Source organism: Haliotis rubra, unplaced genomic scaffold (assembly GCF_003918875.1).
Source record: "Haliotis rubra isolate DU_JTF1 unplaced genomic scaffold, ASM391887v1 Scf151, whole genome shotgun sequence".
In the NCBI taxonomy this organism is placed as follows: Eukaryota; Metazoa; Mollusca; class Gastropoda; order Lepetellida; family Haliotidae; genus Haliotis; species Haliotis rubra.
The window spans coordinates 64,103-133,117 of NW_025765459.1; the positions used below are offsets into that span (position 1 = coordinate 64,103).

General features: G+C 41.9%; 3 protein-coding genes and 3 long non-coding RNA genes across 7 annotated transcripts; 4 read left to right on the forward strand and 2 right to left on the reverse strand.

Moving 5' to 3' along the window:
• Positions 1-2,442: 2,442 nt before the first annotated feature.
• LOC124270355 lies at positions 2,443-5,664 on the forward strand. Its single transcript, XR_006896737.1, has 3 exons — positions 2,443-2,695; positions 3,127-3,210; positions 5,622-5,664. It is a non-coding gene; the product is annotated as an uncharacterized LOC124270355 (long non-coding RNA).
• Positions 5,665-5,782: 118 nt separating this feature from the next.
• LOC124270331 (ankyrin repeat domain-containing protein 50-like) lies at positions 5,783-11,553 on the forward strand (the record flags this gene model as incomplete). Its single annotated transcript, XM_046705378.1, has 2 exons — positions 5,783-7,757; positions 10,436-11,553. Coding segments are annotated over exons 1-2 (3,093 nt in total), but the record flags the coding sequence as incomplete, so codon positions are not given.
• A 24-nt stretch (positions 11,554-11,577) lies between these two features.
• Positions 11,578-15,445, forward strand: LOC124270347 (histone-lysine N-methyltransferase EHMT2-like). Its single transcript, XM_046705397.1, has 3 exons — positions 11,578-11,842; positions 14,523-14,593; positions 14,795-15,445. Exons 1-3 carry the CDS (start codon positions 11,623-11,625, stop codon positions 15,035-15,037), a joined length of 534 nt encoding a protein of 177 aa, XP_046561353.1. The 5' UTR covers positions 11,578-11,622; the 3' UTR covers positions 15,038-15,445.
• Positions 15,446-46,687: 31,242 nt separating this feature from the next.
• Positions 46,688-49,389, forward strand: LOC124270344 (ankyrin repeat domain-containing protein 50-like). 2 transcript variants are annotated; one of them, XM_046705392.1, is made up of 4 exons: positions 46,688-47,164; positions 47,399-47,692; positions 47,894-48,081; positions 48,283-49,389. In XM_046705392.1, the coding sequence occupies exons 1-4, from the start codon at positions 46,744-46,746 to the stop codon at positions 48,373-48,375; spliced, it is 996 nt and encodes a 331-aa protein (XP_046561348.1). In that variant the 5' UTR covers positions 46,688-46,743; the 3' UTR covers positions 48,376-49,389. The 2 variants fall into 2 exon arrangements, with proteins under 2 accessions (XP_046561348.1, XP_046561349.1); XM_046705393.1 differs by lacking the exon at positions 47,399-47,692 and having other exon boundaries at positions 46,710-47,164; positions 47,834-48,081; positions 48,283-48,463.
• Positions 49,390-50,875: 1,486 nt separating this feature from the next.
• LOC124270353 lies at positions 50,876-53,727 on the reverse strand. The gene is made up of 3 exons (XR_006896735.1): positions 53,564-53,727; positions 52,275-52,276; positions 50,876-50,911 (listed from the first exon to the last, which is right to left on the reverse strand). It is a non-coding gene; the product is annotated as an uncharacterized LOC124270353 (long non-coding RNA).
• A 607-nt stretch (positions 53,728-54,334) lies between these two features.
• LOC124270351 lies at positions 54,335-60,073 on the reverse strand. Its single transcript, XR_006896733.1, has 2 exons — positions 59,976-60,073; positions 54,335-57,202 (listed from the first exon to the last, which is right to left on the reverse strand). It is a non-coding gene; the product is annotated as an uncharacterized LOC124270351 (long non-coding RNA).
• Positions 60,074-69,015: the final 8,942 nt, after the last annotated feature.

Consider the following 69,015-nt stretch of genomic DNA (forward strand, 5'->3'; position numbering starts at 1 on the left):
GCACGATATTGGTAGATAGACCTATCTTTTAGGGGATTAATTGGGGATCTACCCCGCACCGTTTTCGAGGGCGACAAGCTATGTGCCCTAGAATGGACGTTTTCGGACACGTCCATGTCCCTCAAGTGATCCGTATTTGTTAAACAATTTGATTTTATCATCTGCCCCTTTGGGGCTCTGCCACTTTGTTTCTTCAAAGCATCTGGCTTTGGTTTGCCTTTGTTTTTAACTATTTGTTGAACGTTTGACGTTAATTTTGACCTTTGATTCGACTGAGAAGATGTGTCACGGTCATAAGATGGTTCTGATTGGAGTTGGGGTGTGTCAGGAAGTGTATCTGCAGTTTGTGTAGATATTGCAGGTGACAAAATCTGAGGAGAATCTGTTTTTATCCAAGTCAAGTTCGTCTGACAGCTGACAGATGATGTAGTTACTGATGGGATTCTCTCTGAAGACGTTTTGGCTTTAGAAGCATAAGTTTCCTGAATTTCCGATCTCAAGACAAGCTTTTTTGGCATCAGCAAAACTGATATTTTGAGTAAACTTGATCTTATTTATCTCCATCTGCTGTTTCCAAATGGGACAATCTTTTGAGAACGATGAGTGATCACCTGCGCAATTGGTACACTTCTTAAAGGTACTGACACAATCTTCTGTTGTATGCGTCTTCTCACCACAGTGAGCACACACAACAGACAATGTGCAAGTATTAACACCGTGTCCGTATTTCTGACATTTGAAACACCGCAGAGGACTTGGGATGTACACATCAACTTTAACATTGCAGTAACCTGCCTTGACTGATGGTGGAGGATTCGGGGCAGAGAAAGAAAAGAGATATGTATTGGTTTGCACAGTTTCATTATTTTTACGGGTTGTAAACCTTTTCACGTAAAGGACTCCTTGATCTTTCATCTCCGTGACAATGTCAATTTCCGTCATATCAGCAAAGAGACGATCTCGGTCTCGTACAATACCCTTACTGGTGTTAAGTGTTCTGTGTGCAGAGACCATAACCGGAACTCCGACAAAAAGCTCTGTGGACAGCAGGTTAGTTGCTTGCTGCTTTCTGTGACACTCGAGCAATAGAGCTCCTGTACGCAAGCGTTTAACGTTTTTCATTTCACCTGCTATGCCGTGGATACCTTTTGATACCGCAAACGGATTGAGCTTCAATGGAGTTTTATCAAGAGTCTCAAGAACGAGGAAACGTGGCCAGTAATCAACGGATTTTGAGGGTCGCTGTTCGTCATCATCAGTATCGAGTGGACGCTTCGTTTTTTTTTGTTTGGGGTTTCGTAAGCCATGTTGAGTTTATTGTGATTCGTCATCCGAGCTCCCCACCCACCATGGAGTATCATAAAGACAATGCTGATCGCAAGTGGATTTCCAACTTGCAGCACCAAGGATACCCGGATGATATACTCAAGCAGAATAATCAACAAGTAATTATTCCACCAGATTGGCCCATGAGCCACTGCCTTCTGGACATAGGACTCTAGGCAACATATTAAATTGGAGTTGTACAGTCAAAATACAAATATAATATCATAGAGCCGAGACACCTGACAAAATGATTCTAAATAATTTTCAAAATTTGTACAGCAAAATTTACATGTACAGGGCTTAGCATGACCAGCCGATTGATAGAACCGGGCCAGTTCTACCACCCGTCTAGGTGAAGTAAGGGGCGAAGTGGGTGTTGGGCAAAGGAACACTGTTCCTGGAACCAGTGCCCTCAACCACCAGCCTCCCGTCCTCCACCGACACAGGGGCGCAACCCACGGCAAACGGGTTGGTGGACCAAATATCCCCCCGGGTCCACAACGGGGGGTTGAAAGGCGCTTAGCGTTACCCAGCACCCACCACGAGGAGGTGGCCTTTCATGGGTGCCTGTTAGGGTACAGTGACTCAGAGTAATCACAGTCACTGAGTCGGGTCACCTGATATTCATGTACTTTTATATTATATGACAAGGAGCAGATTCCTGAGAAACTATTCTAATGAAGTTCCGACTGGGATATATACCAATCAATATCAAACACATGTTTTGTCTGTTCCAGAAAATTGGATTGAACTCCAAATGACCAGTTGGAATATTAGTAACCTTTTCCTTGGAATTTGAAATGCTATACATGTATATGGAACAAACTAAAATATTTTGAAGGATGGAAACTTACACAGAGAGAAGTCAGCAGCAGGAGACAACCCACTACAACACCGACACCAGATGACGCTTTGGCTAGACCTTCCACAGATACTGTCGCTGCCACTGAGCGAAGACAGCAGCAGGAAGGACAACCCACCACAGCACTGGTACCAGATGGCGCTGTTGCTAGACCTTCCACAGACACTGTCACTGCCTCAGATGGTTGGTTGACTGGTTTGTTATTTAACCCCGCACTCTGCAATATTTCAGCTTTATGGCGGCGGTCTGTAAATAATGGAGCCTGGACCAAACAATCCAATGCTCAACAGCATGAGCCTCGATCTACACAATTGGGACATAATGACACGTGTCAACCAAGTCAGCTAGCCACAGAGGAAAGTCAACAGCAGGAGAGACAACCCACTACAACACTGACAATAGTTGGCGCTGTGGCTAGACCTTACACAGATACTCTCACTGCCACAGAGGGAAGTCACCAGCAGGGGATACAATCCTTTTCAACAACCACACACAACTACCTACCAGGTGAGGCTGTTTGCAAAAACCCCATTTGTATTTCTTTTTAGCAAAACGTTCCATGGTGCGGAATGTGTGTGTCTGAATCTGTGTCTGTGTCTGTGTCTGTGAAAGGAATCAAGCCACCACTGTTCACATCCCTTGGTTGTATAAGAATCCGGTGATCTTGTGTTCACATTGAATATTTACATTAATTAAGCTTTTTGGGGTTGCCAGAATCAGAACTGTGTTTTTTGGTTTTACCAAAGTGGTTCACATCTGAGTTTTTCATCATTTACCATTAATGTGGTAAACATGGAATTGGGCCATTTCTTGATGTATCTCACTCCCTTACACCCTTTCTCACACACATCAGCGGAGAGCATACAATATTAACAAAGTACAAGTCTGATAACAAGACATCTAATTTCAATGGATTTATTTTCCTTTCTTCAACCCAGGTTGTTCAGTTTCACATTACGACATGTCCAACTCCTCCAACATTGCAGTCGGAGACAGCGGACATCGAGGCTGTACATCACAAGGTGGGATCAATCGAGAAAAACTACCTGATGTTTTTGAATGACCTGCTGTTTAAATGACGACCTTGGGTATAGATGACCTGCTCTTTGTCATACCATACTTGGTCTGAAGTTGTTCGATCAAGGTCTCAGTAAAACGCTTTATGATAGAGATGAGGAGAAAAATTCAAATGTATTCAGCAAAAATGACCTGCTGTATAACTGACCTGCTGTATAATTGACCTGCTATATAATTGACCTACTGTATAATTGACCTGCTGTATAATTGACCTACTGTATAATTGACCTGCTGTATAATTGACTTGCTGTACAATTGACCTGGTTTACAATTGATCTACTGTATAATTGACCCGCTGTATAATTGACCTGCTGTATAATTGACCTACTGTATGATAGACCTGCTGTATAATTGACCTGCTGTATAATTGACCTACTGTATAATTGACCTACTGTATAATTGACCTACTGTATACTTGACCTGCTGTATAATTGACCTGCTGTATAATTGACCTGCTGTATAATTGACCTGCTGTATAATTGACCTACTGTATAATTGACCTGCTGTATAATTGACCTACTGTACAATTGACCTGGTGTACAATTGATCTACTGTGTAATTGACCTACTGTATAATTGACCTGCTGTATAATTGACCTACTGTATAATTGACCTGCTGTATAATTGACCTACTGTATATTTGACCTGCTGTATAATTGACCTACTGTATAATTGACCTGCTGTATAATTGACCTGCTGTATAATTGACCCGCTGTATAATTGACCTACTGTATAACTGACCTTTTGTATATATGACCTACTGTATAAATGACCCGCTGTAAAAATAACCTACTGTATAATTGACCTACTGTATAATGACCTGCTGTATGATTGACCTACTGTTTAAATGACCCGCTGTACAAATGACCCACTGTATAAATGACCTACTGTATAATTGACCTACTGTATAATTGTCCTACTGTATAAATAACCTGCTGTATAAATGACCTATTGTATAAATGACCTGCTGTATAAATGACCTACTGTATAATTCACCTACTGTATAACTCACCTGCTGCATAAATGACCTACTGTTTAATTGACCTACTGTATAAATGGCCTGGCTAGCTATTCTCGAAACGTTCGTAGCCCTACGAACTTCTTAGGTCCATTCTTAACACATTGGCTACGAACAAAATTAAGAATTCTTAGGGCTACGAACGTTTCGAGAATAAGGGCCCTGCTGTATAAAAGACCCGCTGTATAATTGACCTATTGTATAAATGACCTGCCGCATAAAAATGTTCCCCTTTAAATAAATAACCAGTTGTATAATGACCCACTGTATGTAAATGATCCGTGGAATAAATGACCTGTTGTATAAATGACCGGCTGCAAGAATAATGTATAAACGACTGGCTGTATAACTGACATGTTGTATAAATGACCCGCTGTATAAATGACCTATTGCATAATTGACATGGAGCCGTATCGATAAAGATTCTAAGAATTTTTTTAGAAACAATCTAAGAATCCTAAAAAATCACACTTAGATCAAAGTTATTCTTAGGAGTGTATAAAAAATATCTTAGAGTAACTTTTACCTAAGTGATTCTAAGAGTAAAATTACTTTATCAATGTGACTTGAGAAAAATCTTACATTTAAGATTAAAACTGGATATATTCTTAGAATTAACAGAGTTAAGAATTATTTTTCACTCTTAGAATCTTTATTGATACGGCTCCTGGAGTATATAAGTGACCCACCGTATAAATAGCAGGCTGTATAAATGACTTGCTGTACAAATGACCTGCTGTATATAAACGACCCGCTGTATAAATGGCCCACTGTATAATTGACCTGCTGTATATAAATGACACGCCATATAATTGACCTGATGTATAAGTTCACAACTGTATAAATGACGTGCTGTATAATTGACCTGCCGTATAAATGACCCGCTGTCTAACTGGGGTGCTGTATAAATGACCCGCTGTATTAATGACCTGATCATAAATGGCCCACTGTATAATTGATCAGCCGTATAAAACCACCCGCCATATAAATGACCCGCATAATAATTTAACTGCAGTATATTTACCTGTTGTATAAACGACCCGTCCTATAATTGACCCGCTGTATAATTGACTTGTCCTGTAAATGACCCACTGTATATAAATAGACCTGTTTAAATGACCCGCCATATAAGTGAACTGGTGTATATGAACGATCCGCTGTATAACTGACCCGCCATATGAATGACCCGCAGTTATAAATGACCGGTGCTTCTTCCATGTTGACCCAATGTTTAGTAATATTGATTTTCTGTAAAAATATCAGTTGTAAATATGGTATTCAGTGTTTCGCAAACTTTGAATTTCAGATTTAATTTTAAGTTTGTTTTCATTTTCTCCAGAGAGTCTCAGTATAAGGATCAACCAACTCAGTGACATGTTAGTACAAACCCGTGCTCTTCACAAAACAGAAGAACTTCTGAAGAGGCACAGCCATGTTGGAATATGTGGAGCCCCTGGAGATGGGAAGACTACTGCTGCTCTCAGGATCTGTGAAACGTACATGAAGAAAAACTATCAAGTATTGTTTGTTGAAAATATTGAAGAGTTTGACATTGATGTCGTCATTAAGCGAAAGTGTGACATGTTGGTTGTGTTTGATGATATCTTTGGTTCTGTTGCCTTTCCCAGCAGCTTGGAGAAATTACACAAAGTGTTCAATGCCTTGGTTGATATATTACTGCGCTTATCACGGGACGAGGAGCTAACAGCCAAGGAAGAAAGAAAGAAGGAAGTGAAGAAAAGTGTGATGAAGAAGGAAGATGAAAAGCAATGTGATGATGAAACGACAAAAAAATGCAACTACAACCTTCGCTTCATTTTCACATCCAGAAACTACAACTGGAATGAGGGTTGTAAAAGACTACATCAGTTCAAAGTAAATCTGTTTAAACCTGAAACCATTGTTGATATGATTAAGACATGTTTAACCATTGAAGAAAAGAAACAGATCAGGACATTGTTCAGGACCAGAAGCCAAATCTGCAGTATCTCCGATAAGGACATGAAAGCTATTACAGAGTTAAAAGACGGCGTGTTTGGATATCCTTTGACCTGTAAACTGTACTTCACCAACCCAGTGTTCCAGATGCACAGTCTTGGGGACTTTTTCCTGAAACCAGTGACATACCTGAGAGGTGACCTTGACACCATTGTCCGTGAAGGCAGCAGCAGATCGGCTGCTCTGATTCTCCTGGTCCTGTGTGGAGGGAAACTGGACCTTGCCTCCTTGATGTGTGGGACAGACAAGAAGGTCACAGATCTGTTTCATGTTGTAAAGGAGAAGGTAGCACCATGCACTGATACAGACATAGAAAGAGAGATAAGCAATTTTACCGGCACCTACTGTGTCGTGGAGAATCATGTAGCCTCCTTTTCACATCCATCCATCCACGATGCTGCCGCATGTGCTTTTGGGAATCTCAACAGTGTTTTATTAGTAAAACACTGTTCCCTTCAGTTTTTGTCTGAAAGAGTTAAACCAAGCATGACTGATGCTCGACAGACAACCAAAGCTGATGATGTGACAAACATGATCTACATCACTTCTGGTCTTTACCAATTGATGATCGACAGGCTAGTGGAAGGTATCCGTGAAGATTGCTTCAGATGGACAGTAGGCCACCCTGTATTCGGAAACAATGAATTAGCATCCTCACTGATGACGGAACTGGAAAATGACTTGCCTCATATAGTCCACCGAAAGGACAACACATCTGGTGAATGTTTTCTATACTGGACTTCCCTGTCTAATAATGATTTACTGTTTAGACAGTCACTATTACTGATGAGTAAAAAGGAAAATCTCTCCCCTGAAAATGTCAAAGACCTGTATGAGAGTATCACAGGGTGCATAAAGGCTGGCAAGGTGGGGAACCTGCAACGTATTGTTGATGTGCTAAAGCATCATGGAGAATATCATGCAGACCTAAGGACGACGGCAGACAAAACACTGCTCATAATTGCTGCAGAGGCTGGACAGTTGGATGTGTTCAACCATTTACTGCAAGAAGGGGCAAATGTGTCAGTGAAGGACAGGAAAGGAAACAGTTGCCTTCATCATGCATGTATTTCAGGAAAAAGAGACATTGTGAAAGTTGTTGTTGAAAAGTTTCCAGGTATGATTGATGATTCGAATTTTCGAGGTCTTACATCTACAATGTTGTGTGCTGAGACAGGCCAGGAGGAGATCCTCAAGTTCCTGGTGTCACATGGTGCTGATCTCTCTGCTAAGATATTGGGAGGTCAGAGTTGTTTACATGTGGCGTGTGCAAGTGGTCATTTATCAACCGTCCAATATTTGTTGTCCTGTGAAATTATCAATATTAATGAAAGAACATTATCAAGAACAACGCCGATTATGATGGCTACTGAAAAGGGACACTCTGGTGTTTATCACCTTCTTGTGTCAAAGGGAGCTGATGTGTCACTTACTGATGACAGGGGTAGAGACTGTCTGATGTATGTATGTAAGGGAGGTACCATGTCTATAGTTAGGCACCTTCTATCTTTGAAAACAATCAACATCAACAGGGGAGATCACGACAACATGACACCAGTCATGATAGCAGCTAAAGCCAGACACTCTGATGTTTATCACCTTCTTGTGTCAAAGGGAGCTGATGTGTCACTTACTGATGACAGGGGTAGAGACTGTCTGATGTATGTATGTAAGGGAGGTACCATGTCTATAGTTAGGCACCTTCTATCTTTGAAAACAATCAACATCAACAGGGAGATCACGACAACATGACACCAGTCATGATTGCAGCTAAAGCCGGACAATCTGATGTTTATCACCTTCTTGTGTCAGAGGGAGCTGATCTGTCAATTACAGATAACATGGGCAGAGACTGTCTGATGTCTGCATGTGAGGGAGACAACATGTTTACATTGTTTTATGGAACCTCAGATAACGTGTCTATAGTTAGACACCTAGTATCTTTGGACAAAATCAACATCAACAGGAGAGATCATAACAACATGACACCAGTCATTATAGCAGTTCAAGCTGAACACTCTGATGTTTATCACCTTCTTGTGTCAGAGGGGGCTGATGTGTCACTTACTGATAACAGGGGCAGAGACTGTCTGATGTATGGATGTAAGAGAGGTAACAGGTCTATAGTTAGGCACCTACTATCTTTGAAAACAATCAACACCAACAGGAGAGATTCCGACAACATGACACCCGCCATGATAGCAGCTGAAGCCAGACATTCTGATGTTTATCACCTTCTTGTGTCAGAGGGAGCTGATGTGTCACTTACTGATAACAGGGGCAGAGACTGTCTGATGTATGGATGTAAGAGAGGTAACATGTCTATAGTTAGGCACCTACAATCTTTGAAAACAATCAACATCAACAGGAGAGATCACGACAACATGACACCAGTCATGATTGCAGCTGAAGCCAGACACGCTGATGTTTATCACCTTCTTGTGTCAAAGGGAGCTGATGTGTCACTTACTGATAGCAGGGGCAGAGACTGTCTGATGTATGCATGTGCGAGAGGTAACATGTCTATAGTTAGGCACCTACTATCTTTGAAAACAATCAACATCAACAAGAGAGATCCCAACAACATGACACCCGCCATGATTGCAGCTAAAGCCGGACACGCTGATGTTTATCACCTTCTTGTGTCAGAGGGAGCTGATGTGTCACTTACAGATAACCAGGGCAGAGACTGTCTGATTTATGCATGTGAGGGAGGTAACATGTCTATAGTTAGGCACCTACTATCTTTGAAAACAATCAACTTCAACAAGAGAGATCCCAACAACATGACACCCGCCATGATAGCAGCTAAAGCCAGACATTCTGATGTTTATCACCTTCTTGTGTCAGAGGGAGCTGATGTGTCACTTACTGATAACAGGGACAGAGACTGTCTGATGTATGCATGTGAGAGAGATAACATGTCTATAGTTAGGCACCTACTATCTTTGAAAACAATCAACATCAACAGGGGAGATCACGACAACATGACACCAGTCATGATTGCAGCTAAAGCCGGACACTCTGATGTTTATCACCTTCTTGTGTCAGAGGGAGCTGATCCGTCAATTACAGATAACATGGGTAGAGACTGTCTGATGTCTGCATGTGAGAGAGGTAACATGTCTATAGTTAGGCACCTACTATCTTTGAAAACAATCAACATCAACAGGAGAGATCCCAACAACATGACACCCGCTATGATTGCAGCTAAAGCCATACACGCTGATGTTTATCACCTTCTTGTGTCAGAGGGAGCTGATGTGTCACTTACTGATAACCAGGGCAGAGACTGTCTGATGTATGCATGTGAGAGAGATAACATGTCTATAGTTAGGCACCTACTATCTTTGAAAACAATCAACATCAACAGGAGAGATCCCAACAACATGACACCCGCCATGATTGCAGCTGAAGCCGGACACGCTGATGTTTATCACCTTCTTGTGTCAGAGGGAGCTGATGTGTCACTTACTGATAACCAGGGCAGAGACTGTCTGATGTATGCATGTGAGGGAGGTACCATGTCTATAGTTAGGCACCTACTATCTTTGAAAACAATCAACACCAACAGGAGAGATTCCGACAACATGACACCCGCCATGATAGCAGCTGAAGCCAGACATTCTGATGTTTATCACCTTCTTGTGTCAGAGGGAGCTGATGTGTCACTTACTGATAACCAGGACAGAGACTGTCTGATGTATGCATGTGAGAGAGATAACATGTCTATAGTTAGGCACCTACTATCTTTGAAAACAATCAACATCAACAGGGGAGATCACGACAACATGACACCCGCCATGATTGCAGCCAAAGCCGGACACTCTGATGTTTATCACCTTCTTGTGTCAGAGGGAGCTGATCCGTCAATTACAGATAACATGGGCAGAGACTGTCTGATGTCTGCATGTGAGAGAGGTAACATGTCTATAGTTAGGCACCTAGTATCTTTGAAAACAATCAACATCAACAGGGGATATCACGGCAACATGACACCAGTCATGATTGCAGCTAAAGCCGGACACTCTGATGTTTATCACCTTCTTGTGTCAGAGGGAGCTGATCCGTCAATTACAGATAACATGGGCAGAGACTGTCTGATGTCTGCATGTGAGGGAGGCAACATGTTTACATTGTTTTATGGAACTTCAGATAACGTGTCTATAGTTAGACACCTACTATCATTGGACAAAATCAACATCAACAGGAGAGATCACCACAACATGACACCAGTCATTATAGCAGTTCAAGCTGAAAACTCTGATGTTTATCACCTTCTTGTGTCAGAGGGGGCTGATATGTCACTTACAGATAACAGGGGCAGAGACTGTCTGATGTATGCATGTAAGAGAGGTACCATGTCTATAGTTAGGCACCTACTATCTTTGAAAACAATCAACATCAACAGGGGAGATCACGACAACATGACACCAGTCATGATTGCAGCTAAAGCCAGACAATCTGATGTTTATCACCTTCTTGTGTCAGAGGGAGCTGATCTGTCAATTACAGATAACATGGGCAGAGACTGTCTGATGTCTGCATGTGAGAGAGATAACATGTCTATAGTTAGGCACCTACTATCTTTGAAAACAATCAACATCAACAGGGGAGATCCCAACAACATGACACCCGCCATGATTGCAGCTAAAGCCGGACACGCTGATGTTTATCACCTTCTTGTGTCAGAGGGAGCTGATGTGTCACTTACAGATAACCAGGGCAGAGACTGTCTGATTTATGCATGTGAGGGAGGTACCATGTCTATAGTTAGGCACCTACTATCTTTGAAAACAATCAACTTCAACAAGAGAGATCCCAACAACATGACACCCGCCATGATAGCAGCTAAAGTCAGACATTCTGATGTTTATCACCTTCTTGTGTCAGAGGGAGCTGATGTGTCACTTACTGATAACAGGGACAGAGACTGTCTGATGTATGCATGTGAGAGAGATAACATGTCTATAGTTAGGCACCTACTATCTTTGAAAACAATCAACATCAACAGGGGAGATCACGACAACATGACACCAGTCATGATTGCAGCTAAAGCCGGACACTCTGATGTTTATCACCTTCTTGTGTCAGAGGGAGCTGATCCGTCAATTACAGATAACATGGGTAGAGACTGTCTGATGTCTGCATGTGAGAGAGGTAACATGTCTATAGTTAGGCACCTACTATCTTTGAAAACAATCAACATCAACAGGAGAGATCCCAACAACATGACACCCGCTGTGATTGCAGCTAAAGCCGGACACGCTGATGTTTATCACCTTCTTGTGTCAGAGGGAGCTGATGTGTCACTTACTGATAACCAGGGCAGAGACTGTCTGATGTATGCATGTGAGAGAGATAACATGTCTATAGTTAGGCACCTACTATCTTTGAAAACAATCAACATCAACAGGAGAGATCCCAACAACATGACACCCGCCATGATTGCAGCTGAAGCCGGACACGCTGATGTTCATCACCTTCTTGTGTCAGAGGGAGCTGATGTGTCACTTACTGATAACCAGGGCAGAGACTGTCTGATGTATGCATGTGAGGGAGGTACCATGTCTATAGTTAGGCACCTACTATCTTTGAAAACAATCAACACCAACAGGAGAGATTCCGACAACATGACACCCGCCATGATAGCAGCTGAAGCCGGACATTCTGATGTTTATCACCTTCTTGTGTCAGAGGGAGCTGATCCGTCAATTACAGATAACATGGGCAGAGACTGTCTGATGTCTGCATGTGAGAGAGGTAACATGTCTATAGTTAGGCACCTATTATCTTTGAAAACAATCAACATCAACAGGGGATATCACGACAACATGACACCAGTCATGATTGCAGCTAAAGCCAGACACTCTGATGTTTATCACCTTCTTGTGTCAGAGGGAGCTGATGTGTCACTTACAGATAACCAGGGCAGAGACTGTCTGATTTATGCATGTGAGGGAGGTACCATGTCTATAGTTAGGCACCTACTATCTTTGAAAACAATCAACTTCAACAAGAGAGATCCCAACAACATGACACCCGCCATGATAGCAGCTAAAGCCAGACATTCTGATGTTTATCACCTTCTTGTGTCAGAGGGAGCTGATGTGTCACTTACTGATAACAGGGACAGAGACTGTCTGATGTATGCATGTGAGAGAGATAACATGTATATAGTTAGGCACCTACTATCTTTGAAAACAATCAACATCAACAGGGGAGATCACGACAACATGACACCAGTCATGATTGCAGCTAAAGCCGGACAATCTGATGTTTATCACCTTCTTGTGTCAGAGGGAGCTGATCTGTCAATTACAGATAACATGGGCAGAGACTGTCTGATGTCTGCATGTGAGGGAGGCAACATGTTTACATTGTTTTATGGAACTTCAGATAACGTGTCTATAATTAGACACCTACTATCATTGGACAAAATCAACATCAACAGGAGAGATCATATCAACATGACACCAGTCATTATAGCAGTTCAAGCTGAAAACTCTGATGTTTATCACCTTCTTGTGTCAGAGGGGGCTGATTTGTCACTTACAGATAGCAGGGGCAGAGACTGTCTGATGTATGCATGTAAGAGAGGTACCATGTCTATAGTTAGGCACCTACTATCTTTGAAAACAATCAACATCAACAGGGGAGATCACGACAACATGACACCAGTCATGATTGCAGCTAAAGCCGGACAATCTGATGTTTATCACCTTCTTGTGTCAGAGGGAGCTGATCTGTCAATTACAGATAACATGGGCAGAGACTGTCTGATGTCTGCATGTGAGAGAGATAACATGTCTATAGTTAGGCACCTACTATCTTTGAAAACAATCAACATCAACAGGAGAGATCCCAACAACATGACACCCGCCATGATTGCAGCTAAAGCCAGACACGCTGATGTTTATCACCTTCTTGTGTCAGAGGGAGCTGATGTGTCACTTACAGATAACCAGGGCAGAGACTGTCTGATTTATGCATGTGAGGGAGGTACCATGTCTATAGTTAGGCACCTACTATCTTTGAAAACAATCAACTTCAACAGGAGAGATCCCAACAACATGACACCCGCCATGATAGCAGCTAAAGCCAGACATTCTGATGTTTATCACCTTCTTGTGTCAGAGGGAGCTGATGTGTCACTTACTGATAACAGGGACAGAGACTGTCTGATGTATGCATGTGAGAGAGATAACATGTCTATAGTTAGGCACCTACTATCTTTGAAAACAATCAACATCAACAGGGGAGATCACGACAACATGACACCAGTCATGATTGCAGCCTAAAGCCAGACACTCTGATGTTTATCACCTTCTTGTGTCAGAGGGAGCTGATCCGTCAATTACAGATAACATGGGTAGAGACTGTCTGATGTCTGCATGTGAGAGAGATAACATGTCTATAGTTAGGCACCTACTATCTTTGAAAACAATCAACATCAACAGGAGAGATCCCAACAACATGACACCCGCCATGATTGCAGCTGAAGCCGGACACGCTGATGTTTATCACCTTCTTGTGTCAGAGGGAGCTGATGTGTCACTTACTGATAACCAGGGCAGAGACTGTCTGATGTATGCATGTGAGAGAGATAACATGTCTATAGTTAGGCACCTACTATCTTTGAAAACAATCAACATCAACAGGAGAGATCCCAACAACATGACACCCGCCATGATTGCAGCTGAAGCCGGACACGCTGATGTTCATCACCTTCTTGTGTCAGAGGGAGCTGATGTGTCACTTACTGATAACCAGGGCAGAGACTGTCTGATGTATGCATGTGAGGGAGGTACCATGTCTATAGTTAGGCACCTACTATCTTTGAAAACAATCAACACCAACAGGAGAGATTCCGACAACATGACACCCGCCATGATAGCAGCTGAAGCCAGACATTCTGATGTTTATCACCTTCTTGTGTGAGAGGGAGCTGATCCGTCAATTACAGATAACATGGGCAGAGACTGTCTGATGTCTGCATGTGAGAGAGGTAACATGTCTATAGTTAGGCACCTACTATCTTTGAAAACAATCAACATCAACAGGGGATATCACGACAACATGACACCAGTCATGATTGCAGCTAAAGCCGGACACTCTGATGTTTATCACCTTCTTGTGTCAGAGGGAGCTGATCCGTCAATTACAGATAACATGGGCAGAGACTGTCTGATGTCTGCATGTGAGGGAGGCAACATGTTTACATTGTTTTATGGAACTTCAGATAACGTGTCTATAGTTAGACACCTACTATCATTGGACAAAATCAACATCAACAGGAGAGATCACGACAACATGACACCAGTCATTATAGCAGTTCAAGCTGAAAACTCTGATGTTTATCACCTTCTTGTGTCAGAGGGGGCTGATGTGTCACTTACTGATAACCAGGGCAGAGACTGTCTGATGTATGCATGTGAGAGAGATAACATGTCTATAGTTAGGCACCTACTATCTTTGAAAACAATCAACATCAACAGGAGAGATCACAACAACATGACACCAGTCATGATTGCAGCTAAAGCCGGACACTCTGATGTTTATCACCTTCTTGTGTCAGAGGGAGCTGATGTGTCACTTACAGATAACATGGGCAGAGACTGTCTGATGTATGCATGTGAGAGAGGTAACATGTCTATAGTTAGGCACCTACTATCTTTGAAAACAATCAACATCAACAGGAGAGATCCCAACAACATGACACCCGCCATGATTGCAGCTGAAAGCCGGACACGCTGATGTTTATCACCTTCTTGTGTCAGAGGGAGCTGATGTGTCACTTACAGATAACCAGGGCAGAGACTGTTTGATGTATGCTGTGAGGGAGGTACCATGTCTATAGTTAGGCATCTACTATCTTTGAAAACAATCAACATCAACAAGAGAGATCCCAACAACATGACACCCGCCATGATAGCAGCTAAAGCCGGACACTCTGATGTTTATCACCTTCTTGTGTCAGAGGGAGCTGATGTGTCACTTACAGATAGCAGGGGCAGAGACTGTCTGATGTATGCATGTGAGAGAGGTACCATGTCTATAGTTAGGCATCTACTATCTTTGAAAACAATCAACACCAACAGGAGAGATCCCGACAACATGACACCCGCCAAGATTGCAGCTGAAGCCGGACACTCTGATGTTTATCACCTTCAGAGGGAGCTGATGTCACTTACAGTCAGAGGTCTGAGCTGATGTGTCAATTACCATAACAGGGCAACAGAGAGATCTGTCTGATGTCATGCATGCAGCTGAGCTGAGCCACTCTGATGTTTATCACCTTCTTGTGTCAGAGGGTGATGTGTCACTTACAGATAACAGGGGGCCAGAGACTGTCTGATGTATGTTAGAGAGGTAACATCTATAGTTAGGCACCTACTATCTTTGAAAACAATCAACATCAACAGGAGAGATCCCGACAACATGACACCCGCCATGATAGCAGCTGAAGCCAGACACTCTGATGTTTATCACCTTCTTGTGTCAGAGGGAGCTGATGTGTCACTTACAGATAGCAGGGGCAGAGACTGTCTGATGTATGCATGTGAGAGAGGTAACATGTCTATAGTTAGGCATCTACTATCTTTGAAAACAATCAACATCAACAGGAGAGATCCGACAACATGACATGACAGCCCAGCCATGTTTATAGCAGTGTCACTTACAGATAGCAGGGCAGCAGACACTCATGATGTTTATCACCTTATCTTTGTGTCCCAGAGGGAGCTGATGATGTTTATCACCTGTCACTTACAGATAGCAGGGGCAGAGACTGTCTGATGTATGCATGTGAGAGAGGTACCATGTCTATAGTTAGGCATCTACTATCTTTGAAAACAATCAACACCAACAGGAGAGATCGCGACAACATGACACCCGCCATGATAGCAGCTGAAGCCAGACACTCTGATGTTTATCACCTTCTTGTGTGAGAGGGAGCTGATGTGTCACTTACTGATAACATGGGTAGAGACTGTCTGATGTATGCATGTAAGAGTGGTACAATGTCTATAGTTAGGCACCTACTATCTTTGAACAAAATCAACATCAACAATAGAGATTACAAGAACATGACACCTGCCATGATTGCAGCTAGATCTAGACACTCTCATGTTTATCACCTTCTTGTGTCAGAGGGAGCTGATATGTCGCTTAGTGAAAACAAGGACAGAGACTGCTGAAATGTAATGTATTGTAAGAGATGTTATGGACTGGAAACTTGGTCTTCATAAACTATAATCTCCAAAGGAATTGACATTGATCATTGAAATTGAAATTGTGAATGCATTCCTGTCTCATATTAAATTAACTAAAAATCGTATATATTTTATTAACTTGTATGCAATCGTTTGTACGCATTTCAGAAATTGAGGATCACAATTCAACTGTATTCTCTCTTTCAAAAATGTCCAGACTAGGAAATACTCAAAACACGATTTTCAGTTTTCATATTTGTGTAATAAGCCGTTTGCTGCGACGGTTTGTTGTATCCAGAGCTTACACAATGATGTGGACAATTCCAGTAATTCTCCAATGAACCAATCATAAGTGGAATGGCCCTATCTCCAAACAATTTGTCTAGAATATGAGTGAGTGAGAATGATTCATTATTGCTTAACCTCACATTTGTTCCAATATATTTTAAGTGTGATGTCTCTTTGAGATCGTTGTAGGTTTATTTGTAGTGATTGTTGGAGGCAGGAAAACACTGTAACGGTCGTGAAATATTGAGCATTATTACTGAGTGGCCAATCTTCACCACAGGTGTGATTTGGAGTTACCTCCCCTGGCATACAAGATTTGATCATTCCAGAAGTTTTTTGATGTGTCTGTTCGAAGATGGTGGGCTGTAGAAGGGGGACAGGATGACGATGTGAGGCTTTTAATGATCTGAATTATCTCTTTGCCAAGGGAAAGACAAGTTACCTATCTGAACAGCTCAAATACCTAACAGTTTCAAGGAACACTTCATTTCCAACAGCAGAGTATGGGGAAGCCGTGGAGAATGAACGGGTTAGGCGGCTGACTTTGTGTGCTGGCCATAAGGTGCCTTGCTCTGGGGGTGTGAGTTCGAATCCCGGATGGGACTCAACCCAGCAAAAGTACTAGAATCTGTACTTAACTGAGAAAGTGTATTCCCAAATATAACATATGTTACATTTGAAAACTTTCTAAATGGCATTGTGTATTCATAGTAGAGTGTTTGCCAAGACAAGACAAGTCAAGACATCTGCAGTGATTGTCAGGAGTGCAGGTATCATCGCACCTGTTAGATATTGCTGCGTTCACTAATTTGAACCATTTGTATTGCCTTATCTGCTTCTATATATTATTTTCATTTTTCTTTGATCATGTTCAGTTCGGTTTAGTTATGTGATTTCAAAGTAATCCCACTGTAGTAAAACAATACAGAACCCAACATGTTAATGTTTTACAATGGCAGTTGTTGTCCATAAGTTTTGTACAAATTGTTGTTTTCCCTATTTCTACTTGTCCTGGGAAACCTGCTAACTTTTCTTTTTGATTTCCATTCATAAACCTGTGTAACATAGCTTGTTATATTGTCGGAATCATACAATGTACAGTGTTTAGCTTTAAGAATTTAGTTATCATGTTGACGGGAAAGCTTTTAATGTATTTTATTATTGGTTATGTTATGGAATTTAACAGTTTTTTAGATCATTTTAACCAACATGGTCATAGTTCTGACAAGCATCAGCATGGCAGAGACAGACCAACAGGGAAAAGGTACTTACAAATAATGTCAGAGTACTGACGGACACGGGCACAGTACTGACGAACTTGGTCACAGTACTGACGAACATGGTTACAGTGCTGACGAACATGGTCACAGTACTGACGAACATGTTCACAGTACTGACGAACATGGTAACAGTACTGACGAACATGGTCACAGTCCTGACGAACATGGTAACAGTGCTGACGAACATGGTCACAGTACTGACGAACATGGGCACAGTGCTGACGAACATGGTCACAGTACTGACGAACATGGTCACAGTACTGAATGGTCACAGTACTGACGAACATGGTCACAGTACTGACGAACATGGTCACAGTACTGACGAACATGGTCACAGTACTGACGAACATGGTCACAGTACTGACGAATATGGTCACAGTGCTGACGAACATGGGCACATTGCTGACGAACATGGTCACAGTACTGACGAACATGGTCACAGTACTGACGAACATGGTAACAGTGCTGACGAACATGGTCACAGTACTGACGAACATGGTCACAGTACTGACGAACATGGTCACAGTACTGACGAACATGGTCACAGTCCTGACGAACATGGTAACAGTACTGACGAACATGGTCACAGTACTGACGAACATGGGCACAGTGCTGACGAACATGGTCACAGTACTGACGAACATGGTCACAGTACTGACGAACATGGTCACAGTACTGACGAACATGGTAACAGTACTGACGAATATGGTCACAGTGCTGACGAACATGGGCACATTGCTGACGAACATGGTCACAGTACTGACGAACATGGTCACAGTACTGACGAACATGGTCATAGTGCTGACGAACATGGGCACATTGCTGACGAACATGGTCACAGTACTGACGAACATGGTAACAGTGCTGACGAACATGGTCACAGTGCTGACGAACATGGTCACAGTACTGACGAACATGGTCACAGTACTGACGAACATGGTCACAGTACTGACGAACATGGGCACAGTGCTGACGAACATGGTTACAGTGCTGACGGACACGGGCACAGTACTGACGACCAAGGTCACGGTACTGGCCGATATATGCTCAGTACTGTCCAAATTGGGCTTCATGTTGACCCAAAGTGGCGTGGGCACGGTATTGACGAACATGATTTTTGGTTTTCGTGTGTTTACTTTTTGTATTTTCCATATGTTATGTATATGCTGTAAATAATGTTGTAATGAGATAAAGTACATGTCTCCATGTGACCACGACATGAACCAACATGGGCGGGTACTGACAAACATGACCACTATCCAGTGTACATGAGCATGGACAGGTTCTGTGTTTACTTTTTGTATTTTCCATATGTTATGTATATCCTGTAAATAATGTTGTAATGAGATAATGTACATGTCTTCGTGTGAGCACGACATGAACCAGCGGGTACTGACAAACATGACCACCATTGTACATAAACATGGACAGATTCTGTGTTTACTTTTTGTATTTTCCATATGTTAAGCATATCATGTATATAATGTTGTAATGAGATAATGTGCATCTCTTCATGTGAGCACGACATGAACCAAAATGGGCGGGTACTGACAAACATGACCACCATTGTACATGAGCATGGACAGATTCTGTGTTTACTTTTTGTATTTTCCAGATGTTTATGTATATAATGTTGTGATGAGATAATGTAGTCAGATCAGAAGCACGGCCATGGTACTGACAATCGTGAGCACAGCACTAACCAACATGAGCATGGTACCTATGGATATAGGCAGATACTATGTTCATAAGGACAGTGCTGACCGAAATGGGGACATGGACAGATAAAGATGTTCATAAGGACAGTGCTGACCAACATGGGGACATGGACAGATAAAGATGTTCAAAAGGACAGTGCTGACTGACTTGGGAACATGGGCAGATAAAGATGTTCATAAAGACAGTGTTGACTGACATGGGAACAGGGGCAGATACTGATGTTCATAAGGACAGTGCTGACGGACATGGGCATGGTATGGATCCAGTGATTGAGTATTGATCTATGCAACTGTGATATGTAAAAGTCAGGCCTGACACTGACAATCTTGAACCTGGCACGAACCAACATTGAGCATGGTAGCTATGAACTTTTTTTTTGTACTTTACATATGTTTATGTAAATAATACTGTAATGAGATAATGTATTCAAATGAGAAGCACAGCCATGGTACTGACAATCGTGAGCACAGCACGAACCAACATGACCATGGTACCTATGAACATGGACAGATACTAACGTTCATAAGGAGAGTGCTGACCGATACAGACATGGCATGGATCCAGCGATTGAGTATTGATCAAGATACAATTTTGATACGATAACATGTCAGTCAAGTCGCAACTTCTCATGCAAATAAATCATAAAAACTACCACCTTTGTTGTTCATGAACAACCCTGGAAACAAAACATGGCCACAGTATTGACCAACATGGTCTGATCTAGGATCACACAGGATGAGGGAGTCCGGGTGATCACTGAAGAATTTGGAAAGTAGGTCAATCACCATTCTCTTTAAAATCCTGACAGTTCCAAGTCCATCAAGTTACACCTTAGAAAATGAAAACAAAACAGAGACAGACTTCTTTTGTTGGCTTTTATTCACAACAATCTCATAATAAAACTTACTGACAAGCATTGGTGATTAAATATCAGTCACGTGAGACAAGCACCTTCTTTTGACTTCACTGAAAATAACTGGCATTTTGTGATAACATTCTGAAATAATTGATTATTATCAACCGTGATTGTTCTTAAAAAGTGTGAGAGAAAAATGAACCTGTTACTTGTAGCAAATTTGGGTCATCTACAACATTTGACAATCGGGGGAAGAGGGTCACCCATCCTTGCCAGACTACAAACATAAATCTCTGGAGATCTAGAGTTAGTGATACAAATGAAAACACACAGTACAACTTGCGAGCAAGCAAGATTAAAGTGAGACAAATCATTTGACATTTCCCTGCCCTAAATACACGCCTTCTTCCTGGTTTGACCTGTTCAACTTGACAAAACAATTATTTTAATTAAGCAACCTGCATGTCTAGAACTCGGACATGTTACCAATAAGCACACATGTTAACAGACAATGTTAAATATACAAGTACGCCAGCTTTAGCGCATTGGAGTATGATGACACAAATGTATATTTTGTAACATCGTAATTTATGTCAAAACCATGGAAGTAGCATTACATGACACACTAAAGTGTCATGTCACAACAAGTCATCGGACATGTTGACTTAAACATGACTGAATGCACAGAACATCTGATAATGCAGCCTCTATACAACCAGAGCCTTTCAGTAAGCCTACGCTATACCCCTGGAGCCATTCCCATAGTCCTCACCCTTGATTTTCACTGCCATATTATCACCCAATTTAACCTTGTCATTAAGAACAGAGAAAGGGAGGTAACTCATCACCTAGAAACCAAAGCCACCAGCTAGTATTATTTGACAGTAAGCCATCCTTTCCATCAATTGATTTTCAGTTTTTCAATACTGAATTTCTCAAGAACTTCATAATCAAAAGGGACTGGCCTCCATGTTGCTAATATTGTCAACCCAACACTGAGGCTGGTTTGTAAGTCACATTCTGTTTGGTATGTTAGAGGTGAGTGGGTGAGTGAGTTTAGTTTTACGCCGCAGTCAGCAATATTCCAGCTATATGGCGGCGGTCTGTAAATAATCGAGTCTGGACCAGAGAATCCAGTGATCAACAGCATGAGCATCGATCTGTGGTATGTTAGATGTAAAAAATGGCAAAAGGACATCAAATGATGGTAATTTGCCCTTATAGAAACCACAGAATTGATTCAGAGTTAGTGTAGGTTTACGGAAATAAAAGATATATGATTTGGAAGACATAGAGGATGCTAACAATGTTTCAAGACATTCTTCAATTCAATAACACGAGGCAGGAATAACGGTTTATGCAAGGTGATCTGTCGTGACACAATGTCCGCAGCACAATGTTGTAACACAGTCCTGTGTCATGATATTCAAACATACAATGCTGTGATGCATCATGTGACCACATTTACGTAATACGCAACATGTAAAACTCCACAACCAGTCAAAGTTCATCATGTGCCAAATGCCACTATGAAACTCAATTGAAGTACATGTTGAGAAAACCCAAAACGACAGTGATGACCGTTTTTACCAATCATGATGTAGCTTAAAATTGTCTCTCGGAGATTTAATTTGTTGTTTACGCTGTCTATACAGATAGATTGGATTGTTCCTTCTTCATCAATCCACATTTTTCAGAGATGTTCACAGTGAAGAGTTGATATTAGTTGATTCAATAGATGGACTAATTATAACTGATATCAAAGTAGCTAACACCCCCCACCACTCCAAAAGAACACCCTCACAACAAAACAACCCCACAGATCAATGGCTCTCTTATTACGCTATACACAATCATAAATAGGATAAAACGAATTATTGTCTACTCATTCTATCATGTTCAACATGCAAACTAGATCTTATCTGCCCTGGGCTTAAAACTAACCACTGTGTGCCCTCACTGTCAACAACGGCCTTTGTGAATTCCACAAGCAACACAACATGAAAACAACATTAATTCAAACAGCACCTTATTAAAATCCTGTTTTCTTGGGATTAATGCTGTTTTCTGGTGATAAATGTTTTCACAAATTCTAGTACATCAAGGGTAGAGAAATAAAATATATTTTCCAGTTATCTTTGATGCAAAAATACATTCTATGGGAAAACAATTAAAAAGGTTTGAAAATGGGTGGCATCATGTAAAAAGAAATACAAATAACTCATGCTGACTGTCATGACTTGTAGAAAATCTCTACTTCCTTCAAGGATGTCGGTTCCCCTCACAGCGGAAGGGTTGGGACAATGCAGGGCATGGACTTGGGGATACTCAATCATCAGCAGGACTTGGAGAATCACTCCTTTCTTTTTCGCTTCTTGCGGGGGATGAGGCTCTAGAGGCATCAGACTCACCCCGATCATCTTGCTCACCATTTGTTTGTTCCACAGATTTACTTTTTGAACGACTTTGGGATTTAGAGCGACTTTTAGAGTTGCCAGCAGAAATGGTCTATCTTTTCGCTATCAGCATTATCTTGTCTCTGTCCAAATGACAGTCAAACAGACAGATATATGCACATAAGACAAGACACAAAGTATAGGAACTTAGGAGGTTTGAACACGAGAACATACACTGGTAAATATTTTCCATAGTTTTGTTATGCGTTAAAACATTAAATTTCTAGCTTTTTATCGTGCACCGATAATTTGTAAGTTTTTACTTGCGTGAATAATTATTAGTGCATCGCCTTCTTTCATCTCACTGCCGAAGACACGAAGCATGCGTTTCAAAGAGTCATTTACAGGTATATGCTTGTCTGATTGATAAATCAGATGCCTAAAACAGTTTGTTTAAGTGTTATTTTAATGTTTTAAAATATATTTTAACGTGAGGCAGCTTATTCTTGCACAGTTGCCTCACTAAGACGTCCTATCGGCCACATGTCGAGCTGGAGTTATCTCCCTTCCATTGCACATTAGGCAAGCAAGCACGCCCACCCGCATGGCGGTACAGCGCTCATAATTTTTTTACTGTATATTCTTTATATTGTTCATAACAATGGCAGAAGGCGTCGACGGTAATCCAAAAAAGAAAAGCAGCAGCAGCTCGCATGCCGAGATTATGGAGGCTTTGCTAAAACAATCCCCCAAAACACCGTCGTGGAGTTTGCCACATCCGTCATCGCCTAGTGCGAGTATGACTGTCACCGGTTTCAAGCCGAGCATGAAGTCAGAAGACTTTGAAAAGGAATGTGATGCATTGGAAACACAGCATAGAAGACTTCAACTAGAGACAAAACAATAAATTAAGGGCCGAAATAAGCGATCTTGAACAGAATGTCCCTGATTCACATCGGGGTGGTTCAGTGCAGCAGCGGGGCCACGTCATATCAACATTGGTCAACCAGAAGCAGCGACGGCGGGAGGTTACAAAACCACTAAAGCACGGAAGATAGTGGGTTATCTGTGGGCGGATTCCTTAGAGAGTGTTGATGATACCAAAAAGACTTTGAATTTGGGTGATGGTGTGCCCTGGATGTTGGAAGTCGGGGATCAAGGACAAGTCTTAGTAGAGTAACTTTAGATATGTGGACATGTGTATGCGAGGTTAGAGATATTGAAATATATGACTGATAAAGAGGAACTTGACCAGTATGGAATTTTGTACTATCTAAAGCACATGCAAGATATGACCCGGTTGTACTCCAAGTATATATGAGTCAGTGTCCTCTTATACGACCATTAATACCGTGCTACACATGTAGAAGACGGTTTTCCTTAGGATCAGCCCTATCAAGAGATCAGAGACTTTCAACTTTCCAAAGCCCACATCGGCAACAACCATGACCCTACGCCAGATGGATCCTCACGGCTCATTGCCTCATTTAAATTATGGGACCTGTGCTCGAGAAGACTTGTGTAGAGATCTGGACACAATAGCCAACAACACACGTCAGGGAGACCTCCTACTGGTACAGACAATCCTGGTCATCAGGAAAGTGCAAACAGAAAAGATTAAAATAACTTCGCTGATCAACATCAAACACTCTAATCTATGAGGGTTGGTCTCCACTGGTACCCAAGGATGACGTGGAAGAGATTATATTTTAGATGGAATTAGATATGGGTTTAAACTTGCAGAAACAGATAGTGTAGGCATGCAATCTGTGTGTACTGCAAACTATAGATCGGCTAATAAACTTAAAGACTTAACATAAAAACAGACAGTAAAAGAGTGAGTGAGTGAGTTTAGTTTTACGCCGCTTTTAACAATATTCCAGCAATATCACGGCGGGGGACACCAGAAATTGGCTTCACACAGTGTACCTATGTTGGGAATCGAACCCAGGTCTTTGGCGAGACGAGCGAACGCTTTTACCACTAGTCGATCCCACCGCTCAGATAGTAAAAGAGATTAATTTGGGTAACTATGTCATCACACATGTCAACACGAGTGTGGTGTCCTCTTGGTGCGATATTGAAAGCTAACAGTAAGGTTGATTCACGATGGGAGTATACTTGTTGACAAGGGGATGAACAGTTTCATGGTTGATTTTGAAACGGAATATATGGTCGATTCCAACGAAAAGCGTTCACAGCTAGGTACAAGGTGTCCAAAATAAAATTGCTGGCACCTTGTAATTATTTTTACCAATGTAAAGTCAACATATTTGCCTCTTATGAAAATCAGTTGCCATCATTAATCTCTAAAAGTGACTACAAAATTGACAAACTTTATGGATAACAACTTCTGTATTACGAGAGTTTGACGTTTCGATACAGATTCTTGTACCGTTGTCTGGCAGGAATGTAACATACATTGGTGGCAATGTATATATACTGAGTGTAACAAAGAAAACAAGATAACAAGGTAATTAACACAACAGGGTGGGCTTAAAGGTGATGAAGCCGGTGGGTAGACAATGAGGGCAGCCAGAGATGTACAAAGCCAGAGATGGGGGTGGTAGTTTAAACAAGGAGGAGATGTTAATACAGCTGATTGGGTTTGGTGGAGGAGTGCATCATAAGTAGATGGAATGTAATATCCTTGATCTATAAATAAAGTTGGTTAGTTGTAACAGGTGTCACACATACCCACCCACACCACACCCACCACCACCCCATCACATCCACGCACTGAACTAAGATTCAACATTAAAAAAGCAAATTGGAACAAATTCTCAACACTTTGTAAACAAATAGACACCACAGCCATTTACAACACAGACATAAACACTTTCAACACAAACCTGACTAATACCATACTAGACATCTCAGAAAAATGCATTCCAACTTTTCGATATAACCCTGCACATAAAACAGTCCCCTGGTGGAGCTCAGAAATCATCAAAGCCAGAAAGGCAAGAAAAAAGGCCCTTAATCAATCAAAGAGGGACCCTTCGAAATTACACTTGGCAAAACAACTAAGAAATAAAACTAAGAAATTAATCGAGGCAGCAAAAAATGACCACTGGAAACAATTCTGCTCCACCCTTAAGCTAACTAATCGAAACTCTAGAACTATGTGGAAAAGATTTAATGCCATTAAGGGCATCTCCAAAAAAACTATTTATCCAAACCTTCCGGACCTAGCCACAAACAAAGACAGAGCCAATGCTTTTGCTGCCCACCTCTCGGCCGTCAGTAGCTCCACCAACTACCCACCTTCTTTTCAAAACACTATGAAAAAGCAGCCCCCATTCACCCCACAACCACCACACACCGATCTACCTATAAACAAAATAATAAATATACACAAACTCCAATCTGCACTCAGAAACAAACAGTCAGCCTCAGCCCCGGGTCCAGATACAATTACTTACACCATACTCAACAAATTAACACCTAACATGCAAAACTTAACACTTTCCCTCTTCAATCATATCTGGACCTCAGGTACTATCCCAAACTCATGGAAAACAGCCAAGGTGGTGTCAGTCCTCAAACCAGGGAAACCTAGAAATGAGCCTGATTCCTATCGCCCTATCTCCCTCACCTCTCATCTATGTAAAACCTTAGAAAGCATTATCAACAACAGGCTCAAACACCTTATATACACAAAAAATCTAATTAAGGAGGACCAGAGCGGCTTTACTCCAAACAGGCAAACTTTAGACCATATTTTACATTTGGAACAAGACATCAAGGTAGCCCATGCACAAAAACAATACACTATGGCCATTTTCATCGACTTTAGTAAAGCATTTGATATGGTTTGGCAAAACGGCCTCATTCAAAAACTCCAAAAATATGCCATCAACGGCAGAATTCCAAATTTCATCCACTCTTTCCTTAATGATAGACAGATAATCCTCAAATCTCACAACACCCTCTCGGACCCTCACCCCCTAGAACAAGGGACCCCCCAGGGCAGCATATTATCACCAACACTTTTTAACTTCATGATCAACGACATATTCCCAGATAAATGGCCTGAAATTTCCAAAGCCAAATTTGCCGACGATATTTCCTTCTGGACTTCTTCCACTTCTGTCAAACAAGCCTCTACAAAATGCCAAAAAATGCTTAACCATATTCAAAATTGGGCCCAACAGTGGCGGTTCCTCATTAATGTTAAAAAAACGTGGGCATACTCTTCAAAACACAAAGAATGCAAAATTTCACACCCAAACTGCACCTAAATAACCAAAGAATTGAATTAAAAAGGGAAGCAAAATTCCTAGGAGTAACCTTTGACCAACATATGTCATGGACTCCCCACATTCATAACCTGGTCAATTCCTGTCAAAAAGATCTCAACTTAGTGAGGGCCATCAGCGGCACAAACTGGGGCGCCAACAAACATACACTTATTAACATATACAAAACGCTCATACTGCCTAAACTGGACTACGCTGCCCCGATCCTCCACTCCCTCTCCTCCTGTAACCTCCAAAAAATAAACTCCATCCAATATAAAGCCCTAAAATTAGCCCTTGGCACGAGGACTGGTACCTCCCTAAACACATTACTTCTACTCTCAGGCACCACTTCATTCACACAAAGAATCAACCAAACAACACTCACTTACTGGGCTGGGGCCCAACATAACCCACTATTTAAACTCGTCACACATAAATACAGCAACATTAAAAAATCAACACTCAAAAAATTCAAATTAAATCCCCTAAAAGCTCCATGCCTCACCAACCTCCATAAACTACTACAGGCACAACAGTTAAACGACATACAACACACACCTCCCATTAAAAGCTTCATTCACGACATACCCACACCCACCACAGACACCACCCTAGACAACATTCTCCAGCAGTTACCAAAAAACACCAACAAATCCACCATAACAAACATCACAAACAACTATATAAACAATAACTACCCAACACACACCCATATATATATACAGACGCCTCAATCAACCCAAACAAAACAACTGGTATAGGTATACATGTCCAACAACCCCCACCCCCACCAACCCCCCCCCATTACAACCAACCTTCACTATACAAACCACACCTCAATACACACAGCAGAACTAACAGCTATCCTCACTGCACTCCACCTAATACCCACCCTCCCACAATCTAACTTCTTAATTCTCTCCGACTCACTAAACTCCATTAGGCAAATACATAACAAGTACTCCAAATCTCGCCCTGATCTCATTCATAATATCACAATCCAAACCGACTCACTTAAACGAGCAAATAAAAACATAACTTTCACCTGGATACCAGGCCATTCAAACATATTAGGAAAAGACACAGCAATTACAGCAGCCAAATTAGCAACAACACAAAAATCACCAAATATAAACTTTCATACATCCAAAACAGAAACTCAACAACTCATTAAATCAAATATTCTCCATACTGACTTCCAACACAACATAAACAGCAACAAATCAACATGGGTTACTTCCATTATAAAATCACCCTTAAGGAAAATCCCTACATTCTCAAACATTAAAAATATTGACATGGCCATAAACAGACTCATCACAGGCATCACAAACCTTAACCACACACTTTACAAACAAAATAGACATGCAGATGGACTATGCACACACTGTAATACCCAAGAAGACATAAATCACATACTCATACACTGCCAGCTACAAAAGACAAACATTAAGCAACTACAAAACAGCATTCCCTCTAAATATCACAATAACATCCCACTACTCCTCAACCCACACAACTCACAAAGTATCTTCAAGGCCTTAACATTATTTCTACAAAACTCAAACCTGCTAAAAAGAATCTAGAACTCATTAAATAAGCTACAGCCACCTCTCTCACCTCCCACTCACTGCCACATTCAGCCCAGCCGTTCAAACCTCGATTATCCATTCTGCCCCCCTACAACATTAGACACGGCTCTCAATTTCATTTATCCATTCTCTGCACACGCCACGCTCGCTCTCCCCTCTCGCTAATGTAAACAACCCGTCACAAGCCCATACTGCCAAGGTCAAGGTCACTCGCCAGCCAGCTTACTACCACCGCTTGTCCCTCAACCCGGCCTCTGCCTCATTGCGCCTCCCTCGCTCCCCCACCCCCAAGCCTCTCCCCCTCCAACTTAACACCTTTTATTATTCCTTCCTTAAATAGCCCCTTATATAACTCATGCAGCTTAACTGCATTTAATATCTGCCCCCTATGCTATACATCCTTAGTACTCACACAAACACACACACACACACACACACACACACAGTCCCCCCCATTCCTCACCCCCTATATTTTTTTGGGTAAGGTGGTTTATCCCTTATTAACATTTATTATTTATTATATTAGCTCTCTCCTACCCCGTCTGCGAAATTGGCTTACGCCAGAAGCCGACGTTAAACATCCAACTTCGTCGTCGTAACGGGTGTCATATACATCCTATGTAATTGTGACATGGGTTTATTTATATAACATTCTTACAGAAAATGTAAAATACACTTTCTAATCACCAAGATGTTGTCTGGTCTCATCTATGATGACTTCCAAATGGAACACATGTCACGTGTTGTCATTCCACCAATCTATTTGAATGTGATCAGTTGTTGGTAGTTGTAGGTAACATTTGGGAGTTAAAATTTACCTACGAATACAGGTTATTCTGTGTGATATCTTCGTAAAAACAGCACAGAAAAGGTTCAGATGTGGCATACGTATATCTTGATGCCCTTTGCACTTGAACTTAGGATATAGTTCACTAATGTGTTCGTCTGTGGAAACAACAACATATTTAATGGTATTTGTAGGTGGTGTTCTTTCACTCGGGTGTTGATGATAGGCCGGGAGGTTTCGCCTATGTAACTCTGTCCACAATCACAGTTTATTTTGTAAATCACACATTTCGGGTTTTTTGTTGTCGAGAGTTGGATGTTTTCTTCCGTTGTTAAAACCTCACTAAATATAAAGTTGGTTAGTTGTAACGGGTGTCATATACATCCTATGTTATTGTGTCATGGGTTTATTTATATAATATTCTTACAGAAAATGTAAAATACACTTTCTAATCACCAAGATGTTGTCTGGTCTCATCTATGATGACTTCCAAATGGAACACGTCACGTGTTGTCATTCCACTAATCTATTGGAATGTGATCAGTTGTTGGTAGTTGTAGGTAACATTTGGGAGTTAAAATTTACCTACGAATACAGGTTATTCTGTGTGATATCTTCGTAAAAACAGCACAGAAAAGGTTCAGATGTGGCACACGTATATCTTGATGCCCTTTGCACTTGAACTTAGGATAAAATTCACTAATGTGTTCGTCTGTGGAAACAGCAACATATTTAATGGTATATGTAGGTAAGGTGAGTGTTTTTACCAAACCAGACTTTGATTTTCTAACATTGTACTCGTTGGTAACGCAATAAAATATCACTTGAAAACAAATTACCAAAATCACAAATTAAGCCTTAGACAGGGGATTTATTCACGAAATATTTGGCAGTCAGATTAATAACTTTCTGTTCATACAGTTTGACTAGTATTTAACACATAACATGTTTTCAACAAGTCATTTTTAAAATATCAGTCAAAATGAATAAAAATGGCCTGTTTGGGCCCCCCATAAGCCTGATTCCTAATTAAAAATATTCATGTTATATTAGCCCGAATCGTCTCATTTGTTCCGATGTGATGGGCACCCCGGAATAAATGAAGATAGTATTACTAAAATGTTATGAGCCCAAACATGCTGTGTACACTTTTCGTTGGAATCAACCATATGGATCTACGTCATGCGTTGAAGTTAATCAAACCAGGCTGTTATCTACTAAACTTGACCCAAAAAGCGCTTATCGCTCAGTGAAGTGAGTTTGCATACTCTATTTAATATTTAACGTTGAATTAACAGGCCGGTGCTGGCGTCATTTACAGCTACATGCTTATCTCATCGATAAATCACATTCCCCAACAATTACATTCCAAAACATTTTGGTTGAAAACAATTGTGGAAGATGTATATATTGATATCTCATATCTAAACTTGTTGCTGCACCAGTTACTTCCCCTTGTAGCTCAATACAGAAAGCAGGATGTACTTCCTTGTTACCTGGGCATACATTCCCTCTGTGCGTTCTTCATATTTCATAATGTAAACAATCCAAACAATGCTGATTGTTGTATAAAACAACCTTCATTCACTCTTTTGTGTGTAGTAAATGGTACAAATGTAACCCTTTGTCCACAGACCATACAGGGAATTATGCATCTGATTAGAAATTGAGGTCATTTGTAGTCAGCAGTTGCAGGCTCAAAGGTTACAGTGATCTAGCTGCATGTGACTTTGTCCGTTATCAGTCATGTGTCCACCTCTAGCTGGCTGGAATGTTTTCACACTTCCTACACTCGACTGCTATTCATTAGACAGCTAAGGATCGGAAAGGCAAGATATTTATCGAATTTTATGTTCTATTATGATGCAATGTTTCCTTTTACTGTTGGCATTCTGCTTAACAATGGAATAAGGATCTATACTGTAAGGACCCTGATCGTTGTGTAACACCGCCCACTTGGGCTCATTGGCTGCCATATGTCAGTCTACTGGCTGACACAGCTGAGCTGAGGGTGCTGAATATACTTATTGAATACTACTCTAATTCAGATATGTTGACTATGTTATTTAAGGATCATAATTACATATTGGATTATTAGGATTAAGATATATGACCATTAATATACTGAACCACAAAAGAAACGCCACACCAATAGAGGTTTCTTAACGCACGTGCTATAATTCCCTCAACAATCGAAACGGAGGATTGAGTTCAAACTGACGATTATGGTTAACACATTTTGGGGAATCACAGTTAGAGTTCACACAAACAAAATCACTAGAAACTGTACCATTAGGATACCTCAAAGTTAGTTTCGTGTGTGGCATCCATGGGCATTGATGACGGCGTTGCATCGCCAGTACATCGAATGAATTAGACGGTTGATGAAGGCCACAGGCACATGGGCCAATATTCTGCGATATACCTGATCGAGTCCAGCCGCAATTGTCGGCCTTGGTTGGAGGTCATTCAGTCATCTTTGAATCTCGTCCCAAAGGTGTTCTATTGGCCATAAATCCGGACTGAGTGCAGGCCATTGTAGGGTTTGGATGCCATGTTGTCTTAGGAAGTCCAATGATGCTCTGGCAGTGTGGGCACGAGTGTTGTCTTGCAGGAAGATGTGATTTCTGTGACGTCCAAAATGTGGTACAACGTGGGGTCTTATGACTTGGTCAATAGAGCGAGCAGCTGTCCTGCCATGTCCTCGTCCTGGACCGAGATTCTTCTTTGAATCTCGTCCCAAAGGTGTTCATTTGGACTTAAATCTGTACTGAGTGCAGGCCATTGTAGGGTTTGGATGCATTGTAGTGTGTTGTTTTAGGAAGTCCATTGTTGCTCTGGCAGAGTGGGCACGGGCGTTGTCTTGCTGGAAGATGTGATTTCTGTGACGTCCAAAATGTGGTACAATGTGGGGTCTTAGGAATTGGTCAAAAGAGCGAACAACGTCATCCTGGGCCGACATTGTGGAACACCGCAGGGCCAACTCTCTGGTTTCAGACCGATTGCACCCACACCATGATGCTTGGACCACCCCACAAGTCTCTCTCAACAATACACTAATTGGAAAACAGTTCCACACGCCTTCGCCATACTCTCCCTCCGCCATCGGCTGTTGAAACACAATATCGGTTTTCATCAGTCGATAACGCCACTTTCGATGCAGAGTGGCCCATTGCAGTCGGTTTTAGTGTTGACGTTCGGTGAGGACAGGACAACGATGTGGTTTGTGACAGCAGAGGTTTCTTCCGCGCAAACGCCGACGCACTATATCAGCACTAATGGGTATGTTTCCTGACGTGCTGTTTCCGTCGCTCTGGTAAAGCGATCCAGCAGATGGTTGCGCACATTCTGTCGGTCTTGACGCTGAGATGTTACTGAAGGTCGTCCAATGCGTGATCGGCCTTGGATGGCGTTAGTGACCTGATACCGCTCCTGCAGTAGGAAGATTAAAATGGTTGGCCACCCTCCGTACAGACGAATGTCAAACGGAACATTTTACCACGTTTACCATTTAGATGTGCGTTTCATCAGAAAACACACTGATGTGGGCAATAACTGTCAATTTAGTTGGAAAAACACGTGAACAAACCAGTACAATCATAATAAAACACCACCTTGTAAGAACAAAATTTTGCATTTGGTTTTGAAAAGGTGGCGTTTCTTTATCGATCAGTATACTTATACGCCCAGATTAACATGGCATTAAGGCTAACAATGTGCATTAAAAGGAGCAGGAAGAGTCACCTTTAGAGAAGGGTATCCTTGTAGCTCAGTGCAGAAAGCAGGATTTATTTTCTTGTTACCTGGCAGAACAGAGACTTCTCCGTACACACCATGCAATGATAACATTACCAATTCACTAACAACAAACATCACAGGAATATTGGCCCGGTCGCAGTGTCGACACACGGCAGTTTATTACAAATATTGCAAACAGTGTGACATCAACACACCAACCTTCAAAATACACTTCCCTCCTTCAACATTACATCATCAGGTGTGGAACCGCTGCCCGACACGTAAACAGAGATCAAAAACTGCATTCAAGAGAAAATTACTCTGGACCGTGTTCTCCCGACGAAGTCAGCGGCACCTTTCTGGGGAGTTTACAGCTTAACCTTTGATGTACTGAGCATGCCATAAATACAAATTATGATGTATACTGTACAACATAGCACATGAGGGAAACAATCCTCGTCCCAAACAGACCACGTTCAAAGTGAACTCGTATTATCAAGGCTCGCCAGCCTAAAACACAGATAATACACCTCACTCATATACATACAAATCAAGTATCTGCTTAGCTGCATTACAATAACATATTTTGTATTCTCTCGGCTCAACAGCCAAACAGACAAAAAAAAATAAATAAATAAATAAATATGTATACAATAAACGTATTATAAAGACTCGTCAGCCTACGCTTCTGAACGAAGAAACTTTAATGCATGATTAGGCTCACTCGCCAACACGACCATACCATACACAGGTCGACCCGACAAGGGAACATCCACTCACACGAGCATCACGTCAGATTACAATCTGAAAATAGAAATTATATTAATATTTTGCAACACTCAAAGAAACAAACAATGTAATATTAACACTGCCGTGGTAATTAGCGAGAGAGAAGACCTACTGTCATACACCCCTATATATACCCCTAGATCACCCGGTGTAATTACCTCCCTTTACCATTGCATACCACTACGGAGAAAGTAGTTTCTCTCTTATTCACAATGCATTCAACCGAGAGAAACATCATTTCTCCGTACACACCATGCAATGATAACATTACCAATTCACTAACAACAAACATCACAGGAATATTGGCCCGGTCGCGAGTGTCGACACGGGCGGAGCCTCAAAAGAGAAGTCTACAGTCCAGAGACAGAGAGAAACTGAAAGTCTTCTCTGTAAAATTATCTTTAATGTAACCATCCTTTGCGTTTTCACTTCTCCAACGGCCATGTCTCTTAAACATTCTATCGTGCACACCCTTGTTTGCCGCTGTTGTGGCTCCACCACTCCTTAAACTATGCAGACCATAATTCCTGATATCACTCACAAAGGGAGCAAAGGCATCAATGAAAAGCTCTCTAAGACGAGGTATATGACATTGGGAATCATTTTCCTAAGTATATAACCATACTTAGTCTTGGTAATGCTTCTGAAAATATATTCATCAGATGAAGGCAAAATACTTGAAATCTCAAGATATTTCTCCAAACATGAAACTGGGCATAGCTTAGAATTTGTCCTACCAATAACAATCCATGAACCATCCCTGTATATATCAGTCTTGGATTGCTCAAGAAATAACATTATATGAGACTCATAGAATTCAATGTCGGAACGTCTGATGTGTAATAACTCTGATGATCTCAAGAAACCTGAATAAGCTAGAACTTACATACACACAATTCTCACATCACAAAGCGTGGGATGAGACATACATACATCATACAACTTCTCCAATAAAGCAGGTGTTATGGGTTCCTTTTAAGAAACAGATTTAGCCAATCTCCTTTTGGCTGCTTCCAATACATTTTTAACCAACCCATTATCAGTGGGACTTTGCAATCCTACTACAACATGAGCATGCCGAATGCCATAAAACGCTGTCTGCACAGAAACAAACGAATCACTCTTCTGAACAACAGACACCAAATAAATTGCACAGTGCAAGGGGAAATAGGTAAACTTGTAGGCATACCACAAGAATTAAGCCCACCGTTTCCAGGCCTCAAAACCGTATCTGTACTTCCGCGACGTAGACTCAGCTCTACATTCGCTCAACAACTCTGGTAAACCTGTCACCAGTCCCTCACACCAGGGGTAACGCCTTCATCTCCTCTCCATAAACACAAGATATCACACCTGTAACGCACGCAATATACAAAATCAACATTTGCTAAAATCAACTCGCGGAAGAGCTAACATGTTAAAGTGCAAGTCCTGTTCACCAAACAAACCGCCTCTTATCCTGGAAGGCACATAACTTTGTTTAGTTTTGGGTAAATACATGTATTCTAACACCTGAGGGATAAACAAAGAGCTACATGTGATAAGTGGCCAAAAACATGCCGAATACCATTCAGGTACTACAAGAGTGCCTTTCGCCCGACACTCAGCCAGGTGTCTCAAAGTCCTCGGTATCATACCAACAGGGGGTACAACCCAATTCATGACGTCACTCCAACTAACTGAAAAACAGTCCACTGCAGAACATCCTGGATTATAATATCTGGAATTAAAACATGACAAGTTTGCATTGTACCAAGATGCGAATCTATCCACATCATGAGGGCCCCATTTGTCATCTATCCGTTTGAATACATGTGAGGCAATAGCCCAATCATCATAGTCAAGTATCTTACTCAGCATATCTGCCACTGCATTCTCTGCACGCGGGATCCACTGCATACTCAGAGCAACATTTCGCGTTGAACACAACTCAAATATATCAAGAGCTATTGACTGTAAATGGGGCTTCATACTTCCCTTGTCCACTATAGTTACCACATTCTGATTATCAGTACACCACATAATCCTACGATGCTGCACTTGATGAATAAAGCTTTTCAAAACAAGATAAACAGCTTTCAACTCTCTCCAAGTTGAACTTTTCCTAGCCTCCTCTTCTGACCACTGACCATGGGAAAAAGCCGAATCCATCTCTACACAATAGCCTCCATATCCAGTGTCACTTGCATCGCTGTACACGACACGACTCACAGGGGAACTTTTAATCAGCACTGTACTCGACAGACGAGGAATGTTCTCAATCCAATACCTTAACTGATCAACACTAAGCACCGACAGATGAACTTTTCTATTCCAAGATTGAGCTGACAAAATATCAATACTCAAAAAACCTCGTCATGAGTTGAACTACATTCCCCATCCACTAATTTCATAGCGATTATCTGTCCGACCACCGCTGCAATCAAACGCACTGGCTGATTAAAGCGTTTATTACTCAGCAGAAATTTCAAATTTGCTACAACCTTATCCAACTTCCTCTGAGGAACAGATAAACGCAACTGTCGCGTGTCTATGTGGAAACCTAACCACTCTACAGACTGAGAGGGGAGCCCACAGTGAGTTTTCAACCTTCGGAACAAAACCAGACTTGATCAAGTCTCCTTTCACCGCCTCACCAGACACACGAGTGATATGCTCAGACTGCGCTGACAAGATACCGTCATCTAAAATCGTGACTACCCTTTTTCCTTCGCCGAAACGCCACTTTTGACCAACTGTCGTGTAATCTTTGTAAACACATGGGGCGCTGATGTAAGCCCGAAAGGTAAAACCATAAACTTGTAATACTGTTTCTCTTGTAATGCGTTTACCCAAGCAAAGCCTAAAAATTCGGTATGACCCTCAAAAATGTCTACATGATGATAAGCTGAATGTATATCGAACTTAATCAGCCAGTCATTGAGGTTAATGTACTCAAGCGCAGATTTCCAGTCTTCATATTTAACTGACTTTTGTTAATAAACTTGTTCACTCGAGACAGATCTAAGATTAGACGCTTTTCCCCGAAGACTGAATAGACACAGAAAGTGGATTTACTGTATAGGGTGGAGCATCACACTCAACAATCAAGTGTTTTTTGTGCAACTCTGAAATAGCCTGACTGACAAAATCTGAATGTTCCAACGCCGACTTGTTATTTCGTAAATCCATCCTCGGCGGTCTGGAAATGAAAGGAATTTTGTATCCTTTGTCTATAATGTCTATAACAAATTGTGAAGCACCTGTACTATGCCAGAATGCAATACTAGACTTTAAACGACCCTTCACTATGATTTCCGCTGACCCCTGTTCATATTCATAAAAATCATGAGTGAGAGCAATATCATAATCAATATCATCATTGTCTAAGCGTACTTCAAAGTTAGACTTAACTGACAAATCTGTATCGTCCTGTCTATGAGACACTGGTAGCTGTAGCACTGGCTGCTGACGTGGCTCTGGTCGTGCTGGCTGTACGGTAGGGGCACTCTCTGACATAATGCGAGAACTCCCCGCAGTGGTGGCATGAACCCTGTCGGTAACCTTTGACACGAAAAGACTGCACGACTGGAACACTGTGCACAGGAGTATGCACAGGTAGAGCGTGTTGTGCGTGCGACGTAGCACTTGGTCTCCGGGTAAAAGCTCGAGCTCCATGCAGGGGATCTCCGGTTTTGTTTGGCTTTAAAGCTTCTTGACTGCCTTAAGTTCTGCTTTCTCAATTTTCTTGTCATCATCACTATCATCAGCCAACTCGTTAGAAACGTAATTTTTCACTGTCTCCCAGCCCCCTTCCGATGAGTCCGCAATTTTAATCAATTTATTCCTCTTTTCTAGTTTAGATATAGCCGCTTCAATATACTCGGAAACATCTTCACCATTCACACCATATTTAGCTTGCCTTGCTTTGAATAAATCCTCCAGAACTTCAGAGTTTACATTAAACTGAATTCTGTTCCCTTCCCGAGACCATGAATATTCTGTATCAGTCTTCAATTTTTTCAACCCCTTGGCCTGCTCGATGAATTCTTCTCTCAAATGCGATAGCTTTTCGTCAAACACAGCTTCAAAGTCTCGTTGATTGTCAAGCCTTTTCAAAATGGCGTCAAGTTTTGCCGCGGTTGAATCCTCAGACATGATTGCTGCGTAACAATATTAACACTGCCGTGGTAATTAGCGAGAGAGAAGACCTACTGTCATACACCCCTATATATACCCCTAGATCACCCGGTGTAATTACCTCCCTTTACCATTGCATACCACTACGGAGAAAGTAGTTTCTCTCTTATTCACAATGCATTCAACCGAGAGAAACATCATATCCCTGTGTACGCGTTTTTCACAAGCTAAATAATACACATATTGCCGATTGTTGCATAACAGAACCTATATTGACTCATTTGTCCATGCAGTAAATATTGACACAGAACCAATATATTTGTTGATAGATGACACACAGAACAACACACTTTTCAGGATAATACACATTCTTCACACTATATTCGTGATGGCCATTGCCTGGGCATGCAGCCATTGTGCAGCCTTTGGCCGGGTCAGCGAAGCACCAGCGCAGCATGCCCAGGGAATCCTGTTTTATATTATAGGCCTTTGCGAGACAAATGGAATATGACAAAAGCAGTAAAACATGTCACTATACTTGAGGTCTGTGACTCATCTTCATCACTGATATGTTATTTTCCTTGAAGGTACTGAATGTAGGATAAAACACCTTTGTTGGACTTGTTAATAAACATTCACTCACTCACTCACTCACTCACTCACGAGACTTTGCATACAGATAGATGAGGCTGCTTCAACCTGGGTCCCAGGGTATGCAGCCATTGTACAGTCCTTATACTGTTAGGGTACAGTGATTCGCAGTAATCACAGTCACTGAGTTGGTTCACCTGATATACTTTTAGCATCTTTACACGACAAGCAGCAGCTGGGGAACTATTCTAATGAACACTGTTAGGGTACAGTGAGTCACAGTAATCACAGTCACTGAGTCGGGTCACCTGATATACTTTTAACATCTTTACACGACAAGCAGCATCCGGGGAACTATTCTAATGAACACTGTTAGGGTACAGTGACTCGCAGTAATCACAGCCACTGAGTTGGGTCACCTGATATACTTTTAACATCTTTACACGACAAGCAGCATCCGGGGAACTATTCTAATGAACACTGTTAGGGTACAGTGACTCACAGTAATCACAGCCACTGAGTCGGGTCACCTGATATACTTTTAGCATCTTTACACGACAAGCAGCATCCGGGGAACTATTCTAATGAACACTGTTAGGGTACAGTGACTCACAGTAATCACAGCCACTGAGTCGGGTCACCTGATATACTTTTAACATCTTTACACGACAAGCAGCAGCCGGGGAACTATTTTAATGAACACTGTTAGGGTACAGTGACTCGCAGTAATCACAGCCACTGAATTGGGTCACCTGACATACTTTTGGTATTCTTACATGTGTAACAGGAGGATCCTGTTTCGGGTCCTCAGGTCCGCAGCATTCAGGGGTTTAAAGTCACAATGACAACCAATTAACGCAAGATTTTGCAAACAATGTCCCAATCCTAAAAACAAGCCTAATTTCTACTAAGAAAATAACCCTACCATTAAATTCCCCCTTCTTAAGATCTTTGAAACAAAAAAACAAACAAACAAAAACAACCAACGGGATTGATAATTTGCTCTTCCTTATTTACCATGTCCACTCTTCAAATTCAGGAAAGAAACAGACCTGGGCATAGGGATGAACAAGGGGAGGAAGAGGTACAGTGACTCAAAGTAATCACAGCCTCCGAGTTGAGGCACCTGACATACAGGCTCCAGGGGAAACTATTCTAATGAAGACCCCGACTGGGACTAATTATAAACTAATCAGTGTTCAAAGGTATGTTTTGTTTGTTCTAGGAAACTGGATTGAACTCAAAAGGACCCTGGAATCTGAAAAGTTATATGTGGAACAAACTAAGATATTTTGAAGGATGGAAACTTCCACAGATACTGTCACTTCCACAGAGGCAAGACAGCAGCAGGGGTGACAACCCACTGCAACACTGACACCAGATGGCGGTGTGGCTAGACCTTCCACAGATACTGTCACTGCCACAGAGGGAAGTCAGCGGCAGGGGAGACAACCCACAACAACACTGACACCAGATGGTGCTGTGGCTAGACCTACCACAGATACTGTCACTGCCACAGAGGGAAGACAGCAGCAGGGGAGACAACCCACTACAACACTGACATCAGATGGCGGTGTGGCTGGACCTTCCACAGATACTGTCACTGCCACAGAGGGAAGACAGCAGCAGGGGAGACAACCCACTACAACACTTACACCAGATGACGCTGTGGCTAGACCTTCCACAGATACTGTCACTGCCACAGAGGCAAGACAGCAGCAGGGGGGACAACCCACTACAACACTGACACCAGATGGCGCTGTGGCTAGACCTACCACAGATACTGTCACTGCCACAGAGGGAAGACAGCAGCAGGGGAGACAACCCACTACAACACTTACACCAGATGACGCTGTGGCTAGACCTTCCACAGATACTGTCACTGCCACAGAGGCAAGACAGCAGCAGGGGGGACAACCCACTACAACACTGACACCAGATGGCACTGTGGCTAGACCTACCACAGGTACTGTCACTGCCACAGAGGGAAGTCAGCAGCAGGGGAGACAACCCACTACAACACTGACACCAGATGGCACTGTGGCTAGACCTACCACAGGTACTGTCACTGCCACAGAGGGAAGACAGCAGCAGGGGGGACAACCCACTACAACACTGACACCAGATGGCACTGTGGCTAGACCTACCACAGATACTGTCACTGCCACAGAGGGAAGTCAGCAGCAGGGGGACAACCCACTACAACACTGACACCAGATGGCACTGTGGCTAGACCTACCACAGATACTGTCACTGCCACAGAGGGAAGTCAGCAGCAGGGGGGACAACCCACTACAACACTGACACCAGATGGCACTGTGGCTAGACCTACCAGAGATACTGTCACTGCCACAGAGGCAAGTCAGCAGCAGGGGGGACAACCCACTACAACACTGACACCAGATGACGCTGTGGCTAGACCTACCACAGATACTGTCACAGCCACAGAGGCAAGACAGCAGCAGGGGGGACAACCCACTACAACACTGACACCAGATGGCACTGTGGCTGGACCTACCACAGATACTGTCACTGCCACAGAGGCAAGACAGCAGCAGGGGGGACAACCCACTACAACACTGACACCAGATGACGCTGTGGCTAGACCTACCACAGATACTGTCACTGCCACAGAGGCAAGTCAGCAGCAGGGGGGACAACCCACTACAACACTGACACCAGATGGCACTGTGGCTAGACCTACCACAGATACTGTCACTGCCACAGAGGCAAGTCAGCAGCAGGGGGTACAATCCTTTTCAACAACCACACACAACTACCTACCGGGTGAGGCTGTTTGCAAAACTTGCATTTGTATTTCTCTTTAGCAAAAGGGGAAGGGGGTCGTGTGTGTGTGCGTGCGTGCGTGCGTGCGTGTGTGCGTGTGTGTGTGTGTGTGTGTGTGTGTGTGTGAGAGACTCTCTCTCTCTCTCTCTCTCTCTCTGTGTGTGTGTGTGTGTGTGTGACGAAAGCACCAAATGTTCACCAGGCTTAATCCCTTGCTTGTATAACAATCCTGTGATCTTGTGTTCACATTGAATATTTACATTGATTTATTATGTATTTTGGGTTGCCAGAATCAGACCAGTGCTTTTAGGTTTTACCAAAGTGGTTCACATCTGAGTCTTGCATCATTTCCTGACTTTTTATCATTAGTGTGGTAAACATATAGAAGACTTTGGTCATTTCAGAATGTATGTCACTCCCTTACACCCGATCTCACTCACATCAGTGGAGAGGCTGTGTTATTAATAAGTGACAAGTCTGATAGAGAGATGTCTAATTTCAATGGATTATAATGGAGTTCTTTTCCTTTCTTCAACCCAGGTTGTTCAGTTTCACATTACGACATGTCCAACTCCTCCAACATTGCAGTCGGAGACAGCGGACACCGAGGCTGTATATCACAAGGTGGGATGGATCTAGATAACTACCTGATGTTTTTAAGTGACCAAATGTATAAACGACGTGCTCTTTGTTCTCAAGTTGTTCGATCAAGGTTACAACATCCATCTAAGTTCAGTAAAGTTTCAAAATGTTTTATGGTAGATATGAAGAGAACATTTCAAATGTCTGTTGCATAAATAAGCTGCTAAAAATAACCCACTGTATATAAATGACCCACTGTATTTAAATGACCCGCTGTATATAAATGACCCGCTGTATATAAATGACCCACTGTATTAAATGACCCGCTGTATATAAATGACCCGCTGTATATAAATGACCCACTGTATTAAATGACCCCCATACATAAATGACCCACTGTACTAAATGACCTGCTGTATATAAATGACCCGCTGAATATAAATGACCCACTGTATATAAATGACCAGCTGTATATAAATGATCCACTGTATTAAATGACCCCCGTACATAAATGACCTACTGTATTAAATGACCCGTTGCATATAAATGACCAGCTGTATATAAAAGACCCGCTGTATATAAATGACCCGCTGTACATAAATGACCCGCTGTATAGAAATGACCCGCTGTATATAAATGACCTGCTGTACATTAAATGACCCACCGTACATAAATGACAAGCTGTATATAAATGACATGTTGTACATATATGACCCACTGTACATAAATGACCTGTTGTATATAAATGACCCACTGTATCAATGACCTGTTGGATAAAGACCGCCTGTATATAAATGACATGTTGTACATAAATGACCTGTTGTACATAAAAGACCCACCGTATATAAATGACCCGCTGTATATAAATGACCTGTTGTACATAAATGACCTGCTGTATATAAATGAACCACCGTATAAATTACCCACTGTATCAATGGTTAATTCAGCTGTATAATTGACCTGCCTTATAAATGATCCGCTGTATAACTGACCTAGCTTATAAAGGACTCGCTGTATAAATGACCTGCTGTATAATTGAACTGGTGCATATATAACTGACCTGCCTTATAAATGACCTGCTGAATAATTGACCTGCCTTGTACACGACCCTCTGTATAATTGACCTGCCTTATAAATGATCCCCTGTATAACTGACCTACTTTATACATGACCACCTGTATAATTGAACTGGTGCATTTATAACTGACCTGGCTTATAAATGACCTGCTGAATAATTGACCTGCCTTATACATGACCCTCTGTATAATTGACCTGCCTTATAAATGACCCACTGTATAACTGACCTACTTTATACATGACCACCTGTATAATTGACCTGCCTTTTATATGACCGCCGTATAATTGACCTGCCACAGCAATGGCCAAATGTATGTAAATGAGCTTCAGTGGATCTTCCATGCTGGCCCAATGTTTAGTCATGTTGATTATCTGTAAACATACCGGCAGTAAATAGCATTATCTGTGGTATTCAGAATTATATTGAATTCAGAATGGTCCAAAATTTCTCAAACTTTGAATTTCATTTTAAATTTTATGTTTGTCCTCATTTCCTCCAGAGAGTCTCAGCATAAGGATCAACCAGCTCAGTAATATGTTTGTGCAAACCCGTGCTCTTCACAAAGCAGAAGAACTTCTGAAGAGGCACAGCCATGTTGCAATCTGTGGAGCCCCTGGAGATGGGAAGACTACTGCTGCTCTCAGGATCTGTGAGACGTATATGAAGAAAAACTATCAAGTATTGTTTGTTGAAAATATTGAAGAGTTTGACATTGATGTCGTCATTAAGCGAAAGTGTGACATGTTGGTTGTGTTTGATGATATCTTTGGTTCTGTTGTATTTCCCAGCAGTTTGGAGAAATTACGTAAAGTGTTCAATGCCTTGGTTGATATTTTACTTCTCTTATTAAGAGACGAGGAGCTAGCAGCCGAGGAAGAAAGAAAGAGGAAAGTGAACAAAGGTATGAAGAAGGAAGATGAGAAGCAATGTGATAACGAAACGACAAAAAAATACAAGCTTCGCTTCATTTTCACATCCAGGAACTACAACTGGAATGAGGGTTGTGCAAGACTACATCAGTTCAAAGTAAATTTGTTTAAACCTGAAACCATTGTTGATATGATCAAGACATGTTTAAGCACTGAAGAAAAGAAACAGATCATGACATTGTTCAGGACCAGAAGCCAAATCGATATCTCCGATAAGGACATGAAAACTATTACAGAATTAAAAGACAGCATGTTTGGATATCCTTTGACCTGTAAACTGTACTTCACCAACCCAGTGTTCCAGATGCACAGTCTTGGGGACTTTTTCTTGAAACCAGTGATATACCTGAGAGGTGACCTTGACACCATTGTCCGTGAAGGCAGCAGCAGATCGGCTGCTCTGATTCTCCTGGTCCTGTGTGAAGGGAAAATGGACCTTGCCTCCTTGATGTGTGGGACGGACAAGCAGGTCACAGATCTGTTTCATGTTGTAAAGGAAAAGGTAGCATCATGCACTGATACAGACATAGAGAGAGAGATAAGCAATTTTACCGGCACTTACTGTGTCGTGGAGAATCATGTAGCCTCCTTTTCACATCCAGTTATCCATGATGCTGCAGCATGTGCTTTTGGGAATCTCAACAGTGTTCTATTAGTAAAACACTGTTCCCTTCAGTTTTTGTATGAAAGAGTTAGACCAAGTTTGACTGATGAGCGACAGACAACCCAAGCTGATGATGTGACAAACATGATCTACATCACTTCTCGTCTTTACCCATTGATGATCGACAGGCTAGTGGAAGGTATCCGTGAAGATTGCTTCAGATGGACAGTAGGCCACCCTGTATTCAGAAACGATGAATTAGCATCCTCACTGATGACGGAACTGAAAAATGACTTGCCTCAAATAGTCCACCGAAAGGACAACACATCTGGTGAATGTTTTCTATACTGGACTTCCCTGTCTAATAATGATTTACTGTTTAGACAGTCATTATTACTGATGAGTAAAAAGGAAAATCTCTCCCCTGAAAATGTCAAAGACCTGTATGAGAGTATCACAGGGTGCATAAAGGCTGGCAAGGTGGGGAACCTGCGACGTATAATTGATGTGCTAAAGCATCATGGAGAATATCATGCAGACCAAAGGACGGCGGCAGACAAAACACTGCTCATAATTGCTGCAGAGGCTGGACAGTTGGATGTGTTCAACTTTTTACTGCAAGAAGGAGCAAATGTTTTATTGAAAGACAGGGAAGGAAACAGTTGCCTTCATCATGCGTGTATTTCAGGAAAAAGAGATATTGTGAAAGTTGTTGAAAAGTTTCCAGATATGATTGATGTTCAGAATGATCGGGGTTTTACATCTACAATGTTGTGTGCTGAGACAGGCCAGGAGGAGATCCTCAAGTTCCTGGTGTCACATGGTGCTGATATATCTGTTAAGACATTTGGGGGTCAGACGTGTTTGCATTGGGCATGTGCGAGTGGTCATTTATAAACCGTACAATATTTGTTGTCTTGTGAAACTATCGACATTAATGAAAGAACATTATCAAACACAACGCCGATTATGATGGCTACTGAAAAGGGACACTCTGATGTTTATCACCTTCTTGTGTCAGAGGGAGCTGATGTGTCACTTACTGATGATATCGAGAGACTGTCTGATGTATGCATGTGAGGGAGGTAACATGTCTATAGTTAGGCATCTAATAACTTTGAAAACAATCAACATCAACGAGAGAGATCACGACAACATGACACCAGTCACGATAGCAGCGAAAGCCGGACACTCTGATGTTTATCACCTTCTTGTGTCAGAGGGAGCTGATGTGTCACTTACTGATGACAAGGGCAGAGACCGTCTAATGTATGCATGTGAGGGAGGTAACATGTCTATAGTTAGGCACCTACTATCTTTGAAAACATTCAACATCAACGAGAGAGATCACGACAACATGACACCAGTCACGATAGCAGCGAAAGCCGGACACTCTGATGTTTATCACCTTCTTGTGTCAGAAGGAGCTGATTTGTCACTTACTAATGAGAAGGGCATAGATTGTCTGATGTATGCATGTAAGAGCGGTAACATGTCTATAGTGAGACACCTACTATCTTTGGACAAAATCAACATCAACAGGAGAGATCACGACAACATGACACCCGCCATGATAGCAGCTAAAGCTAGACTCTCTGATCTTTATCACCTTCTTGTGTCAGGGGGAGCTGATATGTCACTTACTGATAACAGGGGTAGAGATTGCCTGATGTATGCATGTGAGACAGGTAACATGTCTATAGTTAGGCACCTACTATCTTTGGAAACAATCAACATCAATGAGAGAGATCACGACAGCATAACACCAGTCACGATAGCAGCTAAATCCGGACACTCTGATGTTTTTCACCTTCTTGTGTCAGAGGGGGCTGATGTGTCACTTACAGATAACAGGGGAAGAGATTGCCTGATGTATGCATGTGAGAGAGGTAACATGTCTATAGTTAGGCATCTACTATCTTTGGACAAAATCAACATCAACAGGAGAGATCACGACAACATGACACCCGCCACGATTGTAGCTAAAGCCGGACACTCTGATCTTTATCACCTTGTTGTGTCAGAGGGAGCTGATGTGTTTCTTACTGATGAGATGGGCAGAGACTGTCTCATGTATGCATGTGAGCTAGGTACCATGTCTATAGTGAGACACCTACTATCTTTGGACAAAATCAACGTCAACAGGAGATATCATGACAACATGACACCAGTCACGATAGCAGCGAAAGCCGGACACTCTGATGTTTATCACCTTCTTGTGTCAGAGGGAGCTGACCTGTCACTTACTGATGATATCGACAGAGACTGTCTGATGCATGCATGTGAGGGAGGTAACATGTTCACATGGCTTTTAGGAACCTCAGATAAGGTGTCTATAGTTAGACACCTACTATCTTTGGACAAAATTAACATCAACAGGAGAGATCATATCAACATGACACCTGTCATTATAGCAGCTAAAGCCGGACACTCTGATCTTTATCACCTTCTTGTGTCAGAGGGAGCTGATGTTTTACTTACTGATGAGATGGGCAGAGACTGTCTCATGTATGCATGTGAGCTAGGTACCATGTCTATAGTTAGACACCTACTATCTTTGAAAACAATCAACATCAACAGGAGAGATCATAACAACATGACACCAGTCATTATAGCAGTTGAAGCTGGACACTCTGATGTTTATCACCTTCTTGTATCAGAGGGAGCTGATCTGTCAATTACAGATAACCAGGGCAGAGACTGTCTGATGTATGCATGTGAGGGAGGTAACATGTTTACATGGCTTTTAGGAACCTCAGATAAGGTGTCTATAGTTAGACACCTACTATCTTTGGACAAAATCAACATCAACAGGAGAGATCATATCAACATGACACCAGTGATTACAGCAGTTCAAGCTGGACGCTCTGATTTTTATCACCTTCTTGTGTCAGAGGGAGCTGATGTGTCACTTACTGATAACAGGGGCAGAGACTGTCTGATGTATGCATGTGAGAGAGGTAACATGTCTATAGTTAGGCACCTACTATCTTTGAAAACAATCAACATCAACAGGAGAGATCACGACAACATGACACCAGTCACGATAGCAGCAAAAGCCGGACACTCTGATGTTTATCACCTTCTTGTGTCAGAGGGGGCTGATGTGTCACTTTCTGATAACAGGGGTAGAGACTGTCTGATGTATGCATGTGAGAGAGGTACCATGTCTATAGTTAGGCACCTACTATCTTTGAAAACAATCAACATCAACGAGAGAGATCACGACAACATGACACCCGCCATGATAGTAGTTGAAGACGGACATTCTGATGTTTATCACCTTCTTGTGTCAGAGGGAGCTGATGTGTCACTTACAGATAACCAGGGCAGAGACTGTCTGATGTATGCATGTGAGGGAGGTACCATGTCTATAGTTAGGCACCTACTATCTTTGAAAACATTCAACATCAACAGGAGAGATCACGACAACATGACACCCGCCATGATAGCAGTTGAAGCCGGACACTCTGATGTTTATCACCTTCTTGTGTCAGTTTGAGCTGATGTGTCGCTTAGTGAAAACAAGGGCAGAGACTGCCGAAATGTAATGTATTGTACGAGATGTTTTGAACAGGTAACTTTGTCTTCACAGACAATAATCTCCAAAGGAATCGACATTGAACGGTGAAATTGAAATTATCAATGTATTCGTGTCTCATATTAAATTAACTAAAAATCTTATATATTTTATTAACATGTATGCAATTGTTTGTGCACACTTCAGAAATTGAGGATCACAATTCAACTGTATTCTCTCTTTCAGAAATGTCCAGACTAGGAAATACTCAAAACACGATTTTCAGTTTTCATATTTGTGTAATAAGCCGTTTGTTGTGTCCGTCCGTACATTTTGATAATGTAACTATTTGTAGCCAGAGTTTACACAATGATGTGGACAATTCCAGTAATTCTCCAGTGAACCAATCATAAGTTGAATGGCACCTACCCCAAACAATTTGTCTAGAATATTCGGTGATTTAGTGTAAGTCCTTCATGTATGTGAAAAGTGAGTGAGTGAGAATGATTCATTATTGCTTAACCTCACGTTTGTTCCAATATATTTTAAGTGTTATGTCTCTTTGAGATCGTTGTAGGTTTATTTGTAGTGATTGTTGGAGGCAGGAAAAAACTGAAACGGTCGTGAAATATTGAGCGTTGTTACTGAGTGGCCAATCTTCACCACAGGTGTGATTTGGAGTTACCTCCCCTGTCATAGAAGATTTGATCATTCCAGAAGTTTTTTTATGTGTCTGTTCGAAGATGGTGGGCTGTATAAGAGGGACAGGATGGCGATGTGAGGCTTTTAATGATCTGAATGATCTCTTTGCAAAGGGAGAGACAAGTTACCTATCTGAACAGCTCAAATACCTAACAGTTTCAAGGAACACTTCATTTCCAGCAGCAGAGTATGGGGAAGCCGTGGAGGCTGAGCAGGTTAGGCGGCTGACTTTGTGTGCTGGCCATAAAGTGCCTGGCTCTGGGGGTGTGAGTTCGAATCCCGGATGGGACTGAACCCAGCAAAAGTACTAGAATCTGTACTTTACTGAGAAAGTGTTTTCCCAAATATGACAAATGTTACATTTGAAAACTTTCTAAATGTGTGCAGGTATCATGGCACCTGTTAGATATTGCTGCGTTCACTAATTTGAACCATTTGTATTGCCTTACTTGCTTCAATATATTATTTTCATTTTTCCTTGATCATGTTCAGTTTAGTTATGTGATTTCAGAGATAACCGACTGTAGTAAAACAATACAGAACCCAACATGTTAATGTTTTACAATGACAGTTGTTGTCCATACGTGTTGTACAAGTTGCTGTTTTCCCTATTTATACTTGTCTTGGGAAACCTGCTAATTTTTTATTTTATTTTCATTCATGAAACCTGTGTAAACTAGCTTGTTGTATTGTCGGAATCATACAATGTACAGTTAAGTATATAGTTATCATGTTGATGGGAAAGGTTTTAGTGTATATTATTATTGGTTATGTTATTGAATTTAACAGTATTTTAGATCATTCTAACCGTCATGGTCATAGTTCTGACAAGCATCAGCATGGGCAGAGACAGACCAACAGGGAAAACGTACTTACAAACATGGCCAGAGTACTGACGAACACGTTCAGAGTACTGACAAACACGGGCACAGTACTCACGAACATGGGCACAGTACTGACAAACATGGGCACAGTACTGACGAGCACGGGCACAGTCCTGACAAACATGGGCACAGTACTGACGAACACGGGCACGGTACTGACGAACACAGGCACGGTACTGAAGAACACAGGCACGGTACTGACGAACACAGGCACGGTACTGAAGAACACGGGCACGGTACTGACGAACACAGGCACGGTACTGAAGAACACGGGCACAGTAGTACTGTACTGACCACTGAGCATGGCACGAACCAACATAGGCACGGTACTGACAAACATGACCACGATTGCACCGATAAACATGGACAGATTGTGTGTTTGTGTGTACTTTTTGCATGTATTTTACATATGTTTATGCATATAATGTTGTAATGGGATAATGTATTCAGATGAGAAGCACGGCCATGGTACTGACAATCGTGAGCACGGCACGAATCAACATGGGCGGGTACTGACAAACATGACCACCATTGTACCAATGAACATGGACAGATTCTGTGTTTGTGTGTTTACTTTTTGTATTTTACATAAGTTTATGTATATAATGCTGTAATGAGATCATGTATTCAGATGAGAAGCACAGCCATGGTACTGACAATAGCTAGCACAGCACTAACAAACATGGGCGGGTACTGACAAACATGACCACCATTGTACCAATGAACATGGACAGATTCTGTGTTTACTTTTTTGTAATTTACATAAGTTTATGTATATAATGCTGTAATGAGATAATGTATTCAGATGAGAAGCACAGCCATGGTACTGACAATAGCGATCACAGCACTAACCAACATGGGCGGGTACTGACAAACATGACCACCATTGTACCAATGAACATGGACAGATTCTGATGTTCATAAGGACAGTGCTGACTGACATGGGAACAGGGGCAGATACTATGTTCATAAGGATAGTGTTGACCGACATGGTGACATGGACAGATTTTGAGATTACTAAACGAGTGTCTGTCAGATATCATTTATCTTGACAGACACGAGTTGTTTCCAAAATCGCACCATTTTATGGTCGAGCAAATTTCCCATTTTCTCATCGTAGCTGTGCAATATCCCATACAACGTTTATGAAAGACTGACGTCACTTGGCGTCTCAATCACTGCTCATCCCCAAGGTGACCCTCCACAAAAAAGTTTCTGCCACATTTTCGCGTCATCAAGGCAGTAGTGATAATGCAAAGTAGATAAGATCACAGAAAATTAATTAAACATTCTAAAACGATGATGTGACCATGAAAATGTGTACAATTTAAATTCTTGCAAGCAAAAAATATTTGAGCGTGTGACGTTATCGTCATCGTTTTGTGGTTGTCGTCATCGGAAGATTGTTTTGGATATGTCTGCACATTGTCATTGGGGATCTGTACTTGTGTACAGGTTTACGTTCAATGTTCTCCCATCGAATCGGAGCCAAAACTATTGAGTGTGTGTCAGTAGGTGTAACCCCTGTGCTTGAATATGACATGACTGCTGATGTTACGTTCACTATCGATGGGGGACTACTCTTCTTCACCACATCCTTCTCGTTTTCCCGAGCCAGAAACTGCCACTTGGAATGTAACGGAATTTACGGAGTTGTCAGTATGAAATATGAGTTGATTACATCCTGTATGTTATGAAGACTTGAACTTTGCATTATCATGCGTCGGAGGAATATCTTAAGCAATGACTTATATGTAGATAAACCGTTCCTGAACATGTTGGACTGAATAGAGAGGACGTGTGCCACGATTTGCCCTCATGAACCCTTGCAAAATGTTGTACATTGTTTCAACGAGCGTGTTTTGGTTCTGATTGTCATGAGTGAATGTGATAACATTAGAATCACATAGTAGCCCGGAGCTGGAAGTGGGTTTTCATCGTGTTTATCAATGAAATATGTCATCTTTATCAACTGATCAAAGAAACGAGGCAAATCGATCTCAAAATGGACAGGCACTGACGTTATCGTGTCAGGTAATTTTTGCAAGAGGATACATGACTTGTCGTATCTCTCCAGTAAAAGTACCAATGTTGTACATTTTGAATATACTGTTCTAGAGTAACAATGTGAACTATGTTTTATACAATTTTATACATTTTTATACTGTTTCAAATAAATACAATTCATACATTTCATATCTGTGTATATTAAATGCTATTTTATAAAAGTCACTTGTTACATGGATATCTGGCAAAGGTAAACACACCCTATAAACATAAATTATATCCCATCACTTCTCTCGGTGTGTCAAAGCAACTACCACGGCGTAAGCAGCTTGTTAACGTATCCTCCGGCCATCACTTCCATGTCAGTATCCCATTATCTTCCGGCCAAGCTAGTGAGATCACTGCTCACTTCATTGTTGTTGTTTTCTTAAATTACCTTTGCCAGTCTCTGTGACGATGCACATGCCTACAGCGTAAATATGCCATACTACTGTATTGTTTCAATTTTGCTGATACCTAAAGGTCATTGTGAAACATTGCCGCGGGTCTTACCCCAACAGGTTTGACTGCATGTTCCTTGCATATAAATACTGCGGTAGCATCCGCATAGGTTCACTCTTGAACTGCAGTCACACTTGTTGGTCATATTTTGTTATTGTTTAGGTAAGACCTTGCATTATATTTTTCATGTGTTACTTGACTTGCATTTAATGTATGAAAGGTTACTAAATGGATTTTAACTTATATGTAACGTCTATGCAACAAGCATACTTAATAAGTTATATTTTGACATTGCAGAATAAGTTATAATCAGAAATACTAGACTTTGACATGTATATGTAACTTGCTATTTCATAATATCATTTAGGTAGTTCTGTTTATGTAATTGTAATATACCTCAGGTATAAATGTAATCTATAACCATGTTGTCAATTTCTCAAATATGTGTTTGATTATGACCGACCGAGTTTGTTTTTACGCCGCTTTTAGCAATATTCCAGCAACATCGCGGCGGGGGACACCAGAAATGGGGTTCACACATTGTACCCATGTGGGGAATCGAGCCCGGGTCTTCGGCGTGACGAGCCAACGCTTTATCCACTTGGCTAGCCCACCGCCCCGTTTGATTATGAATATATACTAACGTCATTATTCTTGTCTTTACAATAAACACTCTTGAACTGCAGTCAGACTTGTTGGTCATATTTTGTTATTGTTTAGATTTAGATAACTTGTGAGATACAGGGAAACGGCCCGATCTCAATTCGAAGGGAATCCCGGTCTTTATCTCTAACGGCGATTTTCACACAATTGTTTTAATACACAGGTTTCACTGATTGTTCGAGAGATTTTGAATTCATGACTAGAAATAAAAAGTTTTAATAAAAGGAATTAGAAAATAAATAGATTTGTGTTATATTTCTTACAAATTCTGTTTCATTGTATAAAGGGTTTTTTTTGCACGAGTAACAGGTTTCTGTTCGATTGAAGCATGCGTAACTTATCAATGAATTATAATCAGGAAAGTAGTCCGTCATAACCTGACCCTAAGTCATCACCATGGAGTAGCCAATCACGACTGACATGGGAACATGGGCAGATACTGATGTTCATAAGGACAGTGCTGACCGACATGGGCATGGTATGGATCCAGTGATTGAGTATTGATCTATGCATCTGTGATATGTAAAAGTCAGGCCTGATACTGACAATCGTGAGCCTGGCACGAACCAACATGAGCATGTTCATGAGCATGGTAGCTATGAACATGGACAGATACTGACGTTCTTAAGGTCAGTGCTGACCGATACAGTGTTGATGAATACAATGTGGGTGTTTGGGTGTTTACTTTATGTATTTTACATATGTTAATGTATATAATGTTGTAAGCAGATAATGTATTCAGATGAGAAGCACGGCCATGGTACTGACAATCGTGAGCACAGCACGAATGAACATGACCATGGTACCTATGAACGTTAGTATCTCTCCATGTTCATAAGGAGAGTGCTGACCGATACAGACATGGCATGAATCCAGCGATTGAGTATTGATCTAGATACAATTTTGATACGATAACATGTCAGTCAAGTCACAACTTCTGATGCAAATAAATCCTCCATAAAAACTACCATCTTTGTTGTTCATGAACGCCCCTGGATACAAAACATGGGCACAGTATTGACCAACATGGTCTGATCCAGGATCACACAGGATGAGGGAGTCCGGGTGATCACTGAAGAATTTAGAAAGTAGGTCAATCACCAGTCTCTTTAAAATCCTGACAGTTCCAAGTTACTGGTTCATCAAGTTACACCTTAGAAAATGAAAACAAAACAGAGACAGACTTCTTTTGTTGGCTTTTATTCACAACAATCTCATAATAAAACTTACTGACAAGCATTGATGATAAAATATCAGTTACGTGAAATAAGCACCTTCTTTTGACTTCAAAATTAACTGGCATTTTGTGATAATAATTATTTCAGAATGTTAGCAACCTTTATTTGTCTTAAAAAGTATCAAAACAAAGAAAATGAACCTGTTACTTCTAGCAAATTATTGGGTCATCTACCACATTTGACAATGGAGGAAAAGGGTCACCCATCACTGCCAGACTACAAACAGAAAACTGTGGAGATCCAGAGTTAGTGATACAAATGAAAACACACGGTACAACTTGTGAACATCTACAGCAAGATTGAAGTGAGACAAATCATTTGACATTTCCCGGCCCTAAATCAATGCCTTCTTCCTGGTTTGACGTGTTCAACTTGACAAAACAATTAGTTTAATTAAGCGACCTGCATGTCTAGAACTCAGACATATTACCAATAAGCACACATGTTAACAGACAATGTTAAATATACAAGTACGCCAACTTTAGCACATTGGATTAACGTCATGACACTGGAAGAGGTTTGGAGTATCATGACACAATGCATGACATTTTCTAAGATCGTAATTTATGTCAAAACCATGGAAGTAGCGTTACATTACACACAAAAGTGTCATGTCACAACATGACGTAAAGCATGACATTTTGTCACAACACATTATCCAAGGCATCGGACATGTTGACTTAAACATGACTGAATGCACAGAACATCTGATAATGCATCCTCTTTATCACCAAGGGCTTTCAGTAATCCTACACTAAACCTCTTGAGCCATTCCCATGGTCCTTGTTACCCACCCTCGGTTTTCATTGCCATTTTATCAACCAATTTAACCTTGACATTAAGAACAGAGAAAGGGAGGTAACTCATCACCTAGAAACCAAAGCCACCAACTAGTATCATTTGACAGTAAGACATCCTTTCCATCAATTGATTCAGTTTTTCAATACTGAATTTCTCAAGAACTTCAAAATCAAAGGGACTGGCCTCCATGTTAATATTGTCAACCCAACATTGAGGCTGGCTTGTAAGTCACATTCTGTTGGGTATGTTAGAGGTAAAAAATGGCCAAAGGACATCAAGTGGTAGTAATTTGTCCTCATAAGAACCACAGAGTGGATTCAGAGTTAGTGTAGGTTTACGGAAATAAAAGATATATGATTTGGGAGATATAGAGGATGCTAAAAATGTTTCAAGACATTATTCAATGCAATAACACGAGACATGATTAACGGTTAATACAAGGTGATCTATCGTGACACAATGTTGTAACACAGTCCTGTGTAATAATATTCAAACATACAATGCTGTGATGCATCATGTGACCAAATGTACATAACACGCAACATGTAAATCTCCACAACCAGTCAAAGTTCATCATGTGCCAAATGCCACTATGAAGCTCAAATGAAGTACATGTTGAGAAAACCCAAAACGACAGTGATGACAGTTATTACCAATCACGATGTATCTTAGAATTGTCTCCCGGAGATTTAATTTGTTGTTTACGCTGTCCTCAGCAATATTCTTGCCATATGATGGCCGTCTGTACATAAGAGAATCTGGACCAGACAATCCTGTGATTGACATCACAGGCATCAGTCTGTGTAATAGGACACCATGGAGATTGATATAATGCTACCTTGAACAGAGTTTCACTGAGTGTATGTCTCTACGGAGCCAGAAAGGCACCCGGTACAGATGCTGAACACTTTGTTGAAACTGATGAGCAGATGTGACGCAGACAAAACAAACTTGACAAACTTGATATCTGAACATATCAAGCTGGAACCAGTGTGAGGGGCACTAACTTGGAAATCCTAGGATGTTTTCAGATTCTTCAACAAGGTGAAACCTCTTACTTAAGATACGTAGGGGGAATTCATTGCCAAATGTTTTAACAAGAATATTATTTTCTATGTTGGCGCTAAACTGCCATCATGGGTGGATACAGATAGATTGGTTTGTTCCTTCTTCAACAATCCACATTTTTCAGAGATGTTCACAGTGAAGTGTTGATATTAGTTTGTTCAATAGAAGGACTAATTACACCTGATATCAAAGTAGCCAACACCCCCCACCCCTCCAAAAGAACACCCTCACAACAAAACAACCCCACAGATCAATGGCTCTCTTATTACGCTATACACAATCATAAATAGGATAAAACGAATTATTGTCTACTCATTCTATCATGTTCAACATGCAAACTAGATCTTATCTGCCCTGGGCTTACAACTAACCACTGTGTGCCTTCACTGTCAAAAACGACCTTTGTGAATTCCACAAGCACCACAACATGAAAACAACATTAATTCAAACAGCACCTTATTAAAATCCTGTTTTCTTGGAATTAATGCTGTTTTCTGGTGATAAATGTTTCCACAAATTCTAGTACATCTAAGGTAAAGAAATAAAACATGATAGTTCTCAGTTATCTTTGATGCAAAAATACATTGTATGGTAAAACAAATAGAAAGGTTTGGAAATGGATGGCATCATGTCAAAGGAAATACAAATAACTCATGCTGACTGTCATGACTTGTAGAAAATCTCTACTTCCTTCAAGGATGTCGGTTCCCCTCACAGCGGAAGGGTTGGGACAATGCAGGGCATGGACTTGGGGATACTCAATCATCAGCAGGACTTGGAGAACCACTCCTCTCTTTTTCGCTTCTTGCAGGGGATGAGGCTCTAGAGGCATCAGACTCACCCCGATCATCTTGCTCACCATTTGTTTGTTCCACCGATTTACTTTTTGAACGACTTCGGGATTTAGAGCGACTTTTAGACTTGCTGACCGATTTTTTTTCAGACCTGGAAACAGAAATGGACCATACCTAATCATGCTGTCAGCATTACCTTGTCTCTGTCCAAATAGTGGAAACTACAGCCAAAATGACAGATACACACAAGACAAGACCTTCCTGACAATCTATGCTACTTCCCCAACCCAAGACTACTTTATGCTGAACGTGACCATCAACCCCTGGATGCTGAGGGTGTTTTTAACATACATCTTTACAAAGATACTGGATCTACATACGGCTGTAATAATTACATTGAGGTGTAGAATATTACATTTCCTATCCAGTGGTGTAAAATAGAAAACAAATATGGATGTGGTTTGAAAAACAGACACTGTTAAGCAGCGTTCACACGCCAAACTAAAATTTGACAACACATGTTGAAATTTCAAAAGTTGTCTAAGTTGCGTTTTCACACGTCAAACACATCTTGTCAAACTTTCGTGTCATTTGAGCGCCATGTTTCTATCGGTGCGGTCACGTGACAATTTCGTTCACTGTGATTGCTTGTTTCTAAACAACACGAGTTTGACAACACTTCACACTCGAGTTTGACAACACCGAAAGTTTGATGGAAAAGTTGGTGAGAATAGAGACCGATCCTACTTCTCAACAACAATTTAACAACTTTGAAATTGGTGTTGGTGGCGAGTTGTTGGAATGTTCACACTCTCAAACTCGAGTTTGACAACATTTGCCGTGTGAAGGCCGCTTTAAAAGTCTTCGGAAAATGTGTTATGCATTACAAACAAATGATTTCACTGCTTTACATCGTACACCAATACAAGCACAATGTTTTAACTTGGTATCTTTCCTGATACCTGAACATCATAAGGTTATACATTAAATATATACTTAACAGCAAAAGAAACGCAAGTCTGGCATTTAGCCACCTTGAGCTTGCACACAGGCCGTGCCGCGTTGAGTTCACTAGAGTCTTAAAGAATGCATGAGGCTATTGGTTCCGCTCAAACACCAATCTTTATTCCAATTGCGCAAGTGTGAGTGGCTTTCTACCTGCAGCAATCCTCCGTCCCAATTTTGTCCCAGAAAGGTCAATGGGAGCCATTTCCGGGGAAAGAGACGACCATGGAATAACGTAAATGTTGTTCTGAGCCAGACAATCCATCGACACCCTCGCTGTGTGAGGGCTGCAAACGTCACTGGCGTTGATGTGCAAAATTTGGCCGCACATTTGGCTTTTGGCAGTAGATTCTAGCAGCCCGAAGACGACACCTAATCGAATCGCTTGGCACTGCTCCCCTTGACCCTAGAACTATGGATGCTGTTACTGTTGCTGCTCGTGTTCGGTTCCTTAGATGAGTGACCCGGATGAACAGATCTTGCGCATGAGTTGTCACTCGTTGCCGTCCGGTACGGGGATGATCAGCAGCAACCCCGGTTTGCTGATGACGTTGAGCAAGTCGTGTAATGGTGGTAAGATGACAGCCCAATTGTCTAGCTACAGCGTTTTCAGAGCTACCTCCGTGCAACTTTCCAATGGCCATTCCCCTCTGCTCAGTCCTTAGTCTAGGCATCGTTTGTGTGGCGTGTACACCACCCAGCGTCAATACTGAACTGTTTTTTGACACAAACCTTTAGAAAGGATACCTCAGAGTGAAATGCATGCTTTTCATCCAGAACCGTCGATGCACGTGCTAAAATTATGGTTCTGCTGCACTGTTGTTGTGTTTGTGCGAATGGTTCGTATGGACGTCAAATTGCATGACATCATCTCATCTGTGATCATTACGTCACTTTACCATGAACGTTCAATAAACATGAACGCTTAGCTTCATGAGCTTTCATTTTTTCGAATCTTGCGTTTCTTCATTCTCTTCCCACAGAGGTTACTCCTGTCATATCTTCCTACGTAACCTCTGTTCTAATACGGCCATATTTCCCGGTTCTCGTAAAATCCCCTAGCGGCAAAAGATCGCAACACGAATTATCTCCCTTCTTTCTATCCAATCAGAACACGTGTTACATCGACTTAGATTCAACTTGACTAACACAAGCAAATGTGAGGCCACAAATATCCTCCATCTACCGGGGACGTGTGTTGATGTTACACACAAGACGTTTAATGGCTAGCTTGTTCGTTTTCAACGTGGGCGATGGAGACACCACTGATCCACCATAACATGACTGAGTTTTGTCTAGAAGAAACGTTTGCGCATCGCGCAGGGGAAGAGGTTTAGTTTTCTCGAAGTATACGGAAATTACCGTGGCCTTGCGAATGATCACTTTTGAAACAACTAAATCTGATTACCTCCAATCACGAGTCTTGAACGCTCACACCATGAAAGGGTCGTATTAGAACAGAGGTTACGTAGGAAGATATGACAAGTAACCTCTGTGGGAAGAGAATGGCGTTTCTTTTGCTGTTCAGTATATTATGAAAAGCCCGCCACAACTGAGGAAACTTGATTTCCCCCTAGGGCATCAAACAATGTCATAAAGAAAAAGCAGAACAACTCTGCTATGTATAAGATGCTTCTTTCAAAACCAGCAGTTTATATGTCATGAGACACATTCTAACTCAGAAGCCTCATGATGTATGATACAGAGTGAGTGAGTTTAGTTTTACGCCGTTTTAGCAATATTCCAGCAATATCATGGCGGGGTCACCACAAATAGGCATCACACATTGTGCCCATGTGGGGAATCGAACCCGGGTCTTCGGCATGACGAGCGAACGCCTTAACCACTAGGCTACCCCACTGCACATGTATGATACAGAGTGTCCTTGTGATGAACACACAGAAAGGAAGATTCCTCACCTGCTTCGAGAACGACTCTGTGATGCTCTCCTCTTCTTGTCCCTGCTACGACTTCTGCTTCTGCTGCTGTGGCGACTACGTTTACTGCGTCTGTCACGGCTTCCTCTTCGGCTTCCTCTTCCTCCTGTTTCGACTCCGACTTCTTCGAGATCGGGATCTAGATCTGGATTGGTAGCTGGAAGGAGAAAAACTGGAGTCAGGTCACCCTCTAAAAGTTTGAATACTCAGATCTCACGAACACAACACCGAGTCACTGACAAGCATGGGTGGTGGAAAACTAATTCTTACCTGCGTCTTAAAAGGGGATTCTTAGCACTACTAGTAGTATCTTAACACTGATAAGTGACACAACAGAGTCCTAGCAACTCAGACTCAAGCCATACCACTACTGGTATAAAAACCCAAAATATCAACCACAGCATATTCTACACAAAGAGGATATTTGGGCTTCATCCCAATGGCATACCAACACAAAAACGCACCAGCTCAATCGTGTCACAGATAAATCCTGTCACAGATGAATTTTGTGATTCCGCTATCATAGAGAAATTCAATAAAATTTAACTAGCAGATATGAAATTGGAGAATTTGCTTTTTCTTAACCAGCAGCCCTTTACTTTTAATTGTTTTTAAGCTTTTACAACTGATTGTTTTTAATAGAATAACCCCAAAATATGTAATTTTCTGAATAAAATTGATATTTTATACTTATCCTGACTCATGTATTATTGCTTGTCTCCCTCCTCTTGCGAACGTTAGCGGAACACTTGTATCTCCTGTTTGAAGCTCCCTTCAAAAAAGCAAACGTAAAATCACTACTCACCACGAGTTGCCTCCCTCGCCGTTTTGGCGGGAAAACGGCGCCACCCGTCTTGCCACGCTTCACTCTGTGCGAATTTCAAGCCCGACACTTACATTTACAGGGAAATCCAAAGTGCTTAGCGGGGAGGTTGGGAGGGCTTACCTCATGAATCAGGATAAGTATAAAATATCAATTTTATTCAGATAATTACATATTTTTCCTTATCCTGACTCATGTATTATTGCTTGTAGAATCCTCCGGATTTGGTGGTGGGTCAAGCCACTTCTGGATTCCAAATGAGTGATTTACGTCTTGCATACCCCCCTATGGGAACTTCTTTAGCACTTCAATTTTACTGCTATACTCTGCTATAACCCTTTACTTCCAGCTTTCTCTGATGGGGGGACCACAATTGTTAACTTTTGGTCCTTTCTTCTGTTAACATTTTAATGTGGATTTCTTCGACTCCATCTCTTGATGCAAGTATCAAGTGGAGACGTGACCCTTCTTATGTACGAGTACGTCCTTACAAGTACTGGGTCTATCACTTATGCTAGTCTGTCTTACACGTGCATATGGACTCTAAAACTGTTACTCTCCTGAGTGTTGGCTTTTGCAAGTCACGTGATAAAAGGGCGAGACTCCGTTTCAGCGCCTCTGTGGAACTGTCAATTGTTGTGCTACAACAAGTGAGCCGAAATGGTGAATACCCGAGACGTCCCCTGTGGCGATGTCTCTCATGTAGTGGTTGGTAAACACCATGTCCGATTTCCAAAAGCAGCCCTCCATGATGGTCATGATAGAGCCAGTGTAGACGCCAGCGCTCTAATTTCATGTGGATTGGATGCTCTTGGAGGATCAAGTCCTGCTGCTTTGTAGGCCCGTAGAATGACAGTTCTCATCCATATAGATATCGTAGTGCGAGAGATCTCTGTCTGTGTCTCTGCCGATATAGGGATGAAACGACCCTTGAATTTTCGTCTCCTGGTCCTGGACCTTTGTAGGTAGACTTTCAATGCTCTGACTGGGCATAAGGATAAGTCCGGTGTATCCTGTGGTCCAAGGACTGTTGATAGTGCTGGGATGTGGAATTGTTTGTCCGGTTGACCTGACAGTTGAGTCTTTGCTATAAAGTCCCATCTCAGTCCCATATGCACTATGTTTCGATTTTCATCAAACGAGTCCTTTCAAAGTCTAGAGCATGTATTTCCGACATCCTTGCTGCTGTTGCTAGGCAAATCAGGAATAGAGATTTCTGTGCTAACAACTCAAAGGATGTCTTCTCTAATGGTTCATAAGCGTCACTGGTGAGATGTCGTAGAACTACGTTGAGGTCCCAAGCCGGAGCTTTAAATCTCTGTTGTTGGTCCTCCAGTTTAAAAGAGTGTAATAAGGCCAGTAACTCTGGTACCTTAGTCAGTTTCACACTCTGCAACATTTTCGGTATGAGGACTGATGGTGGGAACGCATAAGCGTTGAGTCCTTCCCAGGAGATGTTTAGAGCATCTGTTGCCCACGCTTGTGAATCTGGTATTGAAGAGATGAATGTTTCAAACTGATTGTTGAATCTTGTGGCAAACAAGTCTATTAGTGGCGCTCTTATCTCCTGTATGATCTGTTTGAAGATCTCTGGATGTAGCATCCATTCTGTTGGGGATGGCTGAGATGGACGAGGTAGTGCATCTGCTATCACATTCTTGGCCCCTTGGATGTGACATGCTTTTATGTGGATGTTCAGGTCGTCTGTTATGCTGAACAGTTGAAAGCAGAGGTTCAAGAGGTTTGCCCACCTTGTTGATCCTTGTTTGTTTATGTAGAACGCCACTGTGGAGTTGTCCGTGTGTACCGTTAGATGGGCATTCTTCAAAATGCTGGTCAAGTGGAGTATGGCGTTTATCACTGCTTTCATGTCTAGCATGTTGATGTGCAGATCTTTCTCTTGTAATGTTCATTTCCCAGCTGACACTTCGTTGTAGAGGTGTGCTCCCCATCCTTGGAGAGATGCGTCCACATAGAGATGTGTCTTGCACTCGGGCTCTGCTAAGTAGGTGCCGCCGCAAACATTCGATCTCTGAGTCCACCATAGTAGATATGGTTTGAGTCTGTCCGGGATCTCTAAGGGGTTCGGATCGTCTAGATGTGTAATGACGAAGACCTGTAGTGGTCGTAGTTGTAATCTCCCTCTGCGCGTCATGTCCTGAGCTGACGTGAGGAGACCCAATAGGCTCTGCCACTGTCGGAGTGGCCACAGAGAGAGTAGAGCTTGTGATACCATCTGTTGTATCTTTAGCCACCTGTCCTCTGGTACTGTTATGCGGTTCTCTGTTGTGATGAGCCGAACTCCTAGGAACTGTAGGTCCTGTGTGGGCTCTAGTTCCGACTTGAGGAAATTCACCAGCCATCCTAGTTGAGTGAGAAGTCTGATGGTAAAGATCAGCTGTAGTCTGAGATGATTGGGATCTTGATGAGCCTGAATCCCATCGTCTAGGTAGAACGCACTTCGTAAACCTCGATGATGTAGATATGTGACTATGGGCTTCGTCACTCTTGTAAACAACCAGGGGGCGATGATATTCAAAATGGCAGGACTTTCCATTGGTAGTGTCGTCCGTCTAATAGGAATCTAAGATACTTCCTTGATTCCGGATGTATAGGGATGTGCAGATATGCGTCCTGTAAGTCTATGCTGGCAATGTGGTCTAGCGGACAGACGAGATGTAGTAGTTGAGGCAATTGAATCATCTTGAACTTTGCTGGTTTGCGTAGATATTATCTGTTGAATATTTTCATGTTGTAGATGAGTCGGAACTTTTCTTTGGAGTTTTTCTTCGGTACGAGGAAAACTGGGGAGTAGAATCCTGGTGAGATCTTGTCCTGATCTAACACTTCTATAGCGCCTTTCTCTAGTAGAGATGTGTTGGCTTCAAGTAGCCTCTCTGTCTGATGGGTTGCGAAGTTGAACCTCTGAGGTGCGTTTGTCAACAGAGGGGCTGCTTGTAGTTGAATCTGATATCCGTCTCTTAGGATGTTGGATACAAATTGATCTTGAAGAATTCCCCAGTTCTCCCAGTAGCGTTGTAGACGTCCATCCACTTGGGAAGGTTGCACAGGAACGGCTGGGGGTGGAAGACTCCAGTCGTTCCAAACCACTTCTTCATGGTTTAGATCCTCTGGCACCTCTGGGTGCCCTGCCTCGTCCAGGTCGGCCTCTGTAGTTACTGGATGGGCGACGAAATGAGTCCTTAGCTCCTTTAGAGGTAGTCAACTTCTTTTCTCTTGCTTTCTGCATACGTGCAAACTTGGATCTGCTGGAGTAGCGTTGGGACGTCTACCTGATGACACTGGCTAGTGTATAGATGGACTTAATCATCATAACCTCTCTGGATTCTTTCGTGACTTCCTTGGCGACATCCTCAATCTCCCCTGCGAAGATGGATGTAGTGGACCATGGAGCTCTGTAGAGAGTCTTAGTGAGGTATTCACTCCAGTTACAGGAAGACAAAAGTCCTTGTCTTCTGGCGAGTGCCAATGCTGCTGTCATGGATGATAGGTGCTTCGACATAAATTGGTGGTCCTTTTTCTGCATCAGTAGGGCAGAATAGATCATCCGGTCTTCCTCTGCAGTAAGGTTCCTAAACTTGGAGATGAGCGTCTCGTTGATTGCCCTGGATCTGTTAAGTCCGAAGAACATCCTTCTGGTCATAGTGTCTATCTGTGCCAGCTTTTTGTCGTCAATCTTGTAAGATTTGGTCCGAGAGTCGTTGATGATTTTGTAGTTCTCATCTATCTCCTGCGCCTTCACAAAGGGATCCATGTTATGCAGAGAGAACTTCTTAACGTTGAACTGTGAGATGTTAGGAACCTGGAACTTAGTTGCCTTCTTAAATGCTGTATCCAAGTCGTCTGGTACGTCTGATACCCGGTCTATTGGTGGTAGAGTGATGGTGTCAACATCATCGTCCTTCATTAGGTAGGTAAATGCTTGATTTTCATTCCTTCGAGGGTGAAGCTAAGTCCAGTCCATTAGCCATCCAATATTTAATCTCTGAGTCCAAAAAGATGATACCCCCATCGTCGTCTGTATCATTCCCACTGGTATAGGATCGTTGAATATCCTTAGAATATGGAGATTGTCTTGGCGATCTTTGTGGCTATCTACGTGGCGATCTGTGTGGAGATGAGTAAGTTGAACTACGATTAGTTCTAGGAGGCGATCTGTATGGTGACCTTCGCAAAGGTGAGCGTCTTCTATAGCGGGGTTGTCTTCTAAGTGGAGAGTCTCTAGACGATCTGCGTGGTGTTGTAGACGCCTTAGAAGATAAGTCAGATGACCTTCGCGAAGGTGAGTGGTTCTGTTGAGGGTCTGAGTCCCGAGACGTCTCTCTATATCTTCTAGGTGGTGTAGCTTCTTTTCTTGAAGTGGTTGGCCTTTGCGAGGGTTCTTCATTAGCGTTATCCTCTGATGATGATCTTATAGGTTCTGAAGAATGTGCCCTCCTTCGCGCAGGCTTGGTGACGTCATGTGGTGTAGATCTACTCTTGGATCTGGCTCCCGATCCTCTGGTCGACCTCTCCGATGTGTCATCAGTGTGGGGTCCTTTTGCCCAGGCCTGGATCCTCTCTGAGGTTGATGACTTGGGCATGAGAGCCGCCTGGCTGTTCATCATGTGCGGCTCTCTCCTGCGCGAAACGCTGCTCCATCATCTGCTTCATAAAGGCCCCCGGGTTGAATGTCTGCGACGTCTGTAGAGATGTCGTATCTGAGATGGTAGCGATATGGTCCAGGGATCGCTGATCCTGATGTATCTCTGCTGTCAGTGTAGAAGGTACTTCGGACTGCGTAGAGATGGTTGCTGACGTTACCGTAGCTGAGGCCTGCTTCTTTTTCTTGTGTAGAATCTCTGGGATGACTAGTAAGGGCTCATCATAGAGACCTCTCTCTTCTATGGGGACGATTTCAGCAGAAAACGTCCTCGTAGTCTGCGACGAACCCACCGTAGAGTTGGTTCAAGCCATAGTTAGGTACGGCTTTCTCTGCGTAGAATATGACCTCTTTCTCTTCGAATGGGATGAGGGGTTGTCTGACATCGAAGATCTCTTCTTCGGTGTAAGGGCGGACCTCATCCCATGCCCATCTTCTGAGGAGGCCTCTGGCAAATCACTAGATGGAAGGATGTCATCAGACAACGATGGACAGCTCTGTAGGGACTCAGCCGGCTTATCCATGACTTGCAAAAGGCGTCTGGATTTATCCTTAGCACGCCTAAGTACAGAGAGAAAATAGTTGTTAAATTCAGTTATTGTTAAATGCTGACATAGTTTACAGCGAGAGCTGGAAGTGCATATTGTTGTGCAACTGGGGCACAATAGATGAGGGTCTGCAGCAGATAAACGAAACCTACAACGAAAACAGGTTTTCATGAAACGTAAAGAAACTGAACAATCACGTATAAATCGTGAATAAACAGTCAAATTACGAACAAATTCCAAACCATATTGTAGAAGGATACTCCTAAACCCTTCTAAATGTAACTTTAGAAGGAAAAACGGCGAGGGAGGCAACTTGTGGTGAGTAGTGATTTTACGTCTGCATTTTTGAAGGGAGCTTCAAACAGGAGATACAAGTGTTCCACTAACGTTCGCAAGAGGAGGGAGACAAGCAATAATACATGACTGAGGATAAGGAAAAATATTTAATATGAGATTCCAACATTAACCCTTCAGTAAAACAAACCTAGAATAAATCATTCTAAATTTAACACATTCCAGTGGCATTTATTACATGTATTACATAAACTATGTTTACATCGAGCCATAAATAAACATAAAACACTATGCATATTCCAACTTGAATATCATGGCTCTATCACTGCATTGTCAATGACATAACACAACAGACAATGTCTGGAGTTACCTCCCCCTTCTCCTCCTTGGTGATGGTGACCTGTATCGACTGCTTCTACTTGACCTCCGTGGTCCGAAGGACCGGTAATCAGGACAATCTCGGGCCCAGTGTCCTGGACGGCGGCAGCACTCATCATATGCCTGGCAAGAAATAACGTTCTCATTTTAAAAATCAGGGAATGTAAAAACACGTATTTTGTCAGTTTACAGATTTTAATTTTGTTTAACCATTGGTCGAATAGGAACATTTCAATATTTTTCAATGTTCTCTTTGCAAAAAACAGAAAGAGTTGGCAGGAAGATAGTATGTTAATCATGTGTACCAGAGTACAGTTGCTCACCTATATGCAGTTGTACACAACTGAGGATGTGCTGAACTGACACATGCTAACTAAACACCCACAACAGCTCAGAAATATAGTTGCACACAACTACTGTAGTGATAGAGTAAGTGAGTGAGTTTAGTTTCACGCCGCACTCAGCAATATTCCAGCAGTATGGCGGCGGTCTGTAAACATTTGAGTTTGAACCAGACAATCCAGTGATCAACATCATGAGCATCGATCTACACAATTGAGACACGATGACATGTGTCAACCAAGTCAGCGAGCCTGACCACCCGATCCCGTTAGTCGCCTCTTGTGACAAGCCTGGGTTACTGAAGATCAATTCCATCCTGGATGTTAACTGTTGTATTGATAAAGTGACCAAGAGATGACATCACTTTCGGGAATCATTTAAAACTGATCCGATTAAATGGAGCCATTTTTATGTCAAACACAGCATAATTTGAGTTACCAAAGACATAATAAGGCCACTGACATATCGCTAAACTCCACGCTGCACGGGCATATTCTAAACACATACAGCATAATGGACATTATTAGCCCAGTTAACCCAAGCTGCCTGTGAGGCGCTAGAAGGTTAATAGTCACTTATACTTATAACTTATACCACCGGTTACCCATTTTCTTTTTTGTGAGCAGAGGCAATTCTAAACAAACTCACTTGCCGAACGTGACACCACAATTGTGTCACATGTGGTTTGTTGTGGAGCAGGACTGAAGTCCTGAAAACTCTCGGGAGTCAAGATGCCAAGCATGGTGACCTATCCAAGAATTCTCTGCGACCAACATTGCTTTACTAACTGAATTGTGACCAGGGCTCTATGCACAAGACCACCAGGACATGCACGATTCAAGTTTTCATGTGGAATGTGTTTGTTGTTTAACACATATGCCAACGGCAAAGGAATAATTAATTCTGGACCAGACAATCCAGTGACTGATATTATCAGCATGGTCCGTGACCTTGGGGTACACTGACACGCCAACAAGAAGATAATGGAGTTTGAGCATCCCTTAAGTCACTTCTCACAATCAACATGTTTTGGACAAATTGTAACCAGGAATCCTGCTGGGTCAATACAGCCAGTGAATGAATATTGCTTAATGTTGAGCAATGTCGCAGCTATTCACAGCTATGGGTTGATAAGGGGACAAACCCATGATTCTCAAATCCCAAGGGACACAACTCGCCACAGCCAAGTCTGACACCTTTAACCACTGTCAAACCATCTCCAACTTTATAACAATGAATGGATATTACAAACTGTATCAAACATTGGAAGATCTAAGCCGTTGTCTAGTACAATCCAGTCGGTTGAGCACCGACCTGACAATTGACCCAAATTAGCATCTATGAGCGCCGCCCACTGGCGCTTGCCATTGTGAGCGAAGGGGCCCCAGTTTGTCTGCGATCAAGTGAAGTGCTACACCGACCACATGAGAGTCTCAACGAAGTCAGCAAACTTGACCACCTGATCCCGTTTGTCGCCCCTTACAACAAGCATGACCTGCAAAGAGCCATTTATAGGTATATGCTTCATTGATTGACAAATAACACTCACCTTAAAAAGTTTGTTTAAAAAGTGTCTACAATCTAAACTTGAGGCTTGAACTGCCTCACTTGACTGCAGGTGTGAGACTGATCTGAAACTCTAGAGATGTTGTTGCTGTACAAGTTACTTCCCCTTGTAGCTCAATACAGAAAGTAGGATTTACTTCCTTGTTACCTGGAAGGGCAGAGAGATCCCTCTGCACGTTCTTCACATTTTACAAGGTAAATAATACCCATATTGCTGATTGTTGTATAAAACCACCTTCATTCACTCACTATTGTTTATAGGAAAGTTGGAAAATATCCGAAAACCAATGAGGACATTATTTGTAAAAAGATGGCATTTTGAAATATGGGTGATTTAGAAGATTGCAATGATATTTGATTTCGATAGGTGACATGTTAAATAATGTACATATAATGAAAACAAAACAC

Bases quoted from the DNA above. Each gene is read 5' to 3' on its own strand.
- LOC124270344 (XM_046705392.1), top strand. From the start codon at position 46,744: ATGTATGCATGTGAGAGAGGTAACATGTCTATAGTTAGGCATCTACTA. The intron at 47,165-47,398 runs GTAACATGTTCA...CATGTGAGCTAG, and splicing joins GATGCATGCATGTGAGGGAG to GTACCATGTCTATAGTTAGA. The intron at 48,082-48,282 runs ATCAACGAGAGA...AAAACATTCAAC, and splicing joins TATCTTTGAAAACAATCAAC to ATCAACAGGAGAGATCACGA.
- LOC124270347 (XM_046705397.1), top strand. From the start codon at position 11,623: ATGTATGCATGTGAGAGAGATAACATGTCTATAGTTAGGCACCTACTA. The intron at 11,843-14,522 runs GTACCATGTCTA...ATGGAACTTCAG, and splicing joins GATGTATGCATGTGAGGGAG to ATAACGTGTCTATAGTTAGA. The intron at 14,594-14,794 runs ATGACACCAGTC...GATCACAACAAC, and splicing joins ACAGGAGAGATCACGACAAC to ATGACACCAGTCATGATTGC.